Here is a 60,948-nt window from a genome sequence, read left to right as displayed (position 1 = left end):
GTATTCAAAACATATAGTTCCAAATGGCAAAGAAATCAGTTGAGTCCTTAAGGAATGGATGAAGTGAATAAAGATGGCTTAAATGCTGAACTGTCCTCCTATTGGTTAAATCCCAAATTCATTTTAAAATCGCTAAAGTTTCTGATCAGACCTTTCAACAAGTGATAAAGACAGTGTAAATAAATGCATAAAGAAATTCTCACCATAAAAATTTCTTATGGTAATGTATTTAAAACAAAACAAGTTAACACTATACTGATTTTTTGGCCTACAATTTAAAATATTAAACATAGCATAGTTTACAGGGTTAAAGAAAAACTAGAATTTCCATTATTGTGTGTGTCTGGGAAGGCAAAGGGAATGACCATTTTACATCACAGCTTTGCATGTCTTCAAAAGCAAAACATGTACCTACACTGTAACATTTAGATAAGTAAAACATACATTTATATAAATAACTGAACACAGTATTTCCAGAAAATTTATTTATAATACCCTAAATCTGGAAATAACAAAAACCATAGGCAGATCAATAGATAAAGTGTTAGTACACAGAACACAATACTACTCAGCATTAAAAAATAACATTTCACATGAGCACTAGTGTTCAATCTCAAAATAACTTTGTAGCATGAAAGAGACCAATATTTGTTAAAGATTACACACCTTATAGTGCTTACAATTTTATGAAAAATATGAACTAATCTTGTAAAGGAAGGAAAATCAATTAATGCATTTAGGGATGGGGAAGGCAGAAGGTAAATACAGGGTGTGATAAAGTAGCTTTAGAGTTGTTGTATGGAAATTAATTCAAAAATAAATAAATAATAATACAAGTATAAACTCTCCCCTGGCCATTGTACTTAAGTTGGTTGGGCACCATCCCTTGCCCTGAAAGGTCACTGCTTCCATTCCAGGACAGGGAACATACTTGGCTGGATGCCCTGTAGGTGGTGCATAAGAGGAAGCTATTTGATAATTCTCATATCACCAGTTCTTTCTCTCTCTCACTCTCTCCCTCCCTCTCTTTTTAAAAAATCAATGAATATATTTTAAACATATAAAATATTTATTTAAAATAGAAAATAAGCTCTTTGTTTTATATACTCACTTCTGTAACTCTGCTTTTGCCCTAACCCAGCCGTGGGCAAACTACGGCCCGCGGGCCGGATCCGGCCCATTCGGCTGTTCTATCCGGCCCGCGGAGCCGAAAGAGCGGAGGGTTCTCTTGCTCTCCCCCGCCGCTCCTTTACTTTGAATTTATATTAGTTCACACAAACACTCCATCCATGCTTTTGTTCCGGCCCTTCGGTCCAGTTTAAGAACCCACTGTGGCCCTCGAGTCAAAAAGTTTGCCCACCCCTGCCCTAACCTGTATATGGGTGAGAGATACATTTATTTCACATGTGACGGTTTTACAGTTTGATCCGTTTGTCCATGCTCAACAAATAGTACACATTAGAAAAGTGCATTTTGTTGTATGTCACTTATAAATAGCCTATCTAATAAAAGGGGAATATGCTAATTGACCTTCATGCTGTAGCAAAGATGACAGTGCCCACAGCCAAGAAGGAGGGAATATGCTAATCGACTGCCATGCCCTCAAAGATGGAAGTGCCCACAGCCACAAGATGGTGGCGCCCAGCACCCTCAGCCCCGCTGGGGTGACAGGCCCGTCAGTCCCCCAGAAGCCCAGGGATGTCTTAAGGTGCAGGCAAGCCTCGGATGGCAGCTGCCCAACCGCCCAGGGCTGCCCGAGGCTCAGGTAACCAGGGCTGGCCAAGGCTTAGGCTGCCAGCAGTGGCAGCAGCAGAGGTGTGATGGAGCATCACCTTCTCCTGATTACCGGGTCACCTCCCTCCCCTGAGGGCTCCCAGACTATGAGGGGCAGGCCGGGCTGAGGGACTCCCCCTCCAGTGCAGGAATTTGCATGCACCGGGCCTCTAGTACCAAAATAAAACCTTAAAAAGTGCTACCAAATGAAGACCTAGATATCTCTGTCTTGCTAGAAAATTAAAATGGCAACCCTGTATGTGCTCTACCATCTCTCTCCTAATTTCCTGGGAGGACCACTCTTGCCTCATTGGCAGCAAATATTGCAAGCAGTGAAGACTATTGCCATCGGAATGAACAAGGTTGTTAACTGGTTACAAAAGACACATCCTTGCAGTGAGTACATGATTATCCTTCCTCTAGCTTTGAGATTTTGTGATCAGGAAACCTTGAGGTGCATGCCCTAGATCTGTGGTCAGCAAACTGCAGCTCGCAAGCCACATGCGGCTCTTTGGCCCCTTGAGTTTTACCAAAGGCCGGCTTATGAGCACCCTAATTAAGTTAATAACAATGTACCTACCTATATAGTTTAAATTTAAAAAATTTGGCTCTCAAAAGAAATTTCAATCTTTGTATTGTTGATATTTGGCTCTGTTGACTAATGAGTTTGCCAACCACTGCCCTAGATGGTCCAAGGGAATCCAAAAAACTGTGAGATTATTTTATTCTGCCAATGACTTCAGCCACAGGAACATTATGGAAGACCTGAGAATGTCTGTATGCAAAGATTACAAAGCCACAACCATTGCTCATTTGTGGGATACATTCATAAGAGGCACTTTTCATCTAATGCAATCTTTACCACTCACTATGACTACAGTGTGTATGTCTTAGTGGTGGTTCCATATAAACCTCAGAGTTATAAAAAAATGACACCAGGGTATGAAATTTCATACATCACAGCACGTGGCTCCTTTACAGTATGTGGGGAAGAATTCCCCTAAACATTGTGGAGAATTATGTAATATATCCTGTGACCAGAGACTATGATTAAGATGGTCCACAAAAACATAACAAAGGCTTCCTTTCTAGGGTGACCACTGACCTCACCAATAATAGGGGAACTGGGCTGAAAATTAGAACCACAAAGTCAAGAAGACAATTTTTTAAGGCCATGGGCAGCAATTCAGAAAAGCCAATATGGGACAAACTGATTTTCTGCCATTATTATGTGTCTTCCAAAGCACAGAAAGTTTGGGACCCCATCATATCTGTTCACCTCTCCATTCTGACAGATCACAACTTTCCTTTCTAGTCACCCTAGGCAGTGAATATAATCAACAAAATTAAAGGTACAAAAGAAAAAACACCTTTTCTAAAAGATCATAAACCAGAACAGACTACAGCAAGCAGTTTGTAGGTTGGTGAATTAGAACCTGAAACAATTCATCACAGCATATTGTGAGAACCACAATGTCCCTCATAGAGGTAGCACTTCTTAGCTGAGGATAAGCACTCTGGATGAAGCCTGCATCAGAAATAAAGGAATGAAGATACTGACAAGAGCTCAGAGTAATCATAATTTTCTCAAGCACAGGTGAGAACACAGAATACATTTCCTCTGAGCACACAGTGGTTGTGACTGATGCACCCTCTTCAGGTGAGCCATGTGTTAGCAGTGAAATCTCTTCAGCCACAAATACTCGCTGTGACATCAATCAGGTAGTAGGTTTGTGCGTGTTAGCATGTGCAATGCAGCTCCTTCAAGCCTCACTTTCATCTGAAACCTATGATGAATCAAACAGAGTGTATGTTTCATTAAAAGGAATTTAAATTCAGGTAAATGTGTCACAAAGAATCTCCTTCAGTGATATTATTCTAAGTGAGAAAAATAAAGTATTCCCTGCACATTTAAGATTTTCTCCAGGGTGAACTCAGGTGTATAACTAGGCTAGGTTTGTGGCTAAAAGATTTCTGACATTCACTACACTTATGAGATCTTTCCCCAGTGTGACCTCCATGGTGTTCCATGAGCTTAGATCTTTGGTTAAAGGACTTCCCACAATCACCAACGCAGCTTTTCTCTAGTGTAAACTCTCTTGTGGTTAAGGGGTGAATATGGCACCTAAAAGACTTCTCTCACACACATTTTTTAAACCTTTTGTCTCTAGTATGAACCCTGAGGCATTCAGTGACATGAGACCTTCATTTGAACAACGTCCAGCAGTCACTGCATTCCTACGTCTTTTCTCCATTGTTAACTCTGTGTTGTTTAGTGAGGTGAGCCCTTCAACAAAAGGACATCCCACATTCGCTACACTCATGCGGCTTTTCTCCAGTGTGAATTATATGATGTTGAATGAGGGTAGAGCTATGAATGAAGGAATTCCAACAATCTGTATATTCATATGGATTTTTTTCAGTGTGAACTCACTGGTGATCACTGAAGTCAGACCTTTGGCTGAAAGATTTCTCACATTTGATACACATACTTTTTTTCTCCTTACTGTGAATTCTGTGGTGTTGTATGAAGGTAGATGTTTGATTGAAGGACTTCCCACAATCATTAAACTCATGTGGCTTCTCTCCAGTGTGAAATTTGTGGTGATTAGTGAGGAGAGACCTTTGATGAAAGGACATCTCACATTCTCTACACTCAGATGGCTTTTCTCCAGTGTAAACTCTCTGATGTTGAATCAGGGTAGAGCCATGACTGAAGGACTTACCACAATCTGTAGTCTTATCTGACTTTTCTCCAGTGTTATCTCTGTGGTATTTAGTGAAATAAGACCTTCAGGAGAAGGAATTCCCACATTAACTACACACATATCTCTTTTTTCAGTGTGAATGGTATCATGTTGAATGAGGGTAGACCTTTGACTGAAGGCCTTCCCCCAATAGATATATTCATATGGCTCTTCTCCAGTGTTTAATGAGAGCAGTGTCTTACTACAGAAATTCCTCCAACCACTTCACTTATAGAGCTTTTATTCAGTGTGAATTCTCCTGTTTCTAATTAAGTTAAAGATTCTTCTAAAAACATTCCCTCAATTTTTACACTCATAATTCACTTCTCCAGAGCAGACATCCTGCTGTTGAACAACTTTCTGGTTGTGTCTGGCACTATTTTCACATTTACCACTCTGGTGAATACTATTTCCATCAATAAATTCTTGTGAAATCTCACTGCCACAGTGTGAATCCTCAGTGTTAAGAGTTGCCTGGTGCTTGGGATGATGCAAGATGGTTGAGAAGTCTTCCTAAGTCTCCTTACTGGTTGAAGGCACCCAAGGTAAGGAGAAGCTGGTCTTGGACTCAAACAAAGCCCTGTCCACATCTTCTTTCCAGGGCTTCTCTTCACTAGCATCCCTCTGTTGCTGGTAAGAATTTGCACTCAGAGAATTCTTTCACACATGAATCCCTGAAGAATGCTTTCTGCACAATGTATGCTGCTTCTAACTCGGTCAGGTGCAGTATATATTTTAACATTGAGAAACAACACTTACACAGAAGGGCATTCTGGCTTGCTGGAGCTGTGTTAGAAGCCCTGATCGGTGACTCTCCATCCACAGATACACTCTGCTCAAAAGGTGCCACCTTACTTTCATTTTCTGACAAAACCCTAAAAACAGATAATGATAAGGAAATGAATGTTGACTGTGGTGCCATGGGAATTATCTAATACTGCTAGGGTTCTTTTCCCAGCCTTACAAAGTGTTCAGCATTCTGGAGAAAGGGGCTGCATGTAGATTCAAGAAGGAATCCAAGGACTAAAGATAATTTTGAAAGGCATTGGGGGTCAGAGGATCTTCAGCTGAAGGAGCTAAAGACTCCCTCCTTGACCAAGGACCTGTGCTTTTATTCAAAACAATTTGTCCTAAGGCAAGATAGAGATATACACTTCAAAGGGTAGGGTATCAAAGGATACAGAAGCATTGTCAGTTTGGGGAATAGCCTGCAGCTGGTCAGGTATTTGGCCAATAGGACACAATAAAATGCCCTGAGCTGTCTGGCAGTTAACAATCCTATTCAGGTTTGGGGGGAGTTCCATTTATCTATTTCCAACAGGTAAACTACATATGTGGCTAACCCTTGTTGAGCCGCCCAAGCTTCACCAACCTTTTGGTGAAACTCTTGTAAGTATTACATGCTGGAATTGGTTCTTGGCATAATACAAAAGTGTATTCCGCATAATACACTGCTTCCATGCAATTATCTGAAAGTAAGACGAATGCAGGAAAGTTAACGAGAGGTTCCAGTGTCCCCAGATCCAAGGACTAAGACAGCTGTAGGACAGTCCAAGTACACTGCTATTTTAGAGGTCAGAAGAGTGTGAGGCCCTGAAATCAGCTCATAATCCAGCACCCCTAAGCATTTCTGCCTCGGTAGAAATCTGTGGAAATAAAAAATTTGTTAAGAGCCTGACCACCACTGCCAGGACCCATGGGCTCAGGCTGCTCAGCACCCTTGCCCAGCCAACGGGGCTACATGTCCTGGAGATGACCACATTACTTCAGGACTCAATCCTCAGTGCATACTCTTGCCAGGTACCTTATCTTTGACAGGACTTCTCCATCCTGTCCCCAACTTCTGTCCCCTCTCTTCTAGTCTGTTCTCCTAAGCTGATTTGGGAAAAGTTGAGAACCATACCTCACACAATGTCCCTCTTTTGTTCAGGACCATCCATAGCCCCAGTTTCCTGAAAATCACAGTACAACTACTCATGCAAAACTTTAGTCACAAAACAAGGCCAGTATTCCCAAATCCTCCTGATTCATACACAATACCATGTCCTTACAAGGTGGCATTGCAGCCTGTCACAATCAACTCACAGTTCTAGATGCTGTGACCTGGGATGCAGGACCTGAGAGGCGCCCACATCCCAGGTTGGAGGTTTACATCAGGCGAGGCTGTGCCAAGTTCAGTAAGTGGAGAGGAGTCTGGGAGGCACAGAGGCCCCATTCCCCGCCTGTTTGTGCTCAACAAGCCTCACACACACCACTGCACAGGGTGATGCAGCCTCTGATGCCTGGATTGACAGGAGGCCTGGTGCTCTGAAGCCTCTGACTCTAGCGACATACCAAAGAGGTCAACCTGACCACCAGGTAAAGACACAGGAAATCCCGCCCTCACCATGTTCAACTGGATAATATGCGTCTCCACTGGCTTTCATTGGCTAAAACCAGCCATCACTTGGTGCATTTGCTTTTGTGTAATATTCTGTTTGAGGCCTCGTAGGTAGAATTTGGATGCCAGTTTATAAGGGTAATGGGTAGCCACAGATTTTTCCATGGTCTTGTCTTGAGAAGTCAAAGAATGAAACCACAGAGAACATTTCAGCAAAATTTATTACAAGCAGATTCAGACTCCCTGCGTGGGGAGGGTGGCCCAATAAAGAATTCCCCATGAAGACTTGTGGTCTAGGGGTATATATTTGCTACAAGCCTGCTCTCTATCTATCCTTGTCATCACCTAATTGATTCCCTCTATTATTATTTCCCAGCAAGGAACCTGCACTTACCCTGTTTCTATGCCCCAGTTCACCTGATTATTTTAGACCTTCTCTAGTTTCCCACACCTCCTGCTGTGAGTCCAGAGGCATTTTATTTCTCCATGCTTGGTTCCTGTGATTAGGCTTGCTCAAACTGCCATGTCTGCCCCTGCCTGTTCCACCTGACTTTGTTTTGCCCTGGAACCCTGCGCTGTCTGCCTGTGGGTCAAGCTATCTTCTCTCACAGCCACTCACTGACCATTGGGAATACTGGTGTTTGGGAGCCTGAGTGATGCTGGGAACTGACAGCATTAGGCTTCAGCAGCTGGTGGCAGGTGTCTGGGGAGTGTTGTCTAAAACTGACTTTTTGTTTGGAGACATTATTTCAGATTCCGTGAAGCTCAGAATGCTCCTTGAGGTGAAAAGTATTATTTCAATTATTTCCGAAGACTACAGATACTAATGATTTATATAGTAATATTTTCATTGACTTTTAAGGAGAGAGGGAGGGAGGGAGCGAGCAAGCGATAAATACTGATCAACTGTCCTCTGCAAGCCCCTACACTGAGGACTGAGCTCGCATGGCCCCCTTCCCTGTGTCCTCACTGGGAATCCAACTGGAAACCTTTCTGGGAATGGGACCATGCTCAACCAATTGAGCCATTCCAGAAGGCCCATTTTTTATTTTAATAAAAAAATATCACATTAGTAAGAGAAAAAGAAGGCTATGAGAGAATATACATAATCCTATTTGTTTCAAAACAAAATTTGAAAGGATACAAAAGAAACAATTTGACATTCCATACATGGTTAGAATATTTGTAGCCAATACAAATTGTGAAGCTATGGAGCTAACAGTTACTGAATGTTTACTACAGGTGCCAGGCCCTGGATTCAATGCTTTACATGCATTAATCCTTTCTACAACGAGAGATGGTTTAAACATCTGTCTTATAGAGAGGAAACCCAGGCTCAGAGACTCCATGTAGATTGCCTGATTGTAGAGTAAATAAAAGGCAGGACCAGAAGTCAAACCCTTATGTCTCTAACCACAGCAGTCTGGCCTCTAATGCTAGGCTCTTCTGCCTCCTAGAGGGTAGAGTTTCTACTTCATAGGATTAGCCAGATTTCACACCCCTAAAGCTTTAGTGGCTTTGCGTAAAGTAGATATCTTTCTTGTTCATACCACATGTCCACCCTGGTTCTCCTGGGACTGGAATAAAGGAGGAGCCACCAGGTAGGTACCTGTTGGCATTATCAGAGATGGACAGAGAAGGTGGCCAGTCTCAGTGGATTGAGTCTTCTGTTAGTGGTGACAGGCTTCACTCCCACCACATTTCATTGGTCAAAGCACATCACAGAGCTGCAGCCAACCTCAGGGGGTCAGCAGCAGAACCTATATACTTGATGGGCCTCATTAGGGCGACCATATGGTGCCGACCTCTTGTATGCTGTGCAAGAGCAAAGGAGAGGAGTGGGGACTGGTAGGAAATGACAGTGGTGACCAGTCAGGATGGTTCGCTTTCTCCTCATCGAGATGGATTTTCAAGATTCAAAGGAATGAAATTCCCAAAAAGCAGTTTGGGAAGTTGTCATGGGCAGCAAATTCAAACCAATTCTGAGTGTGACTTTGGGTAAATCCCTGGCTGCCTGGATTCCCTACTATGGTCAAGGAGAATACCCACATGTTAAGGATGTTTACTGCGAAGGGTACAGGGCTGCAAGCATTCCAGCATCCCTGTTCTTTTCCATTAACATCAGTCAGTACCTGCTTCCAAGTCTCCTTATCTTTTGCATTGCCCTGGTGAGTGCTCCCAGTGAGGATGATGGTGAGAAATGCTGACAACATCAATGGCGATCCTGTGCTTTCCATTTGTTCTGTGTCTGACCCTGTGCTAAAGGGTCGCTGGATGGTTCTCCACACTGGTCCAAATTCTCCCTCCTGGCCCGTGTTGGGTTAGCCATGCACACCCAGTAGATGACCAGAGCCCAGAAGTCCAGGAGTGATGCTCCATGGAGCCCCAGGCACCTTCCTGTATTAGTTGTCAGCCTAGGTCTGACATGGCAAGGGACACCCACTCCTGGGATGTCCAGTTCCTCATTACCAGTGGGGACTTCGGAGCCAAGAAGTCTTCCCCCTCAGCTTTTCCCCACATGTATCCATCCTCATATTCCTTCACAAGGATCCTGGATTCTCCAGCTCCTTCACAGAGACTAGTGTCCTTTCCAAATGTTCCCAGTCCACACTCTATATCTCCTGTCTGTCATCAGAGTCTTCCCCAATTCCCCACCTTCCCACAGCCTGGGACTCTCTGAACGGACCCTATGCTTAATCCATCCTTGAGATTTGAGATGGGACCTCCATAGGGACACCAGATGCCTGGAAGAGAAGAAGGGGCTCACCTGGGGGTGGGGAAGAGGAACATATTGATATAGAGGAAGGTGCCACTACAACGCCTCTCCGGAGATTGCCTATGCACTTGCCCATGATGGGGGTGCACAGACTCAGAGAGAAACATACAGAGAACATGAGCACAGAAACACGCAGGTACAGAACACTCGCAGCCTCTGCTGGGCACTCAGGTGCTGGGCTTATGTCCAGGTTTACACAGACCCACACTGTAGACATGGGCAATACCCTGAGGACCACACACACACACACACACACACACACACACACACGGAAACAAACAATTGGGGCCACCCAGAGTGTGCCACAGGACACGCATACAATGGGCACTCCCCCATATGCAAAGAGGAAACCCCATCACCAATCCTGTCCCAACACCCCACCTCTCTGCCTTCAACCTCGCATCACACAGTATATTGTCCCTCAGAGACCAGGCTCCATCACCTCATTGAGGAGCAAGGGTCTGCTCAGCACAGGCCAAACTTATGGAGGGGGGAGACCACCTGTAATGGATCCCCCAATGTAGTATCATGTTGAGACTAAGCCTCTCCTTCTGGAAATGCTTGTATAGCAGAATGGGCTCACCATTGAATAAAACACAGCACCATTTACTGGAGAATCCATACTACCTCCGGGACAGATTGGGCGGTGGTAATTTTAATGAAATGAAAGTGGAAAATTACCCAGAAATGCAAAAGTAGAAAGATTCCAAAAATGCCCATGGGGCTCAGGGGAGTGTGTGGGCTGCTGAAAAGTAGGTGAACTGATTTGAGGGCCTCAAGTAGCAGGAGCTGCTTTGGAACACCTGGGAGGGATCTGGGCTCCTCAACGACCTGAATCCAAAATAGCTCAGTCTCCACCCCTGGCTGGAAGGTGCTGAGACCACAAGGCCCATGTCCAGGCCCAGAGCTTTTCCCAATCCCTTAGGGTTTAGTCTCAGGGAGCACAGATGTCATAATTACTTGTGTCTGTGCAGCTCAGCCCCAGTTCCCCACCCGCCACACTGACAGCAGGGGCCCCTCCCCTCCTGTTCTCTCCTTCACTGTGTGCTCTGCCCTCATGAGAACTCTTATGGCTGGTTCCCCACAGGGTCCCTGGTCTGTGATGGTGTTCACATTTGTTGACTCATTTGGTAAAACAACACAAATGTATTGATTAGAGAGAGATAGTATTGGGGGGGGGGAGAGAAACTCCCACTTGTTGTTCCATTAATTTTATACATTGATCATTTGATTCTTGTATGGGCCCTGAGTGAAGACAGAACCTGCAACCTTGGCATGATTGATATGTTGCTTTAATAAACTGATCTCTCTGGCCAGGGCCAAATTCATCAGGGGTTTTAAGTAAAATGAGTCACTAATGTATCTGAGAATAGGTAGATACCAGAACCACCATGACGACAGATTGTGATAGAAGGCTAGAATAGAATTCATGAAGTTTCCTAAGTGTTGTCTTTATATGGATGTATTTGAAATAAGCTGTTACAAAGGTAGATTATGTCCTTGCAGCAGTAATTTCATATGCCAATTAGGAAGCACTGAAAAGGGGAGGAGGACTTCATTTCAGGGAGACAGGCATGTATGGAAACATAAAAGTGCTCGTTAAAAAGTGTGTTTTAGCCCAGCCAGAATAACTCAGTGGTTGAGTAATATGAACCATAGGCAATCTCTGGTTAGATTGTGGTCAGGGCACAAGCCAGGACTGCAGGCTTGATACAGAGTGTGGGGCATGCAGGAGGCAGCTGATCAATGATTCTATCTCATCGTTGATGTTTCTAGCTCTGTCTACCTTCTCTGAAATCAATAAAAGTGTAAGATTATATATATATATATATATATATATATATATATATATATATATATATATATATTCTGTTCAAATTGGATACTTTAAATCACTTACACTTTTATCAAACTTTTAAAGATGTTTAACACTTGCCACTTCCCAATAATTCAGCTGTTTTATTATAATTTTTCTTGAGCACACCTATTGCTACTTGATCAGTATGCTGAAAATGAAATATAACGATGTACTACTGAAATATGTTATCGTGTCCATGTTCCATGTCATCATTTTGGCAGATTGAACCTGGTGATGATGAGAGTATTTACACCAGGGAAACTGAGAAATACTACAAACCTAGACTTCACTTAATGTGTTATTAAATGTTTAGACTTGAAGAACACTGATGGAGAATGTTAATAATGCAGATTAAACTTATAAGTATTGTATGAGTGGGTATTAATTTTCCATAGGATAAAAACTGAGCAAACAATTTTCTTTCTAGATTTGAAAACCAAGAGTTCCATATGGCAAAGAAGTCACTTGAGTCATTGAGGAAGGAGTGAAACTCAAACACGTGTCTTAGATGCTGCACTGTCCTCCTATTGGTAAGAATGATAAATTAACCGACAAAGTAGGCAAAAGTTCCTGAGCAGACATTTTAACAAAGGAGATAAAAACAGCGTAATTTAATGCAAGAAGAAATGCTCACCATCAAGAATTCTTAGGGAAATGTTATTAAAACAAAAACAAGTGAACAGTATACTCATTTCCTGGCCTGTTATTTAAAAAATAACCATCTTATGTGCTGGCTGAGTAACGTAAACCGGAATTTTCACTACTGTGGGTGGGTGGGAGGCAAAGGGAATGACCATTTTAGATCACAGACCTGCCTATCTTAAAATCTAACACACTCACTGACACTGCAACAGTTAGATAAGTAAAACATACACCTGTAGGAAGAACTGAATGCGATATTCCCAGCAGTTTTATTTATAAAACCCCAAACGTGGAAATAACCGAAGCCATATACAGATCAATGGATAAAGTGGTTTTCCATGGAATGCAATATTATTAGCAATAAAAGATTAACTATTTACATAAACATTACTGTTCAATCTAAAAATACCTGTGTAGCAAGAAGGAAGCCAGTGCTTGTTAAAAATTATACACCTTATAGTGCCTGTAAAATTATGAAAAATATGAACTAATCTATTGTAAGAGGAGGTAAATCAATGGCTGTATGGAGGACTAGATAATTCGAAAGATTGTAGAAGGGCAAGAGGTAAATACAGGGTGTGCAAAACTAGGTTTAGAGTTGTTAGTATTGAAAATAATACAACTCTTAATAAATAATAAAAGTATAAAGTCTCCCTGGCTACTGGGTCTTATATTGTTGGGCATGATCACGTTCACTGAATGGTCATTGGTTTGATTCCAGATCACGGCACATGCCCGCCTGGATCTGCAGTAGTGGGCGTGCAGGAGGCAGAAGATTGATGTTTCTCTCCCTCTGCCCTTCTCTATAAAAATCAATAAAGATACATTTTAAAATATATAAAACTAGAGGCCTGATGCACAAAATCTGTGCACGAGTGGGGTCCCTAAGCCTGGCCAGTGACCAGGGCCAATTGGGGCCTCTGGCTGCCAGAAGGGGCATTCCTTCCCAGGCTGCCAGTTGGGACCTTCCTTCCCCAGCTGCAGGCTGCAGGCCAGAGCCTTCTTTCATTCTGTGACTCCGCCTGGTGGTCAGCATATGTCATAGCAAGCGACTGAACTCCCGCATTCCCAAACTACCAAGGGGACAGTGCATATTAGCCTTTTATATATAGACTAGAGGGCGGTGCACGAAATTTGTTCATGGGTGTGTGTGTGTGTGTGTGTGTGTGTGTGTGTGTCCCTCAGCCCAGCCTGCACCCTCTCCACTCTGGGACCCCTCGAGGGATGTTTGACTGCCATTTAGGTCCAATCCCATGGCAGTCAGTCATCCCTCTCACAATCCAGGACTGCTGGGTCCCAACTGCTCACCTGCCTGCCTGCCTGATTGCCCCTAACTGCTTCTGCCTGCCAGCCTGATCACCCCTAACCACTCCCCTGCCAGCCTGATCTACGCTGAACTGCTCCTCTGCCGGCCTGTTTGCCCCTAACTGCCCTCCCCTGCCAGCCTGGTCACCCCTAACAGCCCTCCCTTGCTCACCCGGTTGCCACTAACTGTCCTCCCCTGCAAACCTGGTCGCCCCCAACTGCCCTCCTCTGCCCTCCCTTGCCAGCCTGGTCACCCCCAAATGCCCTCCCCTGCAGTCCTGGTCGCCCCCAACTGCCCTCCCCTGATGCCCCAGTCACCCCTTACTGTCCTCCCTTGCCAGCCTGGTCACTCCTAACTGCCCTCCCCTGCTGGCCTAGTCATCACCAACTACCCTTCCCTGCAGGCCTGGTCACCTCCAACTTCTCTCCCCTGGAGGCCTGGTCCCCCCAACTACCATCCCCTGCTGGCCTGGTCACCACTAACTGCTCTCCCCTGCAGGCCTGTTTGCCCCCACTGGCCTCCCCTGAATGCCTGGTCCCCCCCACACCTGCCCTCCCCTGCAGGCCTGGTCACCCCTAACTGCCCTCTTCTGCTGGCCTGGTGGCCTCCAACTTCCATCTCCTGCTGGCCTGGTTGCCCCAAACTTCCATCCTCTGCTGGCCCAGTCACCCCTAACTGCCTTCCCCTGAAGGCCTGGTATCCCCCAACTGCCCTCCCCTGCAGGCCTGGTTGCCCCCAACTGCCCTCCCTTACAGGTCTGGTACATCCCAAATGCCCTGCCCTGCTGGCCTGAACTCCCACAACTGCCCTCCACTGCCGGCCATCTTGTGTCCACACAGGGGCAGCCATCTTTGACCACATGGGGGTGGCCATCTTGTGTGTTGGAGTGACGGTCAATTTGCATATTACTGTTTTATTAGATAGGGTTATATAGGATAGTTATTTAAAATAAGAAAATAAATTCTATGTTTTGCATACTCACAACTGTAAGCATACTTTTGCCCCACCATGGGTATGAGTAACAGAGAAGCATATTTCACATGTGATGGTTTCTGAGCTTTATCCATATGTTCAACCTCCCCAAACAGTACACATTAGAAAAGGAATTTTCATTGCATGTCAGTTATACAAATACCTAAGTAAAACTTTAAAATGTGGTTCCCAATAAAAACACAGATGTCCCTGTTGTTAGAAAATTAAGATGGCAATTCTATATAGACACTAGTGGCCCGGTGCACGAAATTCGTGCACTTGGGGGGTGGGCGGTCCGTCAGCCTGGCCTGTGCCCTCTTGCAGTCTGGGAGCCCTGGGCACACGGCTTATGGGCCTAAGCCATCAGTGGGACGTTCTTAGCATTGCCACGAAGGCGGGAGAGGCTCCCACCACTGCCGCTGTACTCGCCAGCCATGAGCCCGGCTTCTGGCTGAGCAGCGCTCCCCCTGTGGGAATACACTGACAACCAGGGGGCAGCTCCTTCGTTGAGTGTCTGCCCCCTGGTGGTCAGCGCGCATCATAGTGACTGGTCATTCCACAATTCGGTCATTTGCATATTAGCCTTTTATTATGTAGGAGGATACACTGTAGAAGAGGCCCCTTAGAATCATAAGAAATGCAAAAATTTCACTGTTAACTCATTCTCGAATTGCCTCCACTTTAAATCAAATTGCCCCCTTCCCGTGGGGTGTGTGCTGTACCTCGGGAAGCACTAGGCTTGACACTTTTCCTCTCTGAGCTTCAGATCTGAATACATATGCATATACCATGGGAATTGTAATCTCTTCTCCGCCTACCTCACTGGGTTGTCATGAGGATGTTCTGAGCTAATAAACCTAGAACTGTTTCATCAAGTAAGTGATGTCTAAACGGGAAGGGATTGTTATTTTTAAGCTCACGGGCACCCTCACAGGTAGAAGGTGCTGATTAGGGGAGGAGGGCATGATCGTTTCCTGGGACTGTAGCTATGGAAGCTTTGCAGAGGGTTCTGCAGGCCTCCAAGGAGAGGGCTCTGGCCAGAAGCCCTGCAGTGGTGGTCGGCCCTGGAGGCACTGGCGGGGGCAGGGCGTTAGGGGTTTGGCGAGGCCGAAGGGGAAGTAACTGTCAAACCTTCCCGCTTGGTGCCATTCTTTAAATTGCACATGGTTGTTTCGCAGCTGTACCTGCTCAGGGTGGGGCTCCAATCTCCTGGGGGGCGGGGGGGCGCATGGGCCAGCGCAGAGCCAGGTGGGCTAGGAGGACGGGTTCAGCTGCGCCCCCGGTGAGATTCACCGTGCTTCCACTGCAGAGACGGTGCTGCTGCTGTTGGGGGAAAAGGTCTGACCCTGGGGGGTCGCTCAGGCCTGCCTCCACCCAGGTCTGGAATTGTAGGGAGGAGAGGCATGCCCGGCCCAGCAGAGGGGGCCCACAGTGGTGGGCCGCGGGTGCCTTGGGGGCACTGACGAGTGGTCGCCAGCATACTACTGTTGTGGGTGCCCCTGGAGGAGGTGGCGGGGGAAGAGATTGGGAGTCACAGGTGTGGGCTGCAGCTACCCCCAAGGCTGGGTCCTCTCCCTGTCTGGTCAACCTCCCCATTTCCCCAGGGGTTCTGGTGTAGGGTGTCCGTGCAGGGGGATTGGAAGAGCTCCCCGTGGCCACTTCCACTTCCTTCTTTGCAGTCCGGGGTCCTGTCAGGCACTCTCCTCAGAACCCTGGGAACTTGGCTCCGGCCGCCTGCCCCCTGCTGTACGTGCAGCCTCCTGCTGGTATGTCAATATGCAAATTGGTCATTACTGGGACACCGTAATGGAAAATTAGCATATTACCTTTTTATACGTATAGATGACCATCTCTCTCCTCATTTCCTGAGAGAATCACTGTTGCGTCTATGGCAGCAAATATTGTCCAGAAGTGAAGACTACTGCTATCAGAATCATCAAGAATGCTGAATTGTCACAAAACACACAACCTGGGACTAATTACACAATTATTCTTCCTCTAGCTTTGAGTTCCTGCCTGTTGTGATAACCTTGAGGTGAACACCATACAGGGGCCCAGGGAATCCACAAAACCATGACATTCTTTTCACAACCAATCACTCCAGCTACAAAAAGGACAAACAAGACTCAGGACTGGGTTATTTGTGGATAATGTTCAGAAGAGGCAATTTTCATCCAATGCACTGCCATCTCTCTCACTCACTATGAAAACAGTGTTTGTCCTAATATTAGTTGTACTTCACAGTGTAACAACAAATGAAACCAGCCTATGAAATTTCATACAACATAGCACAGGGCTCCTTTGCAGTATGTAAGACATACTATGAACAGAGAATATAATTCATATTGTTCACAGAAGCACAACAAAGGACTCTTCTTCTGGGTGGTCATTGACCTCACCAAAAATACAGGCACCAGGCTAAAAAAATTAGAACCAAAAAGTCATGCAGATTTTCCTTAAAGGATTTGGTCAGCAATACAAAATAAACCAATATTGGCCAAAGAGTGATTTTTTGCATTATGTGCCTTCCGAGGTGCAGAGAGTGTGGGACCCCACCATATATGTTCCACTCTCCCTGCTGAAAGATCACAATTACCCTTTCAAATCATCCCAGGCAGTGAATATAACCAACAAGATTAAAGGTAGAAAAGCAAAAAACACCTTTACTAAAAGATCATAAACTAGAACAGAGGACAGCAAACAGGTTGGTGAATTAGAACCTAAATCAACTCATCAGAGGATAATGTGAGAACAATGATAGAAGCACAAAAAAGAACTCCTCTTCTGGGGGACCACTGACCTCACCAACATTAGAGGCACCAGGCTGCAAATTAGAACCACAAAGTTATGCAAACTTTATTTCATTGCCTTGGTCAGTGGTATAAAATAAGTCAATAATGGGCAGAGTGATTTTTCTGACATTATTATACGCTTTACAAGGCACTGAAAGTTGGGGAATCCACCATATTTGTTCATCTCCCCATGATGATAGATCACAACTTTCTTATCAAATCATCCAGAGAGTGAAATTAAAAAAAAAAGCTACAGAAGAAAAAACATCTTTACTAAAGATCATAAACCAGAACAGAGGACAGTAAGCAATTTGCAGGTTGGTGAACTAGAAAGTAAAACAATTCACAAAAGCATAATGTGAGACCCACAATGTCCCTGAAAGTGGTAGCACTCCTTAGCTTAGGATGAGTTCTCTGGAAAAACCGTGGGACAGATGCATTCCCTAGTCAGAGAGAAAGGAATGAAGATCCTGTCAAGAGCTTGAAGTAATCATAATTTTCTCAAGCACAAGTGAGAACACAGAATACATTTCCCTTGAGGACACAGGGTTTGTGACTGATGCACACTCTTCAGGTGAGCCAGGTGGCAGAGGTGAAATTTCTTCAGTTACAAATGCTCACTGTGACATCAATCGGGTAGTAGGTCTGGGCTTGTTAGCAAGTACAATGCAGCTCCTTCAAGCCTCACTTGTACCTGAAACTTATGAGGAATATATCAGAGAGCATGTTCCATTAAAAAAGGTTTAAATTCAGGAAAAAAGGTCCCAAAGAGTCTCCTTCAGTGTTGTTATTCTAAGTGAGAAAAACTAAACATTCCCTGCACATTTAACACTTCTCTCCAGTGTGAACTCTCAGGTGTCTAATGAGGCTACATTTTTGACTAAAAAACTTCCCACATTCAGTACACTCATATGGATTCTTAACAGTGTGAACTCTGAGATGTACAGTGAGGTGAGCCCTTAGATGAAAAGACACCCCATTCTCTACACTCATATGGCTTTTCTCCAGAGTGAACTCTGAGGTGTACAGTGAGGTGAGACCTTTGACAAAAGGACATCCCACATTCTCTACACTCATATGGCTTCTCTCCAGTGTGAACTTTGAGGTGTAAAGTGAGCTGAGCCCCTCGAGGAAAGGACATCCCACATTTTCTACACTTACAAGGTTTTTTTCCAGTGTGAATTCTCTGGTGTTGTTTGAGGTAGACTTATAACTGAAGGATTTCCCACCATCACAGCACTCATATGGCTTGTCGCCACTGTGAATTCTCAGGTGTCTAATAAAGTTAAACTTGTGGCTAAAAGACTTCCTACATTCAGTACACTCATATGGCTTCTCTCCAGTGTGAACTCTGAGGTATAAAGGAAGCTTGGACCTTTGACGAAAGGACATCCCACATTCTCTACACTTATAGGGCTTTTCTCCAGTGTGAATTCTCTGCTGTTGCTTGAGGGTAGACTCATCCCTGAAGGATTTTCCACCATCACAGTACTCATATGACTTGTCGCCACTGTGAACTCTCAGGTGTCTAATAGACTTACAATAAAAAGACTTCCTACATTCAATACACTCATATGGTTTCTCTCCAGGGTGAACTCTGAGGTGTACAGTGAGGTTAGACCTTCGACGAAAGAATATCCCACATTCTCTACACTCATATGGCTTCTCTCCAATGTGAACTCTTTGGTGTTGTTTCAGGGAAGATTTATAATGGAAGGCCTTCCCACAATCACAGCACTCATATTGCTTGTGGCCTCTGTAAACTCTCAGGCATTTAATAAGGTGATATTTCTGGCTAAAAGACTTCCCACAGTCAGTACACTCATATGGCTTTTCTCCAGTGTGAACTGTGAGGTGTAAAGTGAGTTGAGCCCTTTGAGGAAAGGACATCCCACATTCCCTACACTTATAGGGCTTTTCTCCAGTGTGAATTCTCTGGTGTTGTTTGAGGCTAGACTCATCCCTGAAGGACTTTCTACAATCAGAGCACTCATATGGCTTGTCGCCACTGTGAACTCTCAGGTGTCTAATAAGGTTAGACTTATGGCTAAAAGACTTCCCACATTTAGAACACTCAACATGGTTTCTCTCCCGTGTGAACTCTGAGGTGTATAGTGAGGTTAGAACTTCGAAGAAAGGACATCCCACATTCTCTACATTCATATGGCTTCCCACCAGTGTGAACTGTCTTGTGTCGAATGAGGTTAAAGATTCGTCTAAAAACTTTCCTACATTTGTTACACTCAAAAGGCAGTTCTCCAGAACAGACACCCGGGCATTGAACAGCTTTCAGGTTGTGGCTGGCAGCATTTTCACATTCATCCCACTGGTGATGACATTTTCCATCAAGAAAATCCTGTGAAATCTCACTGCCACAGTGTAGCTCCTCAGTGTTGAGAGTGGACTGATGCTTGGGAAGCTCTGAGTTGTATCGTAAGTCTTCCCCAACCTCCCTGTTGGTTGAAGGCACTGAAGATAAGTAGAAGCTGGGTGTGCTCACAAAGGAAGCCCTGTCCATAGCTTGTTTCCAGGGCCCCTGCCCACATTCATTTCTCTGTTTCTGTTGAGGGTTTGCACTAAAATTAAAGTCTCCAACACATGTGTCACTACAGAATACTTTCTGCTCAAAATATGCTGCATAAGATCCAGTCAGGTGCAAAATAACTTTTAACACAGTGAAACACAGTTTACACAGAGGGATATTCTGGGTGCTTGGAGCTGTCTTAGAAGACCTGACCTGCGACTCTCCTTTTATAGATACACTCTGATCAGAACAGGCCTCATCACCATCGATTTTATGCCAACAACCTGAAAAGTGAGAAAGGGTAAGGAAATGGATGTGGTGACAGGGGGAAGTCCCACTGCAAAAGTGTGTTACACATCACACATTAGTTCCACGCAATTGTCTGAAAATAAGAGATGTGCAGGAAGGATTAATAAGAGGCTCTTGGGACTTTCTGGGCTAATGAAGATCACAACACAGGGAGGCCTCTTCATAAATATGACACAAATATGGCAAGAACCACATGGATGAGAATATGGCGCTCCAGCTCATCCTTCAACTAACAGCATTCAGCACAGCTTGTTTGCAGAAGACAGGAGCAAGCTGTGCAAGAAGTTGGTTCCGTCTTACTCCAAGTAAAATTCAATAAAGGAGTAGCTGGTTTCAAGGACCACTTAGCACATATGTGCACCTCATAACACATGTGCAAGTCAATGTTGCATAATACTGCAGAGGCACCAATGCAGAGGAAGAGGTGATGAAGAAGTGAGCAGTCTGCACTGGGCCAGCTTGCTATAGTATTCAGAGAACAGAATATTACAAACAATTGAATGGGGGCCTTACAAGAACAGCCCATAGTTCGTGTAGTAAAGACCATAACATGGCACAGGTTGCCACAAAGAACCTTTTAAAGAAGGAGTGCAGAAATTGAAGCCATTCATGTGGACACTGTCAGCCTCCCAGGAAGAGAAAGTACAAGCTGGGACCCATTAAGCTCACTGCAAAACTCCTTACTCCCTAACACTTCCTGTACTTTTTGAGGTTACAGGTGTTAGGGATGTTTATAGAGTCCTTTGCTCAGGGTTCCCATCCAACTCATCCCTGGTAGCCAAAGCACATTTGAGAGGACAGTGGGGGAAATTAGCAGAGGCAATGTTCTGACTGTGGGAGAGAGAAAGCTATGGATGAGGAATAAATAAAGAGAGGTCATCATCTCAGGACACTGGCAGAATGTGAAAGTCTTACCTACCGATGATACAAGTGCAAACACTTCCAGCATCACATCGCAGAACAGAAGTCTGTGAACCTCATCAAGGAGCACCCACTCCTCCTGAGAGAAGGCAATGGCCACTTCCTTAAAGTTCACATCCTGTCATAATGGGGACAGTAAAGCCCATGATCAGATTCACTCATAACATTCTAAGTATGTCATACTCCCCACCCTCCACACCCATCTGCTCTTTGCACTCTTCACATCTGTGAAAATACCAGGGCTTCATCCCATGAGAGCCACTGTCTTATTTTCCTGCTGATATTTTTCTTCCCACAATAATTAAGGCAGAGGAGCAGATAGAAGATACCTGAGATCTGGACCTTCCATGTACACCACACTGCCTCTTATCAATACAGTGGGTGTCAAGAACATAGGTTAGAGAGGGATGTTGGTCATAAAGAGAGTGTGAGTGATTTCACACTGCTCTTGTCAGAAATTAGCTTTTTAGCCCCTCCGAATTTTCCTCTAAGACACCAAAAACAGGGCATCACACTTCATCAGCCTGACCCCATTCCCAAGGTGCTGAGGCCATCACTTTTCACAATCTGCTGCTCCTAGTTCTTTAAACAACACTTCTCTCACACAGCTTCATTCCCATAGGCACAACTTCAAAGGTAATGCAGGGCAGAGTTGAAGATGGCTGCCGACAGGAAGACAGACTGCAAGACAGTGCGTGACAGAAGGAAAGGAATGTCTAGTCGCACGGGGAGTGTTTATTTGTGAGTTGAGGGACATCTATACTCCAAGGGACTATTGGGGATTGCCAGAGAGGGCACCCCTGACCGTGCAGCCTCCACTGCTGCTGAAATCCCTCTTGGAGCAACCGGCTCTGATGCGGAGACTGCACCATCTTGAAGGGGAAAGTGGCTGTTATCAGAAGTCTAAAAATCCCGGGAATCTACAACAACAACACTCAGGGAACAGCTGCGAACCCAGGAATACCAGACCCCAAGCAGCGTGAATACGCGGACTCAGAGGAGCTCTGCATCTTCTCATGGAAAGGTCAGATTTTGCCTAGGTAAACGTGAGGTCTGTGATCCAGGTAGGAGAGAGAAACGCACACAGTGGGAGCTAGAGGATCCAGGGAAGTCTGCACCCCCAAAAATCCGCGGCCATTGGGGCTAGAGTGATCCGCATATGTGTAAGGGGATCTGCAGGGCTGCTAACAGAAGGGAACTCTAAAAAGCAACCGATAACTGAACTGGGTGCAAAAGGGCGGCCTAAAAATTTTAATAGTGTGCTGGCTGCTTAGAGCCAGGGAGAAAAAAAACTACACAGACTTGCACGCAGCACTGAAGGGTAAAATTCGCGAGTTCGCACACTTACTCTGGCTCTTTTTTCTTTTTTTCTCTTAAATCCTTGCTTTTGATTAAAGCCGAGAACATAGGATCACCCAATTGGGGACTTTAAGAGATTGCAGGGGGAAGTTGTTTTTGTGGAAGCTGGGGATCAGAGCGGGGAATAACGATGAGAGAAGCAGCTCTGGGGCAGCCCATTCCCCCAAACCAGTATTAAGTGCGACAGGGAAAACAAAATCTAAGCACTAGCTAGAGAGGACTCATAGACCTGGAGGTCAATCCAGAAACACTACCACCCAGGGGTTGAATCACAAATTGACTCTTGTGTAAACACAAATAAAGGAGTATAACAAAGAAGTACTGCCTGCTTGAAAAACAGGACTGTGGCTTACAACACTGAGGAGCAGTGGAACGCAGGGAACTTCGATACTGTCCTGACTAGGAAAAAGGCGTGCCAAACAGAACAGTAGAGGAAGTGAATGACCTTCACTACTGCACATTTTTATTTTTTCATCTTTTACTTTTTTCTTTTTTCCTCACTTGATTTTACCTTTGTAATTATTACATTTCTATTTTTATTAAGTATTATTACTACTACAATTTTACATTTTCTTAAAGTGTCATTTTATTTTCTCTTTATTTTATTTTGGGATTAGTGTTCTATATTATATTTTCATCTTTCCTTTAGCATCGTTTTACTCTATCTCAACTTTACCTTTATGCCAACACTCTCTTCCTCACTTTTCCCCTTTTGTTATCCTGTTTCTCTTACCCTATTCCCGCTTTAGATTTTCACTATTCCTTCTTTTTACCCCGTTAAAAATTCATCCTACTTATATATCTAATTTCCAATCCCCTAATCTAAGTCCATACACACCTCTCTCTTCTATTCACTATCCAAATTTTTTTCTCTCTGTCCTTTTGTTGTTGTTTGCTCGATTGTTGATTATATTCGGGTTTTTATGCTTGTTTGTGGGAATGTTTCACTTTTTCTTTTTGTTTTGTTTTTTTGCTTCTGTTTTTCCTCGCCTCACTTGATATTAGTTGTTGTTTGTAGTTTGCATTCATCTCTAGGTATTTGTTGCTTGCATTTGTTGGGATTAGTGGCTGTTTTTTGGAGTTTTCTCCTCATATAAATAGTTTTTTCCACTCTTATTTTTTATTCTCTTTCTTTTCTCTCTCTTTTTTTCCTTTTCTCAATTTCATTTTTGCAGTCTTTTTTTTCTGTCTTCCCCCCTAATTCTCTTTTCTCTGGTGTTCACCTTCATTTGGGGTTATTAGTATCGTGAATACATTTGTGTTCAGTGCCTTGTGCGTTGTGTGTTGTTGTGTTGTATTTTGTGCCTTTAAATCAACACAGGAGAGAGAGAACTACATAACCAGACACCCGGAGAAGAGAGATCATGGGGAGAAAAAGAAACACCCTGCAAATGAAAGAAAAGGAGGCATCATCAGATAAGGAAGTAAACGAAATGGAGACAAGCAACCTGTCAGAGAAAGAATTCAGAGAAATGGTCATAAGGTGGCTGAAAAGAATGGAAGACAAATTCAATAACATGTGTAAGAACCAAGAGAAAATGAAGAAGAACCAAGAAGAAATGAAAGACGACATAGCTGCTATAAAGAACTCAATAGAAAGCATCAACAGTAGACTAGAAGAAGTAGAGGACCGCATCAGTAAGCTAGAAGACAAGGTAGGAAAAAATACCCAAGCAGAGCAGCATCTACAAAAAAAAATTAAAAAACAGGGAGAGCCTAAGGGAACTTTAGGACAACACGAAATGAAACAACATCCGCATAAGGGTGCCAGAAGGAAAGGAAACTGAGCAAGAAATGGAAAACCTGTTAGAAAAAATAATGACAGAAAACTTCCCTGTATAGGGAAGAAAAAACTCACACAAATCCAAGAAGCTCCCAGAGTCCCAAACAAAATGGGCCTCAAAAGGCCAATGCCACGGGATATTATAATTAAACTGGCAAACACCAACAAGAAAGTAAGAATCTTAAAAGCGGCCAGAGAAAGACAGAAAGTTACCTACAAAGGAAACTCCATCAGACTAGCAACTGATTTCTCAACAGAAACACATCAGGCCAGAAGGGAATGGAATGAAATATACAAAGTCATGCAAAAGAAGGGTCTGAATCCAAGAATACTGTACCCAGCAAGGCTATCAATCAAAATTGAGGGTGAAATCAGGAGCTTCACAGACAAAAAAGGACTAAGGGAGTTTATTACCATCAAACCAGCAATGCAAGAAATGCTAAAGGGTCTGCTGTAAAAAGAAGAAATAGTAAGCGAAGAAGGAACACAGGGGTAAAGAATAAAAATGGCGACAAACAAGTACCTATCAATAATAACTTTAAATATAAGTGGATTAAATGCCCCAATCAAAAGACATAGGGTAGTTGAGTGGATAAGAAAACATGACCCATATATGTACTGTCTTCAGGACACCCAACTCAGAAAAAAAAGACGCAGACTGATGGTGAAGGGATGGAAAAATGGATTTTCAGGCGAATGGAAATGAAAAAAAAAAAACACCTGGGGTAGCAATACTTATATCTGACAAATTAGATCTCAAAGTGAAGGACATAAGAAGAGATAAGGAAGGCCACTTCATAACACTGAAGGGAACAATCCAACAAGAAGAACTAACTGTGGTAAACATATACACACCCAATATAGGAGCTCCCAAATACATGAAAAAACTACTGGAAGATATCAAGGGAGAGATTGACAGCAAAACAATCATAGTAGGAGACTTTAGTACCCCACTAGCACCATTGGACAAATCCTCTAAACAAAAAATCAGCAAAGATGATGTACTGCTGGACATCATCTTGATCAGATGGAATGACTCACTTGATCAGATGGAATTAATTGACATCTTCAGAACATTTCACACCAAAGCCACAGAATATACATTCTTCTCAAGTGCACATGGGTCATTTTCAGAGATAGACCATATATTGGGTCACAGGCAATGTCTCTTCAAATTCAAGAAGATAGAAATCATATCAAGCATCTTCTCAGATCACAATGGCATAAAACTGGAAATCAACTACAATAAAAACAATCCAAAAAAACCAAACACCTGGAGACTAAATTGCTTGCTATTAAACAATGACTGGGTAACCAGAGAGATCAAAGAAGAAATAAAAAACGTCCTGGCAACAAACGACAATTAAAACACAACAATCCAAAAAGCTATGGGACACAGCGAAAGCAGTCTTAAAAGCGAAGATCATAGCTCAACAAGCCTACTGCAAAAAACAAGAAACAATGGTAATAAATTACCTAACGCTACAACTCAAAGAATTAGAAAGAGAGCAAGAAAAGCCCAGTGTAAGCAGAAGGAAGGAAATCATAAAGATCAGAGTGGAGATAAACGACAAAAAGAACAACAACAACAACAACAACAACAAAACAATACCAGATATCAACAAAACCAAGAGCTGGTTCTTTGAAAGGATAAAAAGATTGATGAACCACTAGCCAGGCTCACCAAGAAGCAAAGAGAGAGGACCCAAATAAACAAAATCAGAAATGAAAGAGGAGAAATAACAACAGACCCAACAGATATACAAAGGATTGTTAAAAAATACTATGAACAACTCTACTCCAACAAATTGGACAACCTGGAGGAAATGGACATATTCCTAGAAAAATACAACCTTCCAAAACTCAATCAGGAAGAATCTAAAAATCTCAATAGGCCAATAACTATGGAAGAAATTGAAGCAGTCATCAAAAAGCTTCCAGCAAACAAAAGCCCGGGGCCAGATGGCTTCACAGGAGAGTTATACCAAACATTCAAGGAAGAACTAAAACCTATCCTACTCAGACTATCCCAAAAAAATCAAGAGGAAGAAAACTTCCAAGCTCCTTCTATGAAGCCAGCATCACCCTAACACCAAAACCGGATAAAGACAACACAATGAAAGAGAACTACAGGCCAATATCCCACATGAGCATAGATGCCAAAATCCTCAACAAGATTCTAGCAAATCGGATCCAGCAGTACATCAGAAAGATCATACACCATGTCCAAGTAGGATTTATCCCAGGGATGCAAGGTGGTACAATATCCACAAATCAATAAACATGATACATCACATAAACAAAGTGAAAGATAAAAATCACATAGTCATATCAATTGATGCAGAAAAAGCATTTGACAAAATCCAACACCCTTTCCTGATAAAAACTCTCAGCAAGGTGGGAATAGAAGAAGTATAGTTCAACATAATAAAAGCCATATATGACAAACCCACAGCCAACTTCATACTCAATGGGCAAAAACTAAAACCATTTCCCCTAAGAACAGGAACAAGACAGGGATGCCCACTCCCACCACTCCTGTTCGACATAGTACTGGAAGAATTAGCCATTGCGATTAGACAAGAAGAAGAAATAAAAGGCATCCAAATTGGAAAAGAAGAAGTAAAGCTGTCCTTATTTGCAGATGACATGATATTATACATAAGAAAAAAACCCTAAAGACTCCATAAAAAAATTATTAGACTTAATAATTGAATTCGGCAATGTAGCAGGACACAAAATTAACACCAAGAAATCTATGGCATTTCTATATACCAATAGTGAACATACAGAAAGAGAGACTAAAAAAGCAATCCCATTTACCATCGCACCAAAAAAATTAAGATACCTAGGAATAAACTTAACTAAGGAGGTAAAAGACCTATACATGGAAAACGACAGGACACTGAAAAAAAGATAGTAGAAGACATAAACAGATGGAAGAACATACCGTGTTCATGGATTGGTAGAATCGACATCATTAAAATGTCCATACTACCCAAAGCAATCTATAGATTCAATGCACTCTCATTAAAAAAACAACGGCCTATTTCACAGACCTAGAAAGAACTCTCCAAAAATTCATCTGGAATAAAAAAAGACCCTGAATAGCTGCAGCAATCCTGAAAAAGAAGAACAAAGTAGGTGGGATCTCAATACCAGTTTTCAAGCTGTATTACAAAGCCACTGTCCTCAAAACAGCCTGGTACTGGCACAAGAACAGACATATAGACCAATTGAATAGAAGAGAGAATCCAGAAATCGACCCAAACCACTATGCTCAATTAATATTTGACAAAGGAGGCATGAACATACAATAGCGTCAAGACAATCTCTTCAATAAATGGTGTTGGGGAAATTGGACAGATACATGCAAAAACATGAAATTAGACCACCAACTTACACCATACAGAAAAATAAACTCAAAATGGATACAGGACTTAAACATAAGACAGGAAACCATAAAAATACTAGAGGAATCCACAGGCAGCGAAATCTCAGAAATATGCCGAAGCAATTTCTTCACCGATCCCGCTCCTAGGGCAATGGAAACTAATGAGAAAATAAACAAATGGGACTACATCAAAATAAAAAGCTTTTTCACAGCAAAAGAGACCATCAACAAAACAAGAAGAAAGCCCACTGTATGGGAGAACATAGTTGCCAGTGTTGTCATCGATAAAGGTTTAATCTCCAACATTTTCAGGAAACTCATACAACATAACGAAAGGAAGATAAACGATCCAATAAAAAAGTGGGCAACGGACCTAAATAGATACTTTTCAAAAGAAGACAGAAGGGAGGCCAAGAGACTTATGAAAACATGCTCAAAGTCACTAATTATCCGAGAGATGCAAATCAAAACGACCATGCGGTACCATCTCACACCTGTCAGAATGGCAATCATCAACAAATCAACAAATGACAAGGGCTGGCGAGGATTCTGAGAAAAAGGAACCCCCGTGCACTGCTGGTGGGAATGCAGACTGGATTACTGGGTCAAATGGGAGTTTCATTTTTAGTTTTTTGAGGAAGCTCCATACTGGTGGAGAACAGTATGGAGCTTCCTCAAAAAACTGGTGGAGAACAAAAAACTAAAAATGGAACTCCCATTTGACCCAGTGATTCCACTCCTAGGAATCTATCCCAAGAAACTAGAAACACCAATCAGAAAGGATATGTGCACGCTATGTTCATAGCAGCACAATTCACCATAGCTGAGATTTGGAAACAGCCTAAGTGCCATCAGCAGATGAGTGGATTTGAAAACTATGGTACATCTACACAATAGAATACTACGCTGCACTAAAAAAGAAGGAATTCTTACAATTTACCAACCTGACCGTGATTTCCTATATTAAAGTGATCTACAGTCCTGGATGATGTGTCTCAGTTGGTTGAGCACAGACTCATGCACAGGTGAGGTCACATGCCTGGGTTGTGGGCTGGATCCACAGTGGAGATTGTGCAGGTGGCAACTAATCCCTTTTTTTGCTCATCACTGTTTTTCTGTCTCTCTCCCACCCCCTTGCTTTCTACATATAAATCAATAAAAATATAGATGTATTTTAAAATACATATGTGCACTTTCCTGACTCAGCTCCCTCTTTACTCCAAGCCTTGGCACATTCTGGACCCTATGTCTGGAGGACCTCGCACTCATCACACTGGTGGCCAAAAACAAGGTCCACCTCATGTAGCCCTACTCCTGGCCTTAGGATCTGGGCTTAGTGTCTGTTCAAAGTGCCCAGGTCCAAGGGATACGAGCAACTGACAGTCCCAGGACTCTCCTATCTCAGAGGCCACAAGTGTGTGAGGCTCTCAAATAAGCTCCACAAACCCGTACACCTAACGATTCTGCATTTGCAGGAATTTGTGCAAAGAAAACGGTCTGTTGGGAGCCTGGCAGCCACCAGGCTCTATGGCTCAGGCTGCTCAGTACCTTGCCCAGCCCCGAGGCCAGGTGCCCTCCAGATCCTGTATGATCTCAGGGCTCAGTCCTCAGTGCTCACTCTTGCCAGTTCCCTTACCATTTACAGGACTTCCCCTTCCTGTCCACAGCTGCTGTCCTCTGTCTTCTAGTCTGTTCTTCCTCTGAGCAATGTTAGGAACAGTTAGTCCATTACCCCAGAGAATGTCCCTCTTTCTTTCACAACCCACTGTCCTGAGAATGAAAGGAAAACTCCTCACACAAAACCACACCTCATCTTTGTTGTCTTTAGACCCAAACAGGCCCGGGTTTCCCAATCCTCCCAGCTCAGTGTCACCATCACGTCCTTACAGGTGGCACTGCAGCCTTCCACCCTCTTCCCCATCACCCATGTGTCACCCACGAGGGACTCACCATTCTGAACGCTGGGACCTGGGCGGCAGGACCTGAGAGGCGCGGGTCCCCCAGGCTGGAGGGTGAAGTGGGGCCAGGCTGCGGGAACGCTGTGAGCAGAGAGGAGTCCGGGAGGCACGGAGACCCGATCTCGGTCTGTTGGGGCTCAAGGAGCCTCAGACACACCCCGCACCGCAGGCAGCTGCCCCCCAGGCCTCCTCCTGCTCCCGACCAGCGCCCTGAAGCCTGTGACTCTGTGAACAGACCTAAGAGGTTAAAATGTCCACTGGGAGGAGGAAGCAGGAAGTCCCGCCCTAACCGGATGCGCAGACACCAAAATGCCCTTTAGCACCGCCCACAGGAGTGCAGTTCCTTCTGGGTAATGTAGTTTTCTCAACCGCCCAGGACAGTACTGGCATCCCAGCCAATGACTTGGGTGAATAAAGATGTGACACAGGAAGTGACTCCTGGGGAGGGACCTGATGGGACCAGAGGCCTGGCTGACTGGGGCTGACCAACAGATCTCTGAGGGGAAGGAGGTGGGAGGAATGCAAGAGATCCACCAAGAATATATACAGAGGGGGACATGGGAGACATAGATAATACTATCAACAATAAAAATTACATGTATTTTTGTAAATGTTAAAATAATGAAGCTGATGTAGCTCAGTAGTTGAGCCTCTTCCTATGAACCAGGAGGTCATGGTTCTTTTCATTTTTAAATTCTTTATTGTTTAAAGTATTGTATGTAGTATTACATATGTCTCCTCTTTCCTCCATTGGCTTTTCGCTGGTCACCCCCACTCCCCAGCACATGCCCTCACCTCTCTAGTGTCTGGGTACATGTGTGCTGCTTATATACATGCATACAAGTCCTTTGGTTGATCTCTTACCCACCCCCTAAATCCCTGCCTTCCCTTTGAAGTTTGTTGGTCTGTTCGATGCTTCTATGTCCCTGAATCTATTTTTGTTCATCAATTTATGCTGTTCTTATATTCCACAAATGATGAGGTCATGTGATACTGGTTCTTTCCTAGTCAGGGCACATACATGGGTTGCAGGCTCAATTACCAGTGTGGGGGTGGAGTCATGCAGGAGGCAACTAATCAGCAATTCTCTCTCATCATTGCTGATTTTAATTCTCCCTCTCCCTTCCACTTTCTAAAATAAACAAAAATATTTCAAACAAAGTATATACATATATGCATAGGCCATGGACATAGACAATAATGTGGTGAGGGACTAGAAGCAGAGGGTGCAGGGTAGAGGGAGAAAAGGGGGGGAGGAGTATGGGGGAAACTAGAAACATCTATAATAGAGTCAACAACACTATCTAATAAAGAGACAATATGCAAATTGACCATCACACTGTCACAAATATGGCAGTGCACATAGCAGAGCGGGGTTGTTTCTATAACACAATATTGCTGTGTCCACAGCGGAGGCGGGCTTTCTGTAACACAAGATGGCTGCACCCACAGTGGAGGCTGAGTTCACGTAAGGAGCCTTAACTAGCTATCAGCAGAATCCTGAGGCTTCATGGTGCTGGGCTAGGGCAGGGGACCTCAGGTTGTGCCCCCCTGCCTGGCGGGCCTTGACAGGGGCCCTCAGGCTGCACCCAGGCCCTGGCTCTTGGCCAGGAAACCTGAGGCCACACCCCTTGCCCTGGCGCGGGGCCAGGGGACCTGAGGCTGCATTTCCCCGCCCCCCCCCCCCCCCCCGGCGTGGCTTGACAGGGGACCTCAGGCCACACCCCTGGCCCAGTGTTGGGCCGGTGAATCTCAGGTGATGGGCCGGGGGACATGAGGCCATGCCCCCTGCCATGGCACCAGGCCAGGGAACCTGAGGGAGGGCCGAGGGACCTGAGGCCATGTTCCCCGTCTGGCGGGGTTTGACAGGGGAACTCAGGACACACCCCACACCACAGCATCAGGCCAGGGGACCTCAGGACGCGACCCCTGCCCCGATGCTGGGCAAGGGGACCTGAGGCTGGGGCCCCAGCCACAGTACCATGCAAGGGGACCTGAGGGTGCACTGGGGGACCTGAGGCTGCGCCCCCTGCCTGGCATGCAGCAGGGGGCCTGAGGCCATGCCCCCTGCCCAGTGGGGCTTGACAGGGGAACTCAGGCCATGCCCTTCACCCAGCAGGGCTTGACAGGGGCTCTCAGGCCACACCTCCCGCCCCTGTGCTGGGCCAGGGACCTGAGGCCATGCCCCGGCCTGGCAGAGCTTGATGGGGTACCTCAGCCCATAGCCCCGCCTGGTGAGGCTTGACGGGGGACCTCAAAGGGCACTCCCTGCCCTGGCCCGGGCCTGAAAACCGCAGGTCGAGCCTCCCATCCCAGCATTGGGCCAGGGGACCTCAGGCCATGACCCCTGCCCTGGTGCTGGGCAGAGGGACCTGAGGCTACAGCCCATGCCACAGCACCAGGCTGGGGGACCTGAGGGTGCCCAGGGGGAACTGAGGCTGTGCCCCTGTCCAGTGGGTGCCCGGGGACCTGAGGCTGTGCCCCCTGTCCAGCGGGGCTTGACAGGGGTGGGGCTGGCCGCCTCTGGATCTTGACCAATGGAGGTGGGGCCGGCCGGGTCTGTGTCTCTCATGATTTCAAGGCGCAGGTGGGTGGGTGGGTCCTTGACTATGGGTTCTCCAATGCATCCCAGACTCTGACAGGAGGAAGATTTTCATATACATTTTACTAATTTTCTTTCATCTCTGACATTTCTGTTATAGAGAAAGGGCAAATAGCAATATTAAAATATTTCCTCTAATTAATTCCCTTTTAATGTGCACGAATTTTATGTACCAGGCCACTAGTAAAAAATAGTGTGCACAGCCGGTGGGGCTCAGTGGTTGGGCGTGTACCCATCAACCAACATATCGCTGGTTCAATTCCAGGTCAAGGCACATACACATGTTGGGGGCTCCATCCCAGTGGGGAGAATGCTGGAGGCAGCTGGCCAATGATTCTCTCTCATCATTGATGTTTCTTCCTCTCCCTTTCTCTCTAAAACATCAATAAAGACATTTGAAAAAATGAACAGTGTTAAGATTGATTTGACTCAACAACAACAAAATGATTGTGGGACATCACATTTTCTTCCAAGTGTTGTAAGCAAAATCATGCCTTGTTCTGTCTTTACTCAGGATGTCCCAGGCATAACTTTTAGGGAACAGGAGCGTGCCTGGAGCCGGTCTGCCTCAGCTTGGCCTATAGTGTTTGAGTTCTTGACTTCACGCAGAAAAGATTTCACAACAGGAGTTCAGAGATTTTGAGGGAACATTTATGAAAGATGGGGATAATGAAAAACATCGAGGGCTTAGGATAGAACAAGGAACAGCAGAGAGACTGGGTGGGGCTCCTTGGGCTCTCTACAAACACTGCTGTGAGCTCACTGGAGAATCAGAGAAAAGAAGGCCTTGAGCTCAGGTTGGAGGATTAGCTCAGGATGAGCTGTCGCTGCTCATTGCTGACTCAGTTGCAGGTCCAGCAGGATCCCTTAAAAGCTTAGGAGAGCCTGGCTGGTGTGATGAGTAGTTGAGCATTGACCTATGAACCTGGAGGTCACAGTTGCATTCCCAGTCAGGAATCATGCTCAGGTGGTGGGCTGGATCCCCGTTGTGAGGCATGCAGGAGGCAGCCTATCAGTGATTCTCTCTCATCATTGATGTTTCTGTCCCTCACTCCTCCCTTCCCCTCTGAAATCAATAAAAAATATTTTAATGTATATTTTAAATCAATTATACTTACATCAAAGTTTAAAAAATTATTACAACTTGCCACTTCCCAATTATTTTACTATTTTATTATGAAAGTTCTTGAGTATGTTTGTATCTACTGTATCAATAAGTTGGAAATACAATATAATGATGTGCTACTGAAATACCTCATCAGCCCATATTCAGTGCTATCACTTTGGAAGTTTGAAAGTGACGATGATGACAGTACTTACACCAGAAAAATTGATAAATACTACAGACCTTGACTTCACTCAATCTACTATTGAATGCTTCAACTTAAACTGAATGGTGGACAGTTTTAGCAACCTAGGTTCATCTTATCAGTGTATCATGCAAGTGGGCTTTAAATTGTACATAGGATACAATTTTAGAAAAATAATTTTCCTCCCAGTATTCAAAACCCATAGTTCCAAATGGCAAGGAAAGAAGTCGAGTCCTTGAGGAATGAGTGATGCCCCAGTCAGTGTAGGCTCTGCTGACTCATTTCCGTCAGCTAAATCATCAACATAAATGTCATTATTAGCGTGTGCACGAGGGAGTGCATTGTGGGACTTCAAGTTCTCTTGCACCGTCCAGGCTACTCTAGGCTGCACTGAGGCTCGAGGGCTGATTAATTCCTTTCCACTTAACATTACCAGACCCACCGGAGGAAATACACTACAGAGATATCAACGCAGCTGCGAACCACACGGTTTATTACACTCACACAGAGAACCTACAATCTCCTGGTGCCCTGGGCGGTGGCTTAGGGGACCCGGGTGCTGATGTCGGGCGGGCATCTCTGGGTGCGGCTGGAAGGGCTCTGGTTCTGGAACAGGCTGTGCCCGGAGCTCAGCGGTGCCCCCCAGAGTCCTCCGCGAGGAGCTGCTCAACTGGCAGCAGCAGGTGTCGGACCTCGGCCAAGAGCAGATCTGAGGAGCGAGGAGAGTTAGCCTTCCTGGGCCCCAGGTGCGGCAGCAGGTGTCTTCCACCCACGGCTGAGCTCAGCGGCTCCGGATGCCCAAGGAGACCTGGCATTCCTTTCCGCTCCTCTTTTCATAGCCACTTTGCTTGCATTGCCCACGCGGCCCAGGCCTCACCTGGGGAACAGACTGTGGGTGCGCTTCCAGGGGCTGCGAAGTGTGTGGCCAGCATGCTACGTGCGGCCTGTCAGATGTGACTCAGTCTTAAAGCGCTTCCCAACGTTCAGGTTTACGTCCTGTTACAATTCACACTTCAGATTCATACATTGTCACTGTCACACCCAGAAGAGACACACATATTAATAACACTGGGAAATGATTACGTACTGATGGTCTGAAGATGACGTTAAATTTCTTCAGCCTTCCACCCAGGAAGTACCATCTGGAACACATGACAGATGTCTTAGTGGAACCTCTGTGAATTTTGCCAGCCAGCATTACTGCGCCGTCCCAGTATGTCAGTGAGGCCAGAGGAAAATTGCCACAGGGGATTTATGGAAGGGGACGAAGGCTCTCTTCCTGAAATGTCCATTCAAAGGCCTGGACTTTAAAGTTAGAAGTAGCCTAGTGCCCTTGCCTTGGTTAAGCCACGTTACACCCCCAGCAACAACATCCTGGGGAGGAATGAACTCATGTGCCCTTTCCCTCTATGTGACTTCCTTTCCTCTGTTACTCCATTTCTCTTTCTCTAATGGTCACATTAAATGTTCTTTTTGAACCGCTTTGCTGTGAATGTCTAGGAAACAGCACAGTTAGCCTTCCACCTGGTCTGAATAACAAGAAACCCCTCCCCAGAGGAAAATGAGAGGTACTCTGAGCAAAGTTTTCAGTGGGACCCCAGCGCTGAGGCCCTCCAGGACATAAGGCATCGTATTAATTTCCTTCATGCTATAAAACCACACTCTGGACATTAATTTCCAGCCAAGTTACAGAACCTCTGCCTGGTGTCCATATTCCCCTCTATCTTACTTTAAGACGAAAGGGACAATAACTCGGAAGAAAAGCTATGTTTAAAAAGAAGGAACAGTTGTCTGAAAGTTTTCAAGGAAGGACCTCAAATTCTGCAGGACCTGCATTTCATCAACAGCGCCCAGAAACCCCTTCCAGTTGGTGGGGCTCCTGGACCCGGTGGACAGGCAGCGGTTCCTCCCGGTTCCTCATGGGAACTTGCAGCAATTTTCTGGGCAGGAAATCCGTCCAATCTGATAAAACCGGGCGCGGGGAAGTCCAGTCTCAGCCCCAAACTCCCAGGGAGCTGGGTCAACGGTGGACATCAGTGATGGGACCCTGGGGAGCGGGTCTAAGAGGGGGTGGGGGCCCGTGTTCCTCCGAAATGCTGTGTGAGGCCTGGGACCCCAGAGACACAGGTTGAGGGGCCAGCCCCAGGGTGCTGGCTGCAGCTCCCGTTGCTCCCAGGCCTGGCTGCAGTGCTTACATCCAAGGCTGTAGGGGACCTGGCGGGGGGTGGCAGGGTGCTGGTTGGCCTAGGGACTCCTGCTGGGGAGGCAGAGGTGGACTAGGCTGCACCCAGCTGCGGCCCCTGCCGTGGGAGGAAGTGGCGTCAGCGCTGCTTCTCATTCTGGTGCAAGGGGGTCGCCTGGCTGCAGACACACCCGGAGAGACAGACAGAGAACCACGGGAAGTCAGGGCAGATCTGTCCTCCTCATTGGATTTGTACCTCATTTCCTCTTACTTGCCCCTTCTACCCTACAACCTCGATAACCTGGAAGAAAAGAGGTGTTTTATTCTTGTTTGTTTGCTTGTTGTTTTAAAATTCTGGTAAAAGCTGTGCCTTCTGGCTCACCCCTCCCTTCCTTGCACTAAGCGCCCCCTTCTCTCAGGAGGGACCCCTGGTGAACTGACCCCTCTTCGTCGCCTCAGTATTAGTGGAAAATGGCCAAGGGATTTGGGGCCCGAAGACAGTTTGACCACAGCCCGAGAACCAGATTCTTTCTAAACTGTCTTTCTCAGTGTTTACTTCCGCCCTTTCTGCGCTTCCTCTGTGTGGCCAGCTGTGCCAATGCCCTTCCTGGCTGTGCCATCCCACCCTGGGGCAGGCAGCATCAGAGTGGGGGGAGGGGAGCAGCCCACGCATTCCTCCTGAGCCTGGGGTGGGGACTCACCTGCTGTGCCTCTGCCCTCTGTTTGGAGTTCAGCTTGCCTTTGCGGGAACCTGGGAGTGGGTGGAGGGATTGGAGTAGGGGTGGGGACAGGTGCACTCAGCAGAGGCCATTATTTAAGGATCAGATTGACAACCTTCTCAGCCCCAAAGCTTAACCACACTCAGATGGCAGGTGAGGCTGTACCCTCTCACACATTTGGTGGAAATCCAAAATGGTAATGGCACAGCCCTGGAGGTGGGGGTGGGGGTGGGAGTGGTGTTAGGCAATAGCTGTTTAATTTACATATGGAATTACCCTTTGACCCAGCGAATATTCTTCTAAGAATATATTACCAAGATTAAGTGATGAAAAGAAGTAATGCATATGCACAGGGCCTTTCTGAGCCCTCCTATTTTTCACAGCCAAGGACTGACTGGAATAACCCCAGTGGCTTTGGGGACAGGAGTCTCCGGAGAGAACGTGGGGAGATCTGAAAATACAGCAGTTAAAATCCATTACGATTTGTAAATAGGGTTACATGAACCTCCTCTTCCCCTATACAGCTGTCTTCAAGTATTTCTATGTGGAGAGTTGGTGGAGACATAAAGATATAAATTAGACATATAAGTTAGGCAATTTCATAGTTTAGTCATTTAGTTAATGAGAAACTATTAAGCATCTACTCTTTTGAAGCAATGCAGATAAATAGTGAAGAAAATAGTTCGTTTCTCACGGATGGCACATTCTAGTTGGCAGAAAGTAGACAATAAACAAATACTTAATGGTCAAGTGTGAGCAAGAAAGTGACCACATCCTAAGCCTGACGAGCTCAAGGGAGGTGCCGGCAGCCCTTACAAACTCAGAGACCTAAAGTCACCACACAGTGTTATCAGAGGAAGCGGGTTATCCACCGGTGGAAGTGGGTCTCCCCTTCCCCACTGGGTGCTTGGAGTTGGGTCCTTACAATATCTGGAGAAAAAGAAATGTCTGAGACTCACACAGGAGGAGGAGTGATTGACATCCCTGGGTTTGCAAAGTCCCGTTTCCCTTCATCCAGGCCTGGAAGCTGTGCCGCTGGGGATTCAGCAGAGCTTGAAGCAGAGCCAGTGTCCAGTTTCCTTTCCATGGTGGAGCTGGGTCCTGCCTACCTCAGGCCAGTTGCAGTCCACTCGTCCATCGTGTGGGGTCCACACGGCCTTGGGCTCTGTGGGCAAAAGCAGAGCAGGAGAGTCCCGCAGGCCTGGAGCGTGGGCCTAGCCAGAGAGAGCTCCTTGGTTTAGGACAGGGGTCCTCAAACTACAGCCCGCCGAGGACATTTATCCGGCCCGCCGGGTGTTTTTGCCGCCGCTGCCTGTCCTGCTTAGCAGCCGACTTGTCCGGGGCCCTCAGTGCGCATGTGTGGAATGTGTGCCGCACTCTCCGACTCCCCTCCTTCTCTCTGTCTCTCGACTCCTCCTCTCAGTCTCGGGTGTGATCAGAGGAGTCACGAGCTTGCCTGTGCAGAGCCTGCTGCTGCCTGAGGACCCAGGTAAGAACAACTTAGGATTTATTTATTTTTTTTTAAGTTAGGAGGTCTATTTTTATTTTGCAGTTAGTAGGGCCTTTTTTTGCGGTTAAGGGGGGCCTTTTTTTCTGAAGTTAGGAGGTCTTTTTTTTGCAGATGGGGACGCCCTTTTTTTAAGTTAGGAGAGCCTTTTTTTTTTAAGTTAGGAGAGCCTTTTTTTTTTAAGTTGGTTAGTTGGTTGGGGGTGGTTTCTAGGGGGTTGCATTACAGTGATAACGCAAATAGTCAGTGCTCAGTGCTAATGCAAATTGCCAGTGCTCAGAGGTAATGCAAATGGTCAGTGCTCAGAGGTAATGCAAATGGTCAGTGCTCAGAGGTAATGCAAATGGTCAGTGCTCAGAGTAATGCAAATGGTCAGTGCTCAGAGGTAATGCAAATGGTCAGTGCTCAGAGGTAATGCAAATGGTCAGTGCTCAGAGGTAATGCAAATGGTCAGTGCTCAGAGGTAATGCAAATGGTCAGTGCTCAGTGGTAATGATAATTGAAAGTGCTCAGTGTTGATGCTCAGTGTTATCGAATGGGGGCCCCAAACTGGTAATCTGCGTAGGGCCCCATGGGAACTTAATCCGGCTCTGCAGACAGCCAAGGACTAGGAAACCCAATTTAATTGACAGTAAGTGCATTTATATTTTGATTGCTATTCAGTTGTGTATGATGTTGTATGTTGTGTGCTGTGTAAGCCCTGGTTCACACTGTTGTGATCTCTGAGCAGTGAGAGTTCAGCCATATGCTTGTATGGCTGAACTCGCATTAGATTCGGAAGAAATAAGGCATACGTGCCTTCTTTTTTCCTGCAGTGGAATCTGATTGCATGGGTCTTCTCACCCATGCGATCAGATTCCTGTGCGAGTTCACATATCGCAGTGTGGTTCGCACAGGGTAGTGTGAACTGGAAAGGTGGTGGAGGAACCGGCTCTGTAATCGTGCCAGTTCCCACACCGCACCAGTGTGAGCCTGAGGTAAAGCGGAGTTCCACCAATATGGGCACTGGTGAGGCTGAAATGATGTGGACTGGCAAGGCTGCATTGATGGACACTGATCAGACTGCATTGATGGGCACTGATCAGACTGCATTGATGGGCACTGATCAGACTGCATTGATGGGCACTGATCAGACTGCATTGATGGGCACTGATCAGACTGCATTGATGGGCACTGATCAGACTGCATTGATGGGCAGTGCAGTCTATATGTCTCTGTGTGGGCAAAGTTATTGCTGGTATATTGTTTTTGTAGCACTGTATATATATATATTGGTATTTTACTAATAGCAATTTGGAATTCCTAGGAAACAATGATATCAAGAAAGAGAAAAATTGACTCGAAGTGTAGGATATTCAAAGAACAGTGGACCTATGATTACTTTTTCATGCAGTACAAGGAAAGAGCTGTGTGTTTGATATGCCAGAATATAGTGTCTGTGTTCAAAGAATGCAATTTGCGTCGACACTATCAAACTCAACATAAAGATAAATATGATTGTTTGGTCGGAGAAGTGAGAAAAGATAAAATATTAAAACTGAAAAATACATTGACAACTCAGCAAAATACTTTTGTGAAGCAGAAGCAGCTAAGTATTTCATCACTGCGAGCAAGTTTTCAAGTTGCCAAGCTAATAGCGTGCACTGGCAGACCATTTGTGGAGGGAGAATTTGTTAAAGAATGCTTTCTTTCTGTTGCCAAAGAGATGTGTCCAGAGAAGGCCGATTTATTTAGTACAGTGAGTCTTTCAGGACCTACAATTACACGAAGGATTGAAGAAATGGGAGACAATTTGCATCAGCATTTGCAAAACTCCGCAAAAAAACTTTCCTATTTTTCCTTGGCACTCGATGAAAGTAATGACGTTCGTGATTCTGCACAACTTCTAATTTTTATTCGTGGGACAAATGACTATTTCGAAGTCACAGAAGAGCTTGCTGCACTGCAAAGCATCAAAGGAACAACTACAGGAGAGGATATCTATGAAAAGGTTTGCCAAACTGTGAATGGTTTGGAGCTGGACTGGGCTAAACTAGCCAGTGTGACAACTGATGGTGCTCCTAGCATGGTAGGGTCTAAGAAAGGAGTAGTTGCTCGCATTAACCAAGAGATGGACAAACATAACCATTCTCATCCAATAGCCATACACTGCCTCATCCACCAACAAGCACTGTGTAGTAAATCACTGAAATGGGACTCTGTTATGAAAATTGTGGTATCTTGTGTTAACTTCATTAGAGCTAATGCACTAAACCACAGACAATTTCAGGAATTTCTGTCTGAGCTAAATGTTGCCTATGAAGATGTTCTGTACCACACAGAAGTCCATTGGCTGAGTCGAGGGAGAGTTTTGAAACATTTCTATGACTTACTTCCAGAGATTACAGCATTTCTGCTTTCAAAAAACAAAGAAGTACCAGAGCTCAATGATGCAGAATGGAAATGGCACCTTGCCTTTCTGACAGATGTAACAGAGCTACTCAACAGTTTCAATGTGCAACTTCAAGGAAAGGGGAAGCTCATATGTGATATGCAATCACATGTGAAAGCATTTGAAGTAAAATTAGGCCTCCTCATCAAACAAGTGAAGGAGGAAAATTTCTGCCATCTCCCCACAACTGAAAATCTGTTAGCGGAAAAACCATTGGTTGCATTCCCAAACAAAACATGTGTGGATTCACTGGAAAAGTTGCAAAAGGAGTTCCAATTTAGATTTAAAGAGCTTCATCTCCATGAACAGGACATACAGCTTTTCCGTAACCCATTTTCTATGGACATTGAAAATGTGGATACGATTTACCAATTGGAACTGGCTGAACTGCAGAATTGTGACTCTGAAAGATGCATTCAAGTCAAGCAGCCTTCCTAATTTCTATGCATCTCTCCCCTCTGAGACATATCCTAATCTCAGGAACCATGCACTCAAAATGGCAACCATCTTTGGCAGCACTTATGTCTGTGAACAGACTTTTTCCAGAATGAAACATCTGAAATCTCCAACCAGATCTAGACTAACTGATGCACACTTGCATCACTTGTTACGACTAGCAGTGACAAATATGGAACCGGACATTTACCATCTCATTAGCCAAAAGCAGGCCCATAGTTCCCATTGAAATACTGGTAACTTTGTTGATTTAACTTTACTTGTTCTTCATTTTAAATATTGTATTTGTTCCCGTTTTGTTTTTGTTTTTTTTTTTTTTTTACTTCAAAATAAGATATGTGCAGTGTGCATAGGAATTTGTTCACAGTTTTTTTTTTTTAAACTATAGTCTGGCCCTCCAATGGTCTGAGGGACAGTGAACTGGCCCCCTGTTTAAAAAGTTTGAGGACCCCTAGTTTAGGAGGTCAGTGTCTCAAATCCCCTCACACTTGCAGCGGCCACACCTATTGTACCCAGTGACCTCTTCCCAGGTGCTACTGACAGTCAAGTACCTTCCCAGTTTCACGGAGACTTGACTGGGCATGCATCTACTCTTCCCCTGTCCGTCCCTGCCATCTGCGGGAAAATTGCCATTTTCTGGCAAAGCTGCACAAAGACATGCCTATAAAATGTGGCCTTCCCTTTGGTCCTCTCCAGCTATTTGTACCTGGGCTTATTACAGGTGCCCCTGATGCAAAACGCAGCAGGCAATTGGATGGATGAGAACAGAAAACCCCAAAACCAAAAACACAACCTGAGAATTTAATGCACAGTACAGTGACATTTTAAACTGGCGAGAAAAGGTGGTTTGTGACAGGTGAATAGCCCTTTTTTTAACAAAAAGTTCTTAAAAGTTAACACCGTGCTCCAAAATAAATCTTCGATTGACTAAACATTTATTTGGGGGAAATAAAACGTAAGTGTAAGAGGTGGGCCAAAGGGGAGATTAAGAGTCATGTGGAAAGAGGTTTTATTTCATCTGAAGAACAGGCACTGGTTTCCCACAAATTTGCACTTGCAGACACATATTGCCACAATCTCTGAAGCCATGGAAACATCCATCTGTTCTTGCATTGGGCACATCCCCTGGAGCTTGGCTGAGGCACAGAGGGATGAGGAAGAGAAATAAACTGAGTCACAAGGAGATTTAGAGATTTTTTAATGGGAGTTTTCTGGAGTACCAGACCTTGAGCATCCGAAGTTCCACACCACCCTAGCCCTGTCTTAGGCAAAGACTGCTTTTTCACTGGGGTGATAATCTTTGCAAGCCTCTGGAAACACTTGGCCAACTCCCAGGGAGGTTTGCACAGAACCCACCCCGCCCACAGGCAGTTCCTGAGATTTGAGAGGCTTGGGCCTTGCACATGGGCTCTTGCTGCCCTTGACCACAAGGCTCTGTGCACATGGGCAGTGATGTCAGAGGCTGTTGCTTGGTTACTATGATTCTGAGCTGGGAGATGCTAAACTTCCAAACTGCCAAACTGCCCTGCTTAAATGCTGTGGTGTGAGGTGGTTGCCTAGAGAGCTAGTTTTGGGCTCAGGAGGCGTGAAAAGTGAAGGGAAGGTAGGCTTCTCTGAAGCCTAGACTCTCCGCCATGAAGAAGGTATTTTCTTTTTGGAAGAGTGCCAGAGTGGCAGTCACGGACTCCCCTACCAGTGGGGCCAAGGACTCCCCTACCAGTGGGGCCAAGGTCTGCCCTACCAGTGGGGCCAAGGTCTGCCCTACCAGCGGGACCAAGGATGCCCCTACCAGCGGGGCCAAGGACTCCCCTACCAGTGGGGCCAAGGTCTGCCCTACCAGCGGGGCCAAGGACGCCCCTACCAGCGGGGCCAAGGACGCCCCTACCAGCGGGACCAAGGACGCCCCTACCAGTGGGGCCAAGGTCTGCCCTACCAGCGGGGCCAAGGACGCCCCTACCAGCGGGGCCAAGGTCTGCCCTACCAGCGGGGCCAAGGTCTGCCCTACCGGTGGGGCCAAGGTCTGCCCTACCGGTGGGGCCAAGGTCTGCCCTACCAGCGGGACGATGGTCACTCCTAACAGCGGGACCAAGGACGCCCCTACCAGCGGGGCCAAGGACTCCCCTACCAGCGAGGCCAAGGACGCCCCTACCAGCGGGGCCAAGGACGCCCCTACCAGCGGGACCAAGGATGCCCCTACCAGTGGGGCCAAGGTCTGCCCTACCAGCGGGGCCAAGGTCTGCCCTACCGGTGGGGCCAAGGTCTGCCCTACCGGTGGGGCCAAGGTCTGCCCTACCGGTGGGGCCAAGGTCTGCCCTACCAGCGGGACGATGGTCACTCCTAACAGCGGGACCAAGGACGCCCCTACCAGCGGGGCCAAGGACTCCCCTACCAGCGAGGCCAAGGACGCCCCTACCAGCGGGGCCAAGGACGCCCCTACCAGCGGGACCAAGGATGCCCCTACCAGTGGGGCCAAGGTCTGCCCTACCAGCGGGGCCAAGGTCTGCCCTACCGGCGGGGCCAAGGTCTGCCCTACCGGCGGGGCCAAGGTCTGCCCTACCGGCGGGGCCAAGGTCTGCCCTACCGGCGGGGCCAAGGTCTGCCCTACCGGCGGGGCCAAGGTCTGCCCTACCGGCGGGGCCAAGGTCTGCCCTACCGGCGGGGCCAAGGTCTGCCCTACCAGCGGGACGATGGTCACTCCTAACAGCGGGACCAAGGACGCCCCTACCAGCGGGGCCAAGGACTCCCCTACCAGCGAGGCCAAGGGCTCCCCTACCAGCGGGGCCAAGGACTCCCCTACCAGCGGGGCCAAGGACTCCCCTACCAGCGAAGCCAAGGACTCCCCTACCAGCGGGGCCAAGGACTCTCCTACCAGCGGGGCCAAGGACTCCCCTACCAGCGGGGCCAAGGATGCCCCTACCAGCGGGGCCAAGGACTCTCCTACCAGCGGGGCCAAGGACTCCCCTACCAGCGAAGCCAAGGACTCCCCTACCAGCGGGGCCAAGGACTCCCCTACCAGCGAGGCCAAGGACTCCCCTACCAGCGGGGCCAAGGACTCCCCTACCAGCGGGGCCATGGTCACTCCTACCAGCGGGGCCATGGTCACTCCTACCAGCGGGGCCATGGTCACTCCTACCAGCGGGGCTATGGTCTCCCCTACCAGCCGGGTCACGATCTCCCCTAACAGCGCGATGATGTACAACTATAGCACCCAGGGGTACAGAGGCGTGAAACGCAGAACACCCTGCATTCTAGAAAGTAATCTGTATGCGATCCACAAAGCTGCCAGAGATGGCAACCTGTGGAAAATGGAGCTAATCCTCCGTCTCGGGATAAGTGACGTGGATGAAAGAGACAAGATTAGCAGGTAATAGGGACTGCAGGGCTGGGGCCCAGGGTCCACTGGGAGGAGGGGGGTGGAGCTGGGAGAGGCACGTCCTTGCCTGGGCTCAGCAGCTGGAGATCAGCCCTCCTGTCAGCCAGGGCGCTGGGCTGACTTCCCTCCCGGGCCCTGCAGCACCTCCCTGGTGGACACCTGACCTGGGGTCTAGCGCTCAGACCAACTTTATAAGCAGCAAAAACAAAAACATAAAGACCCACTCATAATTCCTCTTACAGAACACTTTACTGGCAACTTTTAAGTGATTTAACTACATATCAATAATTGAAACGAAATTGAGCATATACAGCACTTTATATTTGATGTACACATTTTTATACCATAATGTGGCATACTATAGAAAAGTGAATAATGAGAGAGATAATTCCCGTAATGGATCAACTTCTAGGCTAAAAGTTCTTTGGATAAAATCCAATAACCACTTTATATCAATGTACACCTATGTTCTTTATTAAAAATATTTCATTGATTTCAGAGAGGAAGAGAGAGAGATAGAAACATCAATGTTGAGAATCATTCATCGGCTGCCTCCTGCATGCCCCACACTGGGGATTGAGCCCACAACTCAGACCTGTGCCCTGTCCTGAATCAAACTGTGATCTCCTGGTTCATAGGTCGATGCTCACCTGCGAGCTACATCAGGGCTCACCTATGTTCTTTATTGAGGGACCTCAGAAGGAATTTGAAGTGGAAAGATGGCTGTGGTCCTGTTTAGGAAGATTCAATTTCTGAAAATGTGTGCTTTTCCTATGTTTATCAGTTTTACAACCAATAGATATGGTTTAAGAATTTTCAAGTTACATGTTACCGTTTATCGTTGTGATGAGATTAAGAAAATTGTTGTATAGTAGACACAGGTTTATCATTTTAGATATCAACATGTACTATAGATTTCCACAAAGTAGTTGTTTACTAATAGCTGAAAAGACAGATAAATGATTGGAACAGAATGGAAAATGCCCAAACACCCAAATATATGTAAGACTTTAGAACTTGATGCTGGTGACATTTCATGTTTGTAGGAAAAGGTCAGTGACAAATGGTGGAGAAACATCTGTTGAGTATTTGGAGAAAACTAGCTAGATTTTATCTCCTCCAAATAAATTCCAGATTAAAAAATTTAAATATTCAAAATGAGAAAAGTTCCAGAAGAAAACACAAATGCCTACTTATACTTTTTTTCCTTTTTTTTTATTGATTTCAGAGAGTAAGAGAGAGAGAGAGACTGATATAGAAACATCAATGATGAGAGATAATCCTTGATTGGCTGCCTCCTGCACGCCCCACCACCCCCCTACTAGGGATTGTGCCTGCAATCCAGGCAGATGCCCTTGACCAAAATGGAACCTGGGACCCTTCAGTGCCCATACTGATACCCTGTCCACTTAGCTAATCCAGCCAGGGCTATTTATACTTTTTAAAAAATGATTATAAACACTTCAAAAGCAAGATTTCTGGAGGTTTATTGAGCAATATAAAAAATTCAAAGCCTCTGCCTTTCAGAAAATGATATTAGCAGGGTAAAAGAAGTGCTAGCAAAATATTTGCAATGTATGTGTATCAGAGAAAAAAAGTCTTTATTTTACAGAGAAGTTTTTGAAATCAACAAGAAAAAACTAATTTGGAAGTGGACAAAGTACATTTGCATATGTACAAGTGACCAATGGACAAAGGAAAAAATATTTAGTGTCCTTGGCAGGAAAAGGAATTTAAGTTAAAAGAGGAAAATAATATTTTCCATCCACATGGTTTGTGAAGATGACCAGTGATTATCCTTATACTGCTGCTTAAAGTTTAAGTTGCTTCTGACTTTTGCCATAGGCAATTTGGTGCTGAGTACCACATTTAAAAATGTATTTATATTCCCTATACCCATCAATTCTATTTATACTAAAATATCTCTATGAAATAGATAAATTACATAGTTTGTTTTATTCAGCACTGCTTAAAATAGCAATATAATAAGAAGAAAAAGGTCAGTTTGGTTACACATACACACAAACAGACTATGATCTTAGCCAAAAGTAGGTGCAAAATGTGATAAAATTTATTTCTGAGTATTTGTATTAAAAATGAGCATTTCTTTAAAAAATCTGAGTTCTGCAATGGTCCTGTACAAAAATTCTAGTAAGTATTATTATGAATGAAATAATCCTGGGGAAGAGCAATAATATGACTCCTGCACTGATCAAACTGATTGCTCATTTCCTGTTTTTTGGACTTAAGTTTGAAACATTTTTGAGGATTGGTATCTTCAGAAGTAAAGGGAATCTTTTTTATGTTTATTTTTATTGTTGACACTGTAACAGATGTCCCCCATTCCCCTCCCGCCTCTTAGTGCCTTTTCACCCAGCCCCTTTCAGCCTTCACTTCACAGTAGTCGGTGTCCCTGAGCTGTGCAAATATGCATATATGTTCTTTGGCTAATCTCTGAGTCCCCCAACCCCCTCCCTCTGAGATCTGTCAGTCTGTTCCCTATATCCATGCCTCTGGCCCTATTTTGTTTGTTAACTTATTTTGTCCCACATGTAAATGAGATCACATGGTATTTGTCTTTCTCTGATTGGCTTATTTTGCTCAGCATAATGATCTCCAGGTCCATCCATGCTGTCGCAAAGCATATGGGTTCCATCTTTTTTACAGCAGCGTAGTATTCCCTTGTGCAAATGTGCTACATCTGTATCTCCTCACCTGCTGACGGGCACTTGGGCTGCTTTTTACCTGTGCCCGTAGAGTGTATGCTCATACCTAATTACACACATATGTGTTTTATTCTATATGTATTTATTACATATAATATGCAAATGATTATAGATTAATCATTTTAGTTGTGTGCTTATGAAAACAAAAAATCGAAAATAGCGCCCAGTATAACTCAGTTGGTTGGAGTGTTGTCTGGTATCCCTCCTGAACACTGAAAGGGCGTGGGTTCATTCCACGTCAGGACACATATCTAGGTTGTGGGTTCGATCCCTGGTTGGGATACCTACGGGAGGGAACTGATCGATGCTTCTCCCTCACATTGATGTTTTTCTCTCTCTCACTCTCCCCCTCTCCCTCCCTCTTTCTCTAGATTGAATTAAAAATAATTTTTATAGTTACATTTTTTTTCTTTTTGTCTTGTTTTTGACAGTATGACGATGTCTCCTATTTTTTTCCATTTTTGTTCCCCCTCAGCCCAGCCTGCACCCCACCAGAGGCCTTTCCCATACTATTGTCTGTGTCCATGGGTTATGCATATATGCATATATGTTCTTTGGCTAATCTCTTCCTGTTCCCCTACCCCCACCCTGAGATCTGTTATTCTGTTCCATGCATCCATACCTCTGGACATATTTTGCTTATTTTGTTCATTAGATTCCACATATAAGTGAGATAATGTAATATTTGTCTTTCTCCAACTGGATTATTTATTTAAAAAATAGAAAATAGAAGTAATCATTGCTATTCCAGAAGAATCATTTTAACTTATAAAAGTTTTCTTTAAAAATATTTAACTCTCTCACTCTTTATTCATTCTTTGAATCCATTTGTACATGAAACATAACCTGGATATCTATTATGTAGCAGACATAGTCTACTCAGGACCCTTTTAGTCTATCTCCCAAACCCTTTTTTTTCATTCTTAAAATGTTCATGTTGGCCAATATGAGCAAAATGGACATTAAAAATGGAAGTATTAGAATTTAATCACAGTTGAAGCTTTCCCCCCCACACCTGCTTTCAAACAAAAGTATTTCTGAAGGTAGGAACTTGTAAAAAATAACCATTCCCTGCCTTTTTGAAAAGTATAATAGTATCTATATATATAAAAGCCAAGTGACCAGAACAACTGGAATGGCCGGTTGCTATGACACGCACTGCGGCGGCCAACCAGCCTGATCAGGGCCCTGATTGGCCGTGGCCCCTCCCCATGGTAGGCCCTACCCCCAATCAGCCCCCCCACCCTGATCAGGGGAGACCCCGGCCAGCCAACTGCCCATGGTCCCTCCCCCACTGATGGCCTGGCCCAGATCAGCCCCCATCAGGGAGGGCTGGCCAGACCTCACCCATGCATGAATTCGTGCACCGGGCCTCTAGTTAAGTAATAGTGATCATTGGGAACATCTATTTTCCAGACAATCTATACCAGGTACATCTAAATATTGGACAAAATGAATCATCCTATTTATTTGAATACTGCATTTCCTTTGTCTTAAGTTTTCTTGAAAATCAAAGTATGAATTACTTTAAAAAATTGTTGTTTTGCTTTTTTAGTCCTCTTTCCCCCATCAGGCTTTTAAGAACTAAAATTTATTTAAATGCCAACCATTGATTAGAACTGCAAGAGCTCTTTGTACTCACCATTATGTCACTTAATGTAGGACAACATGGATGGCATGATGCCAGTATTTTATGCATCAATAAACTTTTTTAAATGCTGTCAATAATAGTTGTAACATGTTCTGAATTAGAAATTGGATTCCAATGTCAGAGATGTTAAAGTGTGAGAAGATAAGCATTTTAGAATCATTGAAATGCTGTGTTCTTTCTGGTCCTTAAAACAGGTCTGCAGAGTAGGTATAATGAGATCATTTTATTTAATTGAAATGTCCTTATAAAGTGGTAGTAATAATGACACTAATATTATCTAACAATTATTGAGCGAGTTTTTTTGGGTGTGCTAGGAACTGTAGTAAACACTTTGCATAGATTCTCATTTAAGCAAACAGTGATGTCCTGGGAGATAATTACTATTTTTATCTCCATTTTGTTGATGCGGAAATTGAGGCACAGAAAGGCCAAGTGGTAACTAATAAGTGACAGTTAAAATAGGATTATAGCACTTTCACAGTCCTGCCCAGGCAGTGGGGCCGGATTTGGTAGCTGGTGCTGAAAGAAACCCTTGAGTGCATCTTTCCTGGGACTGTGCCAGTGGTAGCTGTCACTCAATGGCACAAAGGAAAAAAAAATAGGATCAGACCCAAGTTGAGCTAAATTCCCAGGTCATCTTCTCTTTACTCAAATAGGCTGCTCCTTCATTAATGTGGTGAGTAACAAGATCTAATAACTATTGCACTGTTTTCAGAAGAAAATGAAGTATTTGTTTTGAAGTCATAGAGATAAATGTTTACAATGACATGGATAATGTGTGTTTTAGACAGTGCCCTTTAAGTTCCTAAAGAGTCCTCTGACTCCCATAGGACTGCTCTCCATGTGGCCTGTGGCTTTGGCCATGCAAGGATGGCGAGACTCCTATTACAGAGAGGATGCCAAGTTAACCTCCGTGACGTTGAGAATAAGTCAGCACTGATTCAGGTATGCACTCACCAACTATGTTAGCATGAGATGGGGTTGATGTAATTACTTAGAATAAAAATGGATTTACCTCATTGACTATAAGTCATTGGTGAAAGAATGAGATGGGCTTGATGTAATTACTTAGAATAAAAATGGATTTACCTCATTGACTATAAGTCATTGGTGAAAGAATGAGATGGGCTTGATTTAATTACTTAGAATAAAAATCAATTCATCTCATTGAACTAAAAGTCATTGGTGAAACTTATGGAATGTTTACTTTGATTCCTAGAATTTATAATCTATTTCTTGGCATAATACTGACAGGCTCTACAATACCAGAATACGAACTGTGCAAATGTGCTGCTAGACCATGGTGCGGATCCAAATATAGTAGACATCGAAGGCAACACTGCTCTCCACTATGCTGTCCGTGGTCACAATATAGCTATAGTGAACAGGCTGCTTTCAAGAAAGGCAGATACTGAAGCGAGAAACAAGGTATAGCTCAAGTAACCTTATTTACAAAATATTTGAAATACATGTTTTAGTTTAGTTACAAGCATTTTTTTTTTAAATGTATGTATTGAGAGAGGAAGGAAGGGGGAGAGAGAAACATCAATGATGAACGAGAATCATCCATTGGCTGCCTCCTGCACATCCCCTACTGAATATTGAGCCCACACATCTGGCCTGTGCCCTGACCTGTCATCAACTGTGACCTCTAGGTTCATGGGTCTATAGTCAAACACTGAGACACACCAGCTGGGCACAAGCATTTTCTTTCTCACCTACATATACTGAATATAATATATCAGGCCATGTCACCATGGAAACAACTCCAGAGCCCAGTCAGAGGGGGCTGGAGAAATGTAGCGTCCCCAGAAGGGGGCGAAGCTCTGTCTCCCTTCCACCCCAGAAGGAAGAACTTCATGTTAGTGCCTGGGAGTGGGAGATAGGCTCAGAGCCCACTAAGGACTGAAGGCCTGGGCGAGTGAAGTGATGCTGGGGACTGGCCGCTATGCTGGCAGGGGCTTAGGAAATGGTGCTGCTGGGGATGGGGGGGAGGAGGAGGCCTAGTATCCAGCAAGGGGAGCTGGGTGAGTGCAAGTGGGGAGAGGAAGCCCCAGTGCACAGGCAACACAATAATGATAGAACACCAGGATACGAACAAAGGTTCCTGGAACCAGCACTGTCCATGTTGGAAGTGAGATTTGGAGAATGATGTTGCAGTTCATCTGTTGAAGAGGGAGTGGAGGCCATTTTAAAGGGAAGGACAGCCAGTGACTGCACAGGGGTGAGAAGAAAGAGGCTCTTATTTTTTTTTAATCCTCACCACAGGATGTTCTTTCCCATTGATTTGAGAGAGAGAGAGAGAGAGAGAGAGAGAGAGAGAGAGAGAAACATCTATGTGAGAAAGACACATGGATTGGGTGCCTCCCCCAGAAGCCCCCTCTGGGGTTAGGGATCCAACTGCATCCCAGGGACTTACCTTTGAATAGGAATCTAACTCTCAACCCATCCATGTGCAGGCCGACCCTCCAGCCATTGCACAACACTGGCCAGGGCAAAAGGGGCTACTTTTTATTTACTTTCTATATTATATGTGTAACTTCAGAGGATCTTTCATAATTTTTAATATTCAATTTGGATCTATGTAATTTCTTAAATTATAAATTGTTTTTGCTGCTCTACAGCATGACCGCACACCACTTGAACTCGCTAAACTTATAAACAATGATAAAATGGTGAAATTACTAATATCCAGAGGTGCAAAACAGGACCAGCTGAAAAGGTACAATTGTTTGTTCTTTGTAAAATTTTATTTGGAGAGCACATTTATTAAAGCTGGGGACAGTAAAACTGGAAGAGCTTCGATAGAGGAAGCTGGTGTTAGTTGGAACCATTCTAAGCTGCCAGAGAGATTCAAATAATGCTGCAGGAGAAGACCAGATGCTCCTTTCTCTTTTGTTACTAGATCTGTACTCCAGGTCACTCTCTTCCTATGGAGCATCTTTGTTTAGGTAGTGGAAGGTCCCATAAGGCCTTTCCAGACTAGTAAGCACCAGCTTGCCTGAGGTTCCATAATTGAGGTTGGCCCCTCAAGGGATCTCTTTGCCATAACAATGAAACTTTCCCAAGTGACTTAAATTTACCTCAGGTTGCAAAATATTTTAAATTATGCCTCAATGGAAGCCAGTCAACAGAAAGCTCTGAATCAAAAGTAGGTTATTGATCCTTAAAATTGTTAAAGGCCCATCCATGACTCATCAGTATTCATGGGTGGACCAATAGGATTGCATCTTCCAAGCCAATTGGGGTGGACAGGGAGATTAGGCATTGTTCTCATAAAGATCTGCTGGGTCACAGTTTGAGTAGGTAGAGAAGGGGTAGTAGGAGTCTAGGCCAGGTCATGGCTTCTGTTAGTTTTCTGTGGTTGGTAAGATTCGCTACAAAAAGAAGGGAGCATGGTGTTATCTGATTGCATGAGGTAATCTATTTGTACATACATTTAGTTGCCAGTTACATAATAGCTGAGATGCCCTGAAATACAAACCACAACGTAGGTACAGGTAATGCCAAAACTCATAACATTTTCTGAAAACCGCAATATTTGGATGTTAGAAACCATGAAAAGTTCACATTGGGATTTCTTTGGGATTCAAAAATAGTTTCAACAAATAAAGTTTATTTTTTCCTTTGATTTAGTATTTCCTGAGCATATGTTTTTGCTCTATCATCTCATTTAATCCTCCTAACAACCTTCTGAAATAAGGTAGTAAGATTCTTCTTTTGTAGAGGAGGACCTTGAGCCAAAGAAAAGTGACTTGTTTGAGAAGAAATAGTTGTGGGATAGAGAAGTAGGAGGTGTGAGTTCAAGACATTTGTGATAATGTCAAGCTAACTCCAATTAAATCACTGAACTATACTACCCTCAAATCATGACTTGTTATAACTTCTTTTAATTACATACTTCATAAAACAGTTGTATAATCTACAAATTTAAAGTATATGGTATAAATAAAATTTTAATATTAGTGCTGGTATTATCTGAAATATTCTAAGAATTTACAATATTTGTAACTATTTTTATGTTAATATTAAGAGGGTAATATTATTTATCACCACTTTTTGTACACAGTAAGGAAGAACTAACTTCTGAAGAAAAGGGATCCCAAAAAACAGAAAGTTGCACTCCTGGTAAGATTTCTGATGGTGAATTTCCCTTGATGGTCCACCATGTATGAAGTAAGAGTAAGGAAGTTTTGATAATGAAAGAGCAGGGAAAAATACCAAACTATGTGGAAGTTGCATGTATAGTTTTTTCTTAACTTCTTTCTTAATAGCATAGTATTTAGTCAGATTAACAAAGTTAATTGTAGGTAATTTAAAATCTGGGGCAATATCCTTTAAAAAGAAGTTCATTTATTTAGTCCTGACCTCTAAATCTCACATGAGATCTTTATGTAAAAAAGAAAAAAAAATTAAGTTAGGATGGTGTATGTTTCCTTTATATTCACAATAACAAATTGGACTTGTTCTAAAATGGATCTTTAGTTTTAACTGTGAGTTGATTACATTTAGTATATGAATACTTATTATTACATAGTGATTTTTCTCACTAAAAAAAATAAAAAAATAGGAACTCAACAATACTTTCCTGGTAGCACAAAGAAATGGCAAACCATAAGAGCTACAACACTTAACCATTGTGCAAGAATCCCAATGAGATTGTTTTTTAAAGGTATCTACCCATAGTACTGAAGTCTGAAAGGCAATGCCTGTTGAGAAGCATACCATAGTTTTTATATTATACCAACAAGGTCTCACTATTATCAACTTCATTCCTCAGAAGTCAAAACAGAAGGAGATATGTTGACTTCATTAATTTGATAATTATCAGGACACTGGATTTTCTTTAGAACAAGATGCTCTGTTGCCATTGGTCAAAATATAATGATAATAAATATTCAAATGGCCCAACCTGGGACTCAACAAATTATAATAAATGTACAAAAATGTTTCCCAATAACAAAAATGCCAGATGTGGCACCTAGTTCATTGTACAATCTGAACTGTATGAGGACACCTTGGACTTAGTAGACCTTTATCAGAGGACTTGGGTAGTTGGTTTTGCAAGTTATAGTAAATGCAAGGATGAAATAGCATTTTCACCTTGGAGGTGCTCATAATATGGAAGAGGTGTTGCTGGTTTATTTCTTTGTTTTTCTAAACAGAATTTTCAAAGAAAATGTCAAAATTCAGCAATTCATTTTTCAGCTGAATGGTCTGCCATTTGACTTTCAGGTACTACGTGTCATTCTGATGTTGCAGAATTGAAGCATTTTAAAAACAGTCATTGCCCTCTAAGAGCTTGTTAGTATCATTGTCATTTCTATTACTTACTATACTTCATTTAGTGCTCACTAGGTGTCAGAGGTTATTAGCATCTTATATTATCCCTATTTACTCATTTTATTGGTGTTTAGTATGTGTCAGACACTTTATGTCCATGATGAGAGTTAGAGTTTTAAAAATGTGGCTGAGGCTTTGGCTGGGTTTCCCAGTTGCTGAAAGCATTGTCCCTGATACTCCAAGGGTGTGGATTTGATGCCTGGTCACATTCACACAATGAATGCATAAATAAGTGGGACAACAAACCAGTGTTTCTCTCTCTGTCTTTGTCTCTATCGTTAATCAACTTTTAAGAAGTTTAAAAAAATGTGGATGGGTTTTAAAGTAAGCATGCAGACCACAAAGATGTTTTCCAGGTAACGGGGCAGAAGGGCGATGTTTGGCAGTAGGAACATCTATAGAGATTACATGTTTGGTAGCAGGAACAGCAGGGCAAGGGATAAGATGTACACATGAACTTTGTGGGAATTATGAGCAGTACAGTTTTAAAGGTGCAAAGTGTGTGCTATGGGAATGGTTGGGAATGAGGTGAGGCCTAGCTAAGGCAGGCTTATGAAAGTCTTTCGTACCACAGAAAGGTCTAGATCTTATCTTCTGGGCCTTGGGAAATGTATCAGCTAGAATGCTTTTACCTTCAGATACCAGGTGCCCTCATTATCAGAGGCCAAAATAATAGGAAGCAGGTAGTTTGATGAGGATATCAGGGTTCCAGTTGTTATACCTCATTCAGCTGTGAGGTTCTCAGTGTTTATGTCTGCTTTCCTGGTCAGTAATTAGCAAAGGTTCCAAAGCATCCTGTTCTCACATGTCGATATGTGAAGGCCAAAAGGACTGCTTTTACTTAGACGTTTCTTTTTCCTTTTATAACATTTTGTTACCAGTAAAGTAGAGTTGGCACACATCATATTACTTACTAGAGGCCCGGTGCACAAAATTCATGCATGGGGAGGAAGGGTGTCCCTCAGCCCAGCCTGCACCCTCTCCAGTCTGGGATCCCTTTCACAATCCAGGACTGCTGGCTCCCAACCGCTCGCCTGCCTGCCTGCCCGATTGCCCCTAACCACTTCTGCCTGCCAGCCTGGTCACCCCTAAATGTCTTCCCCTGCCAGCCTGGTCACCCCTAACTGCCTTCCCCTGCTGGCCTGGTCACCCCTAACTGCCCTCCCTTGCCAGCCTGGTCTCCCCCAGCTGCCCTCCCTTGCAGACCTGGTCCCTCCCAACTGCCCTCTCCTGCTGGCCATCTTGTGGTGGCCATCTTGTATCCACATGGGGGCAGCCATCTTGTGTGTTGGAGTGATGGTCCATTTGCATATTACTCTTTTATTAGCTAGGATAGGTGTGCACCCACAGTGGTTTGACATTTATATACTTTATGATGTGTCTACAATGATATGTGTAGCTACTATCACTGAGCAAAGTTTTAACGATATTGACACATTCCCTTTAATGCACACTACATCTTATGGCTTATATATTTTATAATGGGAAGTTTTCACTTCTCATTCGTATTCTTTTATCTCACCTATCTCTTCAGCTAACTACCCTATGGCAGCCATCAATTTGTTCTTTGTAGCCATGCGGTCTGTTTCTGTGTTGTTGTTTTACATGGCATCTCTAAGTCAAACCACATGGTATTTAATTTTCTCTAATTTCACTTAGTGTAAGACCTTCTTGGTCAATCCATGGTTCCATAAATGGCAAGAATTCATTGATTTTTTGCTCGAGGAATTTTTCATTGTGTGTGTGTGTGTGTGTGTGTGTGTGTGTGTGTGTTTCTACATTCTACATTTTCTTTCTTTACTTTTCCATTGAAGGACTTCTACATTGCTTCCATATCTTGGCTATTGTAAATAATGCTGTAGTGAACGTAGCGGTGCAGATACATTTTCTAATTCTTGTTCATGTTTCTGTTGGATAAATCCCCAGAAGTAGAATGGCAGTTCTATTTCTAATTTTTTTTTAGGAATGTCCTTGCTGCTTTCCACAGTGACTGTACCAATTTCCAATCACGTGAATAGTGCACAAGGCTTTCTCTTTTCTCCACATCCTCGTAACACTTGTTATTTATTTATATTCTGATGACAGCCATTCTGAGAGGAGTGAGGTGGCACCTCCTTATGGCTTTTATTTGCGTTTCCCTGGTTAGTGATGTTGAGCTATGTGTTTCCTTAATTTTTTAAAAAATATGTTTTTATTGACTTTAGAGGGAGAGGAAAGAAAAGGGAGAGAGTGATAGAAACATCAATGAGAGAGAACCATCACATCCATGGGCTGCCTCATTCAGGCTCCCTCCTGGGGATCAAGCCTGCCACCCTGGCATCTGCCCTGCCCTGGAATATCACCAGCGATCTCTTGGTGCATGGGACAACGGCCTGAACCTACTGAACCACACTGGCTGGGCCTATGTGTTTCTTTTAAATAGGAAGAAACCTGAGAGGCTTGTATGTGACTTCCACTAGCATTTTATAGGCTTAGGTTAATCGCATGCTCATCCCTAAACCAGTTAATAGTAAACTAGTGACTATGATGAGCTTAGTTTAATGATTTCTCTTTTTGGAGTTGGGTAGATACCACCTTCTTTGTGTATCAGGACAGTAAACATCCAAATAGCTTTGTGGTTGTCCAGCAAGAATGAAGACTAAGGTAGGAATCCAGGAATATTTACTGCAGAGATTCATTGTCGTTTTGAGCAGAAGAGGGACAAGATTAGATTTGATAAGGGCCCTGTGGCTGTGGCATTAAGCAGGCATCAGCAAGCTTTGTCTGTAAAGGGCCTGATTTTAGTCCAGGAGGTCTGTCATATCTACTCAAGTCTGCCATTGCAGTGTGAGAGCAGTCTTAGAGAGTCTGTAAGTGAACAGGCATGGCTGTCTTCCAGTGAGGCTTTATTTGCAAAACCAGATGGCAGCTTGTACTTGGTCTGTGGGCTCTAATTTGCTGACCCCTCCTGTAGAGGATAGATAGAAGGAAACCACATAAAGAGCCTTGGAGACAAAGGAACATTTTGCCTCCTTGGACTGGCATTAATCCATTATGAAGGTTTCATTCATCTGTAATGAAATGAGTCAGGAAGCTCAACTTATTCCATTTAAAGTGCTGGTGTTTTCTAGGTCTATTTCTCTCTCATTTGTTTTGCCTAAAAATAACGTATTAATTTAAGAGGGAACAATAATAGTTGGTAGTGTTTCCCCCCCTGTGAGAGCCATCTGTTAAGAGCTCATGTTTGGCTAGGGCAGTTGACAGTAACAAAGTAAAGCAGAGACAGTAGAGAGGTCTAGTTCATAAGATTTTTCTGATGTTTGCATGTGGAGAATTAGTGGAGAGAGAGAATTCTAAGGTGCTTCATAGGTTTCCAGATAGTGCACTGGGAATTAGATTGCACATGAAGAACAGGACTTCATCAGATGAGCAGAAAAGAACAACAGTTCAACAGGAAAGACCAGTATTTGTCCATACAGGTTGAGGTTAATGAATATCTATGGATATCCCCACATTTTGGATACAATTTCTTTTACTTTTTGACTCATCCTCTCAACAACTGCCTTCAATAGGCGAGCCATGATGTTAGTTTAATAAGAAATTTAAAAATGATTAGGAATAAATAAAAAGAACTCTGTAATCATTAGAACACTCGTGTAGTATATATGATAATTGCGTGTGTTTTGTTGTTGTTGTTGTTTTTTGCAGTTAGCCTAGTTAGTAGGTTGGTTCATAACTCTTGTAAAAGGGAATTAAACCCTTTTTAGTTGGAGAAAATTGTCAGTGTGATGTCTTCATTTTCTTATAGGAACTTTGATATTATAGAACATGATGTCAATCATTAGCATTCTGTATTTCCTATTGTGACTAAATAGGGATGTTTTCTTGTTTCACATTTTTTCTGACATCATTGTTTCATTTATCCCTTTCATGTCTTTATTACAATAGTTATAGATCAACAGGCAACTCGAAAACAAGCATGGACTGAAACAAAATCAATGACAGGCATGGGAAATCAGCTTCTGCATTGTAATCATGTATCCAAAAATAATTTCACATAAGGCAATTTGGTTAGAGGTTCAGAAACCCACCCCTAGGTTTGCTTATTCACTAGAAAAATTTACAGTATTCAGCATATAGCTGTGCTCATACTTAAGATTTTTACGGTGAAAGAACTAAAGCAAAATCAACAAAGAGAAGAGGTGTGTGTGACAAGGTGTGACACCAGGCACAAACTTCCAAGAGTCCCCACCCTGTGCAGTTACCAGGAGGTGCTTAGTTATTCCAGTGTCAAATTCTGACAACACACATGAAATATGTCATTTACCAGTCTGGTTAGACTCAGAGTCAAGGTTTTTATGGCAGCTAGTCACATAGGCATCTTCCCCATCGCATGTACCAAAGTTCTAGATTCCCAGAAGAGATGCCAGTGTTCAGCATGAACCCCATCGGCTATACAAAACGTTTAGGCACAGGGGCCACTCTTCTCAGTTAGGGAAAGGTGGAAACCCTCCCCAGATTCAGGTTTTCAGACTCCAATTGAAGGGTAGCCATTTAAGCAGGACTTTCTAAGGATTGCAGTCTTAGGCCGGCTGCATGGAAATTTTCTGCACAGCAGGGACAGCCCTGACTGAATTTTTGGCCTTGAGCTAAAATTTTATTTTAAGAGCAAGTACTAGTAACATGATAATATTATATGGTTCTTGTTTCACTTGCATCATTCATAATTGCTTGAAATGCTGTTTACTTTTGTGGCTCCTGGTATTTCACAGGTATCTATAATAATAAAAGTGTAATGATCAACATAATGTGATGAACAAGAATAGACCCAGAGACAAATGGCAGTGGATAGGGGGTTAGAGAGCATCCAAAGGACTTGTATGCATGCACATTAGCATAACCAATGGACACAGAACAGACCCTGGGGTGGCGGGGGCTTGGCCGGGGTGGGAATGGCTGGGGGGAAAGGAGACATATGTAAAACTTTAGACAATAAAAAAGTGTAATATGCTAATTAGACTGGATGTCCTGTCGGACGTTCTTTGGAACGACCTTCCAGACGAAGCCGGAGCTGTGAGGGAAGCCCAGGTCCCGGGTGCTAGAGGGAAACCAGTGCCGGGGGAAGGAAGGCCTGCTCGTGCATGAATTTCGTGCATCAGGCCTCTAGTTTGTACATAAATCACTAGGGCAATATTAGGCAATTATAAGTTCTCCTTTTTATTCAATTTATGCTTCAAGATAATTTTTAGATAAAATCAGAAAAAAATAATTTCTGATTTAAAATTAGAAGAAAAAGTGTCTTTTAATTATATGGATGATTCAGTTCTGATTTATATTCCACTAAATCCCTGTTTATAATTATAAAGCAAGGTATTTAATCACCTTTATCAGTTGTTTTCTTGGCCCTAGTATACATTTGAAAGTATTTGCTTTATTCATGTCTTTTCACATGGCTTCACTCAATTGTGGGGATAACATCTATCCTCTCATACTTCCATCCTTATCTTAATTACCAAGGTGACTGTGTCTTGCAAATAGCATTAATATATTCTCATATGCTAATAGCAGACACAGTGGACACATTTGGGGGCGGGATAAGAGACCAACCAAAGCACTTATACGCGTGCATATGAGCATAACAATGGACACAGAAAGCAGGGAGGTGAGGGCATGTGCTGGAGTGCGGGAGCGGCCGGGGAGAGGTCCATGGGGGCCGGGAATGAGACATACGTAAAACTTTAAACAATAAAGAATTTAAATGAAAAAGAAAAATTAATAAGCTTTATTTTTTTAGAGGAGTTGTAGGTGCACATTAAAATTGAGTGGAAAGTGCCCATAAACCACACAACCTAAACCCACTGCTTCTCTCATTTTTGATATCCAGCAGCTGAGAGATACATTTATCTCAATGGAGGGGGACATGCAATGACACGATTATCAACCAAAGTCCATAGTTTACATTGAGGTTCCCTCTTGGTCTTGTACACCCTATGGGTTTTGACAAAGGTATGATGGCACATACCCACCATGACAGTATCATATAGAATCTTCTCACTGCCCTAAAAATCCTCTGTGCTCTGCTTATTCATCCATCCCTTCTCCCTCACCCCTGGAAACCACAGACCTGTTTTACTGTCTCCCTAGATTTGTCTTTTCCTGAAGGTTGTATAGTTGGAATCCTACAATAGGTCTCTTTATGAATGTTTAACAAGTGAAAATTCCAAGGTAATTGGATGTAGTTATCCAAGATGGTCTTGGACCTGAGTTGGTTTTCATTGCTGCTCATCAGCATGGTATCTGATGACATGTCCCAGACAAGCTGAAAGAGAATGATTTCCGTAGGCGTTTGCCACCAAATGGGGAGAGTTGAGAAAAATGACCTCACACACTCCTGCAGAGCACTTACTACCTGTGCCAAGCTGCTCTGTGAGGTGGGAACAGAAACTCTAGCAATGGAAGGAGATAGTCTCAAGAGGTTCTACTTTATACAACTGGAGTAAAAAAGTATTTCCTACTTATCTTCCTACTAGAGGCCTGGTGCACGAAATTCTTGCACTGGCGGCGGGGGGGGTGGGGGTGGTCCCTCAGCCCAGCCTGCACCCTCTCCAATCTGGGACCCCTTGAGGGATGTCCAACTGCCCTCTCAACTGTGCCATTTCTGTTTGGGTTTATGTATCTTCTATCATTGAAACTTTGTAGCCTTGAGTGGAGGCCTGGGCTGGCAAGGGCAGGGGAAAGCTTGGCTTCCTCCATTGCCGGGGAAACCCAAGCCTCCCTCCTGCTCTCTGTGGCCATAGCCATCTTGGTTGGGTCTATTTGCATATTCGCTCCTGATTGGCTGGTGGGTGTGGCTGGTGGGCGTGGCTGGTGGGCATAGCAGAGTGATGGTTAATTTGCATATCACTCTTTTATTAGATAGGATTGGATATGGGGCCAAAAAGAATCTGCCTCCTATGTTTTGCTGTGCTCATAGTGCCTAGCAACAAAATTTCCTTACGATAAGCGTGTTTCATCCTAAACTGGCTAGTCTTCACTGAAGGAGTGTAGAGTTTGTATTGTGTTAGGGCAAATAAGTATACTCTCTTCTAACTGCTATTAACGGAAGAAGCCAGAAAACTCATGATATTTAAGTTTGACATGGTTAGTCTATGATTCTGCTTCCACTAACTATACAG

The 60,948-nt window shown here is 44.2% G+C and overlaps 1 protein-coding gene across 1 annotated transcript; it reads right to left on the bottom strand.

Annotated features, from left to right (window-relative positions):
* Window positions 1-207: 207 nt before the first annotated feature.
* LOC308239146 (zinc finger protein 792-like) lies at window positions 208-29,554 on the bottom strand. The gene is made up of 4 exons (XM_080651760.1): window positions 29,487-29,554; window positions 20,995-21,118; window positions 5,280-5,395; window positions 208-3,560 (listed from the first exon to the last, which is right to left on the bottom strand). Exons 1-4 carry the CDS (start codon window positions 29,487-29,489, stop codon window positions 3,537-3,539), a joined length of 267 nt encoding a protein of 88 aa, XP_080507886.1. The 5' UTR covers window positions 29,490-29,554; the 3' UTR covers window positions 208-3,536.
* Between the last annotated feature and the right edge of the window lie 31,394 nt (window positions 29,555-60,948).

The sequence above is a fragment of the Plecotus auritus genome, assembly GCF_963455305.1.
Source record: "Plecotus auritus genome assembly, chromosome: 15".
Classification (NCBI taxonomy): Eukaryota; Metazoa; Chordata; class Mammalia; order Chiroptera; family Vespertilionidae; genus Plecotus; species Plecotus auritus.
The sequence above is the reverse complement of the archived record's forward strand: the minus strand, read 5'-3'. Positions and strand labels throughout refer to the sequence as shown.

Bases quoted from the DNA above. Each gene is read 5' to 3' on its own strand.
- LOC308239146 (XM_080651760.1), bottom strand. The intron at 5,396-20,994 runs GTAAGACTTTCA...ATCTGTTTTTAG, and splicing joins TGCACTTGTATCATCGGTAG to GGTTTTGTCAGAAAATGAAA. The intron at 3,561-5,279 runs GTAAGTGTTGTT...GATTCATCATAG, and splicing joins AAGCCAGAATGCCCTTCTGT to GTTTCAGATGAAAGTGAGGC.